This window comes from Mixophyes fleayi, chromosome 4 (assembly GCF_038048845.1).
Source record: "Mixophyes fleayi isolate aMixFle1 chromosome 4, aMixFle1.hap1, whole genome shotgun sequence".
Lineage (NCBI taxonomy): Eukaryota > Metazoa > Chordata > Amphibia > Anura > Limnodynastidae > Mixophyes > Mixophyes fleayi.
This window is the reverse complement of record NC_134405.1, coordinates 21,882,877-21,954,965: the sequence shown is the minus strand read 5'-3', so window position 1 is coordinate 21,954,965 and position 72,089 is coordinate 21,882,877. Positions and strand designations below refer to the sequence as shown.

The 72,089-nt window shown below is 40.1% G+C and overlaps 1 protein-coding gene across 1 annotated transcript; it reads left to right on the top strand.

Moving 5' to 3' along the window:
• The first annotated feature begins 35,311 nt into the window (after positions 1-35,311).
• Positions 35,312-51,628, top strand: LOC142150538 (extracellular calcium-sensing receptor-like). The gene is made up of 5 exons (XM_075205734.1): positions 35,312-35,451; positions 38,789-39,080; positions 39,624-40,448; positions 46,984-47,107; positions 50,718-51,628. Exons 1-5 carry the CDS (start codon positions 35,312-35,314, stop codon positions 51,626-51,628), a joined length of 2,292 nt encoding a protein of 763 aa, XP_075061835.1.
• Positions 51,629-72,089: the final 20,461 nt, after the last annotated feature.

Below are 72,089 nucleotides of genomic sequence, written 5' to 3'. Positions count from 1 at the left end.
GATGCTATAAGCCATAAAAACATAGTGGTATAAGGGAGATTATGCTAACCTAGTGAGGCTGTATAAAGTGAAACACTAAGTAGCAGCTTTGTTACAGAAACTAAAACAATTCTCACTGAAGATTATTTAGGGAGTTGTACTACTAATTAACAGAGCATTAGCTGCCATTCTTTATACTCAGAATCATTCTTTTGTAGGGTGATTATATATAGGAAAGATCAATTGGTTAATATTATTATTATTATTATTATTATTAATTTTTATTTATAGGGCGCCACTAGGTGTCCGTAGCGCCGTACAGGGACAAACGAAATTACAATACGAGGTGAGACAGCACAGTACAGTAAACAATAAGCACAGTAATTCAGTGAGCTCAAAGCACAGCTAGAAAGGGGAGGGGAGGGGAGAGGGGAAGTTCCGCCAACGACGGAGTCCAAGAGGGAAGGCACGGATGACAGGGAGACCCCCAAGGGGAGAGGAGGGAGCGAGAGGGGACGGGGGGAAGAGGGTCCTCAAGAAGGAGGGCTAAGTAGCTGGAGAGCAGAGTTAACAGTGGTGAAGACAGGAGGAGAGAATACCCTGCTCAAAGGAGCGTACAATCTAAGGGGTGGGGTAGAGAGACAGAGAGACACGGGGGAGAGATGGAGGAATGGAGGATAAGGATAAGGGAAGGGGAAAGAGGGGAAGAGGCAGAAGAAAATGTAGGAAATTAAGTCTATGTATGATAGAATATCAATCTATGTATGATAGAATAGTACTCATCATGTAAAAATTATATTAGATGTATGTGTGTGACCTAACAGCTCTCTCTGAGAGGGTGAATGGACTATATTGACTATGGGATCTGAATTCCTTTGAAATCTTAATCAATAAAACAATCATCTGCAACAACTGGTAAGATTTTTTGATGTAGAGAAATTACATTTCTCAAAATATTAATTATGTATTCTATCAGTCACACTGGAATATGAATTTTTCATTGTAAGGAATATCATACTAAAAAATGTGTTATTTATGATACCAAGGGAACATACTGATAGTGATAATGATATAATAAAAGAAACACAATATTAAGATATAGAAACCCATGTTGAGGAAATATAGGACTTCACATAGTGCACACGGTTAGAAGAATAATAATTGTATAACTTTTAATACATTCAATAAACCGCACAAATGTCAGGGCTGATTTATTAATAAGAGTGACCGAGAGTAATCATTTGTAAAACATGGTTTATTGATGAACAAGCATGTAGGACATGAGATGTGGAAATACATTTCACTGCCGGCTCCACCGAAGGGTCTGTAAAAATAAAGGATTTTTCAATGACACAATTACTTTGTTTTTCCCTTTTTTATTATTATTTTTATTATAATTACCTTCCTATGACCTGCTTATGAAAAACACACTTTTAAAATATTTTCAGTAAAGGTATAATTTTATAAAATATGAGGACAGTATTGTAAACTGGAGTGCTCCTATTTCCAACTCTTTCTCTTAGTTAATAATTTTAATTATTTATATCATTATTTCCTCAATGTATACCATTATGATATATGTTGGAAGAAGAAGAAGAAGTTGCAGAAATTGCTGAAAAAAGTGATAGGTACGTATATTAACATTATTGGAGTGAAAACAGTTAAGGGAAACCATGCGAATTGATTAATAAGTATTATAATAAACAATGGTGTTAAGCCAAAAGAGGCTCAAAATGGGGGAAATAAAGAGGCACGGACCCCAATGCCACTTTTCTTGGACATAAATGTCTATAATGAGTTTGTGCAAGTGGCTGTGGTTTTCAGGTTATAATGTAAAATGTGTAGCACCTTCGTGTTATCAACATGTCCTAAAACTTTGTAAGAACCATATAAATTCAATGATGTATTGTCTTTGTCCAATCATTATGCCTTGAGATTCTATCCCTGTAAACTTAACTATTTAAACAGTATGACATCTGATAGAAATAGACACTCACTAAATGCACTGTCAGTAATAAGATCTCTCCTTGCAAATGCAGTGTTATATAAATAATGCAAATTAGTTACCACAAGTCTTGGAGTGCAGTCTTGTTTCATCCACGAATACTAGACAACAGATAGAACCAACATGTTTAGAACTACTCCGATAAAGAGAATCTTTAGACCCAATTCTGATGCAAAATATATATATCTAGTGACCATCTAATACTTACTTATTCATATAAGTTTTGACTCAATTTTGCGGATTTGTCGCTATAGGAGGTTCTCTTGTCTCACCTATGATTTTGGATACAATAATACCTACCAGATGCCCATTAGTATACAAGGGATTGAATGATACAATCATTAGCTTGTTTATCTATTCAAAATTCTCAGCCATATGGTTTATTATCATATTTGGACATATGGTTGGTTACATACATGGGTTAACTGGTAATATTATATCAGCCATCCATCACTACCATATGTTATGAGCTATAATTACGAATAACCAACTGAACAACATGTCCTACCCCTCCCCTGGGTCATTTTTATACCACTATTTTCTCAATCTCATTTTATACATTCGTCTATTTATCTCCCAAACCTCTGTTGAGAGACACCAGGCAGCATGTCCTGGAGTAGAAAGGTTAATGGGGAGTGTGGGGTTTGTATAGGAGGAGTCTCAACCCCACAACATGTTCTGTCACTTTGATGGCATAATGTATTGCAGCCAGTTGACTTTTCATTCATCAAAACCTCTTTCCACAGGAGAAAAAAGTCTAGAGAAGTACCCTAGTGGTCTAGTCACAGATCCTACTTACTGTAGCAAGACTGTTGATATGGACTATGGGCCGGCGTGAGCCTGAATTGCCTGCTCACCCTCTGGATGTGGAGTGGCCAAAACTGAGGCAGAAGAGAGGTCTCTTTTCAGAGTAGAAAATGCCTTATCCTGTGTTTCTGCCCATCCTTTCAATGAAAGTTCCTCACACCTGAGCAATTCATACACAGGTTTCGCTTTCGTAGCAAAATCCTCTATGAACTCCCTCATGAAGTTTGTGTACGTTTTGTAGGGTATTTGGTCTAGGTAATTTGACCATTGCTTAAACTCGGACGGCTATAATACCTTTTGTCCCATGAGCAATGTTGACTCCCAAAAATATAACCAGGTTTGCTTTGTGAGGACTCAGTTTGAGTCCTGCATGTACAAGTAGGGCAAACAATTCTTGTAGGAGTTTCAAATGTTCCTCCATAGTCTCTGTATGGAGTAGTAGATCATCCATATATTGCAGCGGGCATTCTGGGTGTGAAAATACACTCAGTACTTCTGCTAATGCCTGATGGAAATATGTGGGGCTACTGTAGACTCCTTGGGGTAATACACAAAACATGTATTGCGTATCTTGTACAGTGAACACAAATTTGTAATGGCAGCTTTGTGTCAATGATTTTGAAAAGAAACCATTTTCTACATCAATGGTAAAGAATACCTTACTTTTGCCGTTTATTCTTGCCAATATGTCTGGTGTCTCTGCTACCACCTGTGCTGACATGGGGGTATATTTATTCAAAACCCTGAGATCAATTGTGAGTCTCCAGGTGTTAGTCTCCTTCCCAATGACAGTCCATAAGGGATTATTGCACTTGGAATTTCCTTTTATGACCACCCCCCTTGCTTCCAAATCAGTCACAGCTTCTATCACTTGTTCCATAGCTTCAGGAGGGAAATGATATTAATGATAAGGTGGTGGATCTGATCCTTGTATGTCCACCTAAACGTCAATCATCTTTCCACAGTCATTCTTCCCTTGAGCACATAGCTCTGGGTATTTGTATACAATAGGAATTTTTAAGGTGAAATCATTGTTGATTTCCACAGTGACTTCCTCAATTCTTTGGGCTCTTACCCCCCCTTGTTGGTGATCAAATCCAGTCACCACACACTGAGGGCTGTCTGGCAGTAAGTCATGTTCTACATCAGTGATTGAAATTTTTGCCCCAGTATCAAGCAGAATGTTCAGTAATTCATTTTTTATTTTGGCCATTATGTGGGGTCTCCCTGAGGAATGCAATATGATATTGCATATTGGTGCCAGATCCTTAGAGGTTCCTAACCATCAATCTAATTGCATAAGATTCACATTAGGGACATCTGTTGTGCGAACTGCTACTTGTGCTTTCTGTACATCACAATTGTTTACCTGTTCTAAAGAATTCTGTGTCTGTGGAGTCAGTGAGTTATATGACTGTACAGTAGACTGTCCTGTTTGGCCAGTATGTGTACTTACAAGCGACACACATTGTTGCATCTGATTCAGCTGCTGCAGTTTTGACTGGGTATGTGTTTGCTCATCTAACTCTCTAACATGAGGCTTGTTTTTAAAGCAATTGTCATTGTCCAAGTATTCAGAGTCACTTATATACTCTTTGCAAACACCTTGTGGACAGTTATGTCTTACATGGCCAAACTTTAGGCATGCATAACATTGCACATTCACCCATTTCTCCTGTGGAGGGACTATAGGGGTAATATCTGTCTATACCTGTAGTGTCTGTCTATGCACATTGCCATATGTTTTGTAACAGTTATCTTGTGGTCTGCCATTTACCACAACATATTCCCAGATCTTCAGTGACTTCCTATCTTGTCTGTACTCTTCTATAACCATTGCTGCATCCGCAAGCATTGGTTCCTTAGCCGCACTTAAGCCAATTGCTGTGTCAACGTATGGAAACTTTTCTGCAAACATGCATATCATGCTTTGTGGAACTTCTGTACCTTGATCTTTGGTTACTTTTGCTTCAAACCTACCACATAGAGACAATGGCTCATCGTGACTGGTTGGTTTAAAGTAAGATAGGATCTCTGGGGTAACTTCCCAATGACTAGTTACCAATTTCAGGAAGACAGAAAGTCTCTCTTCATCATTGTGAAATTGACCATTTTTGGGAGCAGTTTTTCCAGTTGCTGCATACCTCTGATTGAGATGAGTGGGAAACCATAATTTAAACAAGTCCATGCGATGTTCGGGGGCGACACTAAATTTGTCACAATGTCCCTCAAAAATATCGCAGGAGGTAAAAAGGGTCTATAATGGGATCATATTTTGGAATTTCCTTGCAGATTTTCAACAGAAATTGAGTCTATGTAGAGAGCAGTATGTACATTTTCCAAACCGCTGTCTAGGCTAAAAACTTGATCATCCAAAAATTGTGCATGACCATTAGAGACATTCCCCATGGGTGTTGGGGAATAAGTTAATGTGTGTGCTACAGGGTCAGCCACTGAGGCTATTGGATTTCGCTGATCTATCACAGGAGTAAGTGTGGGCATATGTATATTATGTCCTATACTCCCTGTTTCACTGCTTCTCTTATCTGTTATACATACCTGCTTTCTAGCCATGGATGTATTGTGTGTTTTGGAGAAGGGTTATAACTCATTGATTATTTTTTGCATATTGGTTATCATCTGTGCTCTATTGATTAAATCAATTTGTAATTGGGCAATTAGAACTTCATTAGATGCTACATTATCCCTGAATACATTGATCTCTGTATACAGTTCTGCCAATTCCTTATCAACATCTGTGTAATATTTTTCTCTCTCTAATAATTGGGAATTGATCATACAAATCTGCCTTCCCCTATCTATATTGGCCATATCGTTATCTTCCAATTGTGCTTCAAGTATGGAAACACTTTTAATCTTTTCAATGCAGCTCTGACAATGAAAATTTTCATCAGCACCCTTTTTGTTTTTAAACTAACGTCTCAGCATGTTCAGATGTCCAAATCCTATCTTCGTAAGCATGTACCAATTTAGCTAAAATTTGGAGATGTTTAGTTTTTTTTTTGAACACAGTTCACCTGTTAATACACAGCGTATCATGTGTATAAGCCTGTTCTAAAAGTGTTGCCCATAATGTTTCAGCAGATGTGTACTTATTAGAAATCACTGGGTTAAACATACTATTTGCTGACAACTTCTCAATCGTAATAGAATTCATACTTGCCTGTCCAGATACACAAGTCATTTTTGTTCTGTGTTCAGTGTTACTTCTCACTGTAGTAATACCGGTCCCCTTAAGCCTCTGAGAATGCTGCTTCCAGAAAGATCCTCTTCAGTTCAGGAACGTCTTTCTCCTCTCAGTAGGACCCTTTCAAAGGACTGTTGCAACCTTGAAAAATGAGTCCACATTTCTCTCAAACACTCACAAACCGTTCCTTCTTAAAGAAATAAATAAAACCACTAGTATCCAAGAAATATAAATTTTAAACTAGATTCGTAATTAATTGTGTTTCTTCTAGGCCTCAATTAAAACAATGTTATCTGTCCAAACCTATTTCCAGAAAAAGCGTACGCTAATAACACATAAGTAACACCTCCTTCATATACCTATGCTATTCGTCCCCGCCTCTCTACCGAATTAAGCTTACAATATATTAATTTTCACTACTATATCCTAGTATAAATATCACAATTAAAACAGCTGGGCCAAGGCTCGCCAATGTAAAAGGATCTGTAGTTACTCCCTAAATTCGTACGTTATCCTCTTATTCTGTTCCTAGATACACTCGTTTTAAAACTCGCACTTTTATGCACTTTTCCTTAATAAATGTTGCCTTACTCAGTCTTTTGAAAACACTAAATAACACTTAAGCTTTGCAGAATTATCTATCCAATAACTACTGTATCTCAGTAGTACTTCACAATATATATTCATTATAAATAATCAATACTCACAACATATGTATGTATTCAAATCAAAGACTTTTACTAACACAGAAAAACCTGCATTCATAGTTCACACATATGTAATAACATTGTTCATGATAACACAGTATATTAATATCCGCCGTTATTTTTCCCGCTATCCTTGCACTATTTTCTTTACATTTGTATCTTGAATAATAATTAGTATTTGTAATATTGCTAAACTATCACAGAGATCAAACAGTTGTATGCATATAAATAGTTAAATCAACATTACAAACACATACAGCTTTATAGATATATATTGTTAATGATACTTATCAAATCCTTGTATCCTGGATCCAATTCTTTGTCTGCAGTGTAGGGAACGTTCCTGTAGTATATTTCCTGTAGTGTAGTATAAGATATATTTACTGTAGTGTAGTGTATCCCTAATATATATTTTCTGTAGTGTAGTGTCTCCCTATAGAATATTGTATGCCTATATTAGTGTAATATATATATATATTCTGTAGTGTAGTGTATCCCTAATATATATTTTCTGTAGTATAGTGTCTCCCTATAGAGCGTAGTTTATCCCTATAGAATACCCTTTTCTGTAGTGTAGTGTATGTTTTCTGCAGTGTAGTGCAGTGCTCATTGTCCAGGGGCAGGTAGGCAATACGGAGAGAGAGGGGGAGCACCGGATCTGGCTTTAATAGTCCAGACCCAGAAACTCCCAGCCTCCCCAGCGTCAACGTGTGTGTGGTGATTCACCACACACACGTGGATGCTGTGTGTGGGCCAGGGGCGATGATGTCATCACCTCTGGCATCTTTCCCAACACACAGTGTGACTGCGCTTGCGCCATTGGTGCCGAGATCAACGCGTGCACTGCATGTACTGTGCTTGCGCAGGTCACGCATGCGCAGTTGAACATTGTACGTGTGCGCACGTGATCTTCACGAGTGCGCACACCGTGGCCCCCTCTTCACAATTAGTAAAAGAAATATAGCTAAATTTGCCTTTGACTTATTTTTCCCAGTTACTGTCTTCATGCTGGGACATTTTTACACCGCAGGTAGTTTATATATTCTGTATATAGAAATGCTGTGGACACATGGTTTAAGAAACCCACAAACGTTTGGTTTATTGTTTATAACCTTAGACCTAACACTACATCAGTAATGTTAGTGGTAGGATTTTGCTTCTGTTATCTCTTTCTGTTTCCCTGTGTGTGGAAGCTGTTTGCTTTCTTAGATTGTGCTGCAATACAGGTGTACTATCTGCAAGTGTTATGATTCTTTTGTCATGAGCACTATCTGCTGTCAGTTAGGCTAAGCTGCAATGCAGGTGTTAAATATGATTCTTTGTTAAGGCCTCATAAAGCCTTTGTTCAGCCATTTTTGTAACTCGCATAGATATATTATTTGCTAAAAGAGGTTATTTATTTTCTGCTAAAATACAGTTTTGCAAGATGTAAGCCCACAGCCTTGAGGTTAAGCTGACATAGAGAATTCCTGTGAAAATCTTGCAAGATTTGTCTAAAGGAGTCATTATTATTATTATTATTATTATTATCATTTATTTGTAAGGCGCCACATGGTTTACGCAGCGCCGTACACAGTACAAACAGTAGACTATACAGGGTGAAACAGTACAGAACATTAAACATAAAATACTAATACTTCAGAAACTCCGGGCAGGCAAATACAGTAGAGATGGAGCGGAAGAACAGGTATGGAGACAGGAGGGAAGATGGGCCCTGCTCATACGAGCTTACATCCTAAGGGAGGGTGAACAAAATCAGGCACAGAAGGGAGCCAGTGAAGCAAAGGGGAGAGAAAAAAATGGGGCATGGGGAGAAACAGAAGAGATGAGTCATGCACAACAAGTGGGTTCATTATCGGCTTGTAGCTGCACCCATGACCTTGGATATGGCAGACAGGAGGTAAACCTGCAGCCCCCCTTGGGATAAGAATAATTGGCACATCTGGCCTGAGAAAGGGGAGAAAGTTAAACACCTCAAGAATATGTGAGATAGTTAATCCGCAGTGCATCCCATAGACTATTGCAGTGTTGGCTAACCTCTGACACTCCAGGCGTTGTGAAACTACAAGTCCCAGCACAGTAGCCTAGTGGTTAGCACTTCTGCCTAACAGTACTGGGGTCATGAGTTTGATTCCCGCCCATGGCCTTATCTGTGTGGAGTTTGTATGTTCTCCCTGAGTTTGCGTGGGTTTCCTCTGGGTGCTCCGGTTTCCTCATACACTCCAAAAACATACTGGTAGGTTAATTGGCTGCTATCAACTTGACCCTATTCTCTCTATCTCTCTGTGTGTCTATGTTAGGGAAGTTAGACTGTAAGCTCCAATGGGGCAGGGACTGATGTGAATGAGTTCTCTGTACAGTGCTGCAGAATTATAAATAACTGATGATGATGATGATGATGATGCTTTGCCAATATATAGCAGATTATTGCTGGAAAGGTATGCTGGGACTTGTAGTTTCACAACATCTGGAGTGTCACAGGTTAGCCAACACTGGACTATTGTATGCTTATGACGATGGATTCATATATTCAGAAGGCTATATAATCTTGTATCTTTCTATCAATAAACAGAGAATATTTCATGCAAAGAGATCTATTAGAGATAGCTATTCTCTCCAGCTGATTGAAGCGCTTCCAGATATACTTGACACCGCAAGGCAAACTTAAATCTGACACAAGTTTATTACCTGCATTATCCTGAATATTTGCCTATTTAAAACCGGTCCTGACAATTTCTGGCAGTGATTTTGTTTTGCTTAAGGCGTTAGAGTCCTGGTTTCTTTGCTGGATAGCTAAGATGACTATCTACATCAATTATTATCCATAACTACAATGATCAGGTGCCAACTAATATTAACCTCTTAAAATATAACTTTTAAATTATAAAACCTGTAATAGTATTATCACTTCAATAAAAAACAGACAATATTGAACTTGTGAAAAATAGAAAACTAATTTGCACCCCTGGCATTGTAAGATGGTTTTGTCAAGGAAACTACTTACTCAGTTTTCTACTTAACTTTCCTTAATGAATCAGGCCCATAGAAACAGAATTATGTTAGTAATAATGATAGTAATAATAATAGTAATAATTAGCTTAAGACGAGGATTCACACCTCAATCCGCAAAATGCCTAATTACTAAGTTATATTTATTATAGTTCATGGATACTAGGATCCATATACTTAAGAGAGCCTTCAGTTCACATTATACTTGTAATCACAATCTGTATTTCACAGTTGCACCACTAGATGGCAATATTTCCATATAATTATAAAAGATGTCTGAAGTTGTATCACAAATAGCCGGATCTCTTAAGTATCTTAATAGTGATATATCAGATTCACTAAAATAAAGCTGTCAAAGACAAATACATGCAGAAATTGTCTGCTCTGTTGCTATAGTTTGATGGTCACTGCCTCATTTAATTAGACCCTTTGTAGCCACTTGAGGGATGTAGAAAATGGAATAACAGCTCCAGTCTGCTAAAAGGAAGATCAATTGATTATTGTAAGCAAATAGAACAATTATCTATGTTTTATAAAATCTTAAACTTCTGAATAATTTCTTCCACACATTTATTGCTAAGCTATTTGGTCATGTTTTATATGTGGAATGACATGGAATGATGGGCAATTAATATGGAAGGACAGCTGTTTTAAATGCCATGTAAATACAGAAATGTCAATCAAAACTTGTGTTTCTACCATAAAAACATCCCTATTTCTCCCAGAATCCTTTGCATATGCGCTCCCCCTAAATATTTATATACTTAAAATAAAAGGCTAATCAAAGTTTGTTAGCTTGAGTCCGGAAAGTTGATTTTTCAGTACAATTTCTACGGAGTCTTAAGAGCTGTCCCTTAGGGATATTATTTTTCCAAGATCTCGGTTGGCAACTAATACACTTTAAAAATATATTTACTATCTACTTCTTTCTGGTAGGTCTTAGTAATAATTGTCCTTAATGGATAGGGCAATATCCAGAAAGTTATAATTATCTACATGTCTCAGCAATACGACTGGCTTGTTTTCTTCACATTGGCTTCATTTACTTTTAAAGCACCATCTAATAAAAGCAACATGTTCCACTCTGGCAAAGCAAGTATCTACTTTACACTACTGGGTGGACATAATCTAACCAAGATGGTGCAGTGGTCTGTGATAATATGGGGAGATGTATGCTATATGATGGATAAGGTGCTTACTGACCCTTTTGCCTTTAGACAGGGAAATTAGTTGATAGTAGCATAATCTACATCTATGGATTTCCAAATTAATTACCATAATTATAGAGAACACAATTGTCAGGATTCCCAGTATGAACAGTATGGAGTGTTGAGGTAGTGAAACAAAATGTCTTTATTGTGAACACAGATCACACAGATATTAAACAGGTATAGTCAATGCTTAACATTATGAAACAGCAGATGCCATAGAAACAGCAGATGCTAGGTATAGCTTGGGAACTGTAGCAGAAAAGACTGGTGTCCAGGTATACAGATGAAGTTCAGGCACAAGGATACACTGGATATCAGGCACAAATGGTGAAGTGCAGATTTAGGTTACCAGTTTTAGCATAGGACAGGAGGCATTGGATGGTCCTAATGAGAATCAGTCAAAGGAGAAACAAGCAAGCCAGGGGTCAGAAGCCGGAAGATCCACAATAAAATCAGGGAATAAACAGGAGCAACGTCAAACAAAGCCGCGGTCTGGGTCACAATAGAAAGTGTAAAACGTAGGAAGAGCACAGGAGTCAAATACCAGGGAGAAGTCAGGAACCAGCCAGGAGACCAGCAGCAACAAAGACACTTGATGAATTGACTGAGGATATTTTTGACCCTAAATTCCTCATGATCATCATCTTGAATTTACTTAGGAGGGAGCAAAGAGCGACCAGGAGATAGATAATTATCTGAAGTTTTAGTAATCACACGTGAAAAACAGGATGCATTTTCATGGAATCAGCTGAACTTCTCTGTGCAAGGTTCTTATATGGACTAATGGACTTACCACCTTCGTCCTTAAATGTTGAGTTGACAACCATACTTCATCACTGATATTAGAGGTTGGAGCAGATCTTTGTGATCTATTAGCATCACGTTTCTATCTTTATATCTTTTTTGAACAGTTTTCAATATCTCTTTTTAAAACTCAAGATTACTTTACATTAGGATAAGTCTATCTTCAAAAGCAGGAACTCGAGAGTCACCAGGTAGATTGGGACATATGGTTGGATGGCATTCTAGATTAGCAATGAAAGAGCTAAATCTAGTAGATGAATGTTGGTAATTGTTATATGCAAATTCATCCATGAGGAGGACATCTACCCAATCATCTTGTAGAGGAAAAATATAACATCTAAGATATTGCTCAAGTGTTTAGTTTGTTTGCTCCATTTGTCCATTTGTCTGCGAATGAAACGTGGTGGATAAGTTCACCAAAATGCCAAAGATTTGTAAAACCCTTCCCAAAATTTGGATGTGAATTAATCCCCTCGGCTTGACACCACCTTTTTAGGAACTCCATGCAAATGGTATACTGTGATGGCTGCATAGTTAGTGTGTATTGTTCTAAGTGTATAGTTAGAAGTGTAAAAAAAAAATAATTAGCATAATTCGGAGTTATGCCGGACTTCTTATTAGTTATCTGTTACCTCTATACCAGGCTATAAGAAGTGTCTAATCTCTGCTTCCTCTCTTTCATCAACAGGTAATTATTTCAACCTTATTGCACCAGAATTTGATCTGAATCTAATGGTATGCTGTCCTTTCACTGTTTGTTTGTTTTAACCTATTATTGCTAGTGTTTGTTGGGGGAGTTTATTGAGGGCCTGATTGATGAACACTGATCACATGTGTTTGTTAACTATATATATTCATTGTAGAATGGCTGCAATCCAGTGATGGCTGCATAGTTGGTGTGTATAGTTCTAAGTGTATATTTAGAAGTGTAAAGAAAATTTTAACTTGTATAATTTGGAGTTTTACCAGAGTAAACAGGAAAAGAATGGTCTGCCTATTATCACAGCTACACAAGGACAACAGTCAGTAGTCACCTGAAAAACCATATTATACTCCTGATGTTTCCATCACTTCCTGGCTACAAGCTTCACGTAACATGAGGACTGTTTTGAACTCTGCTCTTATTTTCTATTCAGCTCATGAATGTTTGTTTTATGTTTCAGTTTATTTCCCCTGTAAAATCCCCTCTGTTTAATCAGCCTGCAGTACTACTTGCACGGCCACTCCCTCCCCATGCTACAGCTATTTCAGTCCCCTATCTCATCATTGTACTTTCAATTCTACTAAAGGCTTTGTCTGCCATCACATGTAGGAAGAAATGATACTGACTTTGAACCACTCTCCTCTCTCATGACTCTGCAAGAACTCAGCTATTCTATCACCTGCTCTTTATTACTCTCTATGCAATACTTCCACCCACTCCCCCACATGTCTCCCAACAGCATTATTCTATACTATCCAGACATCCATGAATAAACTACATTTGCTGCAGCCTAGTTCTGCACTACTTCTCTAATTACACAGGACATTGCAATTAGGTAATTCCTTTAATTCCCTAATATTTTGCTATTTTACTCATAAATCCAAATGCTTGCCAAAATATTTTCTTTCTTTCTCTTTTTTCATGGCATTATCTTTAGGACTATATCATTCCTCACCCATCCTGCAACACACACCTCTGTCCACATTGCCCCTTCATTACTTAACTCACCTCTAGTGAACACTCATGAACTCTTTTCATATTTAAATTCAATAACTTTAACAGCCTCACCCTGCTGCCTGAAACTAAAAGTACACACATCTTACAATCATCTTTCCTACCTTTCTTTCTCCCTACTTCTATTAGCCGGTGATATATCACCTAATCCAGGCCCCCCTCAATTCTCCCACACGCATATATCTGAACACTAAAAAATCAACCACATCTCAAGTGCATCACCTGTCTATACTCTCTTCCAAAGTCCTTTAAATGTGCCCTTTGGAATGCACGCTCTGTTTGTAACAAACTTACCTCCGTACACAATCTCTTCCTCTCAAACAACCTCAACCTTCTGACAATAACAGAAACATGGCTCACGCAATCAGACACTGTCTCACTGGCAGCCCTTTCACATGGTGGTCTCCATTTCACCCACACCCCCAGACCAGGAGGCAGACAAGGAGGGGGGGTTGGACTACTTCTCTCCCCACAGAGCATATTCACAGTTCTACCAAATGTCCAATCACTCATGTTCACATCTTTTGAAGTACATGTTATTAGGATTTTTAACCCGTTCTCTATGCATGTTACTGTCATCTATCGCCCCCTTGGACCACACCAAACATTTTTTGAACACTTCCCTGCATGGCTCCCTCACTTTTTATCCTCTGACATCCCCACCAACATCATGGGTGATTTCAACATTCCTATTTCTAATTCACGTTACAATGCTGCTTCCAAACTACTCTCTCTAACATCCTCACTTGACCTCTCCCAGTGGATTCAATCTGCTACTCATCAGGATGGCCACTGTCTTGATCTTGTTTTCTCTAGACTCTATGCTCAGTTTCTGATTTCCTTAATAATCCTTTCCCCCTCACAGATCATCACCTCATTAGCTACTCGCTCATCCCCACTTCTTTACCCTCCCTAGTGTCAAACTGTTCCAAGCCTCCTCACAACCGCAGGACTATCAACTCTATTGATCTTCAACAGTTTTCCACCTCTCTTCAACACCTTCTAAACCCAATTTCTACATTCTACTCCCCTGATCGGGCAGTACTCCATTTTCAACAAACCCTAGCAACTGCCCTTGATCAAGTGGCTCCAGCGAAACTACATACTCTGCATAGACTTCATTGCCAACCGTGGCACACTAAAGTAACACAAACTCTACAAAAACTTTCTCGTAAAGCAGAACGTCAATGGCGTAAATCTTGTACCTCTAATGATTTCATCACATATACTTGTATCTACCACACCTATAGAAATGCTCTGGAAACTGCAAAACAAACAAAATTGATAACATCAGACTTGAAATGATATCATCTCCCTTGACAAGCAATAGGCTCAATTCCTTTGTAGCACCCTCTAACACTAACTCTTCATTTGATCCCACAAATGAAGATGAAGTTTCTACTCTCTTCTCATCTTCCTACTCTACCTCCTGTCCTCTTGATACCATTCCCTCACAAATTAGTAGGTCCCTGTCTCCTGTGCTCATTTCACCTCTAACTAAAATCTGCAATATCTCTCTTTCTACGGATATTTTTCCATCACTATTCAAGCATGCAGTGATTACTCCTATTTTAAAATAACAAAATCCTGACCCAAACTCTCTCGCAAATTACCGACCCATCTCTCAGCTCCCATGCCCCTCAAAGCTTCTTGAGACGAATTGCCTACTCTCACCTCACACACTTTCTTACAGCAAACAACCTATTGGATCCTCTTCAGTTAGGCTTTCGCTCTCAACACTCCACAGAGACTGCGTTGACCAAGGTTGTCAATGATTTGATCACAGAAAAAAGAAAAAAACATTACTCTTTTGTAATTTTCCTGGATCTCTTTCCTGCATTTGACGCTGTTGACCACTCTCTCCTCATAAAAATGCTACAACTCCTAGGTCTTGAAGGCACTGTCCTATTCTGGTTCTCATCCTAGCTAATTGCTCTTTCAGTGTTAATTTCTCTTGATCCACCTCTGCTCCGCTTTCTTTATCAGTTGGAATACCACAAGGCTCAGTCCGAGGTCCTCTGCTATTCTCTATTTACACCACTTCTCTTGGAAAACTAATAAGCTACTTTGGATTTCAGTATCATCTCTATGCGGATGATGCACAAATCTATCTATCCTCTCCTGATCTTTCACCATCTGTGTTGTCTCGCGTTACTGACTGTTTTTCTGCCATTTCATCTTGGATGTCTTCTCGCCAACTCAAACTCAGTCTTTCAAAAACTGAATTAATAATATTCCCACACAAAAACAGAAACTTCCTGCCTGACATTTCCTGCCTGACATTTGTATTTCTGTTGATAACATAACCATAAATCCCACCCCACAAGCTCGCTGCCTAGGTGTAATCCTTGACTCACAACTATTTTTTATACCCCATATCAACTCTCTATCTAAATCAAGTTACATACATCTAAAGAACATTTCCAGAATACATACACATCTCACACAAGACACCGCAAAAACCATAATTCATGCACTCATCATCTCCCGCATCGACTATTGCAATTTCCTCCTTACTGGTCTTCCCAAAGTCAGACTTGCCCTACAATCTATTTTGCATGCAGCGGCTAGATTGATTTTCCTTGTAAACCGTTCTTTCTCTGCTGAACCAGTCTGTTATTTGGTTGCCTGTATTTCAACGATTCCAATATAAAATTCTTCTACTAACATACAAGGCCGTCAACAAAATTGCACCGACATACATTTCCTCACTTGTCTCAAAATATCATCCTACTGGACACCTCCGTTCTGCACAAGATCTGTGTCTCTCTTCCACTCTCATTACATCCTCCCATTCTCGGTTACAGGACTTTTTTCGGGCTGCATCCACTTTATGGAATTCCCTCCCTCGCACAGTAAGAATTTCCGCTAGTTTTCAAACCTTTAAGCGTTCTCTAAAAACCCACCTCTTCAGACAAACTTATGATATTCCTCAACCATCATCTAAATCTTCTTAGGTTACCCTATTACCACCCTTTAGCACACAGCTAACACAAGACAGCAACCCTCTGACCAACATTGCAACACACACAGCCCACTCAATACTTTTACCTTTGCATTCTAGCTGGTTCAATGTGCAAAATGATGTAGCACATGCCCCAGCGTTTCAAACTCCAATTTTGCATATATAGTCCGCCCTGGTTTTCTCAAGTGTCATTTTAGAACAGACAGCGTGTAGGGAAGAGGATAGCTGCGGGGAACTGCTCATAAATTTCACTCTTAAATAGACCTTAAACAGACTAGTGCAGGGGTTGGCAAACTTTTTCTATCGGAGTGCCGGCTAAAATTTAGTCAAGCCCAGGTGTGCCAGTTGTGTGTGTGTGTGTGTATATATATATATATATATATATATATATATATATATATATATATATATATATAACACACATACAGATCTGCCTAGAGAAATTCATGGCCCCAGTACAGCAATTCCATGGGTCCTCCCTTATAGTTAAGCATGATTAAAAAAATGTTGTGCCGCCGGCACAACATTTTTTTTTACCATACAATTGGTCATACAATTGGGGGTGTGGCAGTACATCATTGGGGGCATGTCTAGCAGGTGAAAAGTTCCAGGCCACCCTCTTACAGAAAAATGCATTACTCACACATGCCCCCTTGCTCAGCAGCTTTGCTCACATATGTCCCCTCTCCCCACATGCTCTTCTCCGGCAGTCATAAATGACCGCCGGAGAAGTGCTGAACTGTTGCGCTTGCGCAGCAGTTCAGTGTGGGGAAGGAATGTCATTTAGACAGCGGACAGCGTGCCAGGACTCACAGGGCTGCGTGCCACTCCCGGCACGCGTGCCGGGGGTTGCCGACCCCTGGACTAGTGGATACTGGTTGTTGTTAATGCATTGCATACATATAAAGAATAAGTTTGTTTGTATGTTTGTAGGCGAATATCTTCCTCACCCCTTCTCCGATTTGAATGAAACCAAGGCGAGGTGGTCCAGTTGAATCCTGGGCATATATTAAGGTGTTTAGGGACCCGGTTGGACATTCTGTTGGTGTTCACTGGCCAGAAATTTGACCCAGGGAGCCTGTTCTAAGCCTTCCACTGGATGGATTTGGATAACATTTAATATAAAAACAAAAATGACACTGAGAAGCCGCCTAATGGCTAATGGGATTTTCTAATCTGCTAATTATTTTTAAAATGTTGACACTTACATTTAACTCATTGTTAACTTAATAACTTGAAGATTCAAACACAGGCAAAACATGGTACTTCAGCTAGTATATATAAAAGTACTAGACAGTATATACTAGAGATGGGCGGGTCCGGTTCTCCGAGAACCGAACCCACCCGAACTTTGGGTATCTGAGTACCGAGCTGAGCAGCTCGGTACTCTCCCGCCCATTCCGAATCCAAATCGAGGCCGAACGTCATTGTGACGTCGTCGGATCTCGGGGCTCGGTTCTCGCGATACTTCAACTTTATAAATACACGCCTCCACAGCAATCCATCGCCATTTGACAGAGGGAGAGAGCAGGGTGTAGTCATAGGCTAATTAGAGCAGGGACAGAGAATACAATATTGTTCTTGCAATTGCTCTAACCAAAATCGCTAGTGCAGAGAGGAGGATAGAGGTTTATTATTTTTTCTTCATATTTGGCACTCCCCAGCGCTTTTGGGGTGTCCCCCATAATTGTGCATAAATATTTCTGGCTGTCAAAAGTCATATCTGTCAGCAGTATCTACTAAATAATTTGTAGCACTCCTCAGTGCTTTTGGGGTGTCCTCCCTAATTGTGCATTAATATTTCTGGCTGTCAAAAGTCATTTCTGTCAGCAGTATCTACTAAATAATTGTTAGCACTCCTCAGTGCTTTTGGGGTGTCCTCCCTAATTGTGCATTAATATTTCTGGCTGTCAAAAGTCATATCTGTCAGCAGTATCTACTAAATAATTTTTAGCACTCCTCAGTGCTTTTGGGGTGTCCTCCCTAATTGTGCATTAATATTTCTGGCTGTCAAAAGTCATATCTGTCAGCAGTATCTACTAAATAATTTGTAGCACTCCTCAGTGCTTTTGGGGTGTCCTCCCTAATTGTGCATTAATATTTCTGGCTGTCAAAAGTCATTTCTGTCAGCAGTATCTACTAAATAATTGTTAGCACTCCTCAGTGCTTTTGGGGTGTCCTCCCTAATTGTGCATTAATATTTCTGGCTGTCAAAAGTCATATCTGTCAGCAGTATCTACTAAATAATTTTTAGCACTCCTCAGTGCTTTTGGGGTGTCCTCCCTAATTGTGCATTAATATTTCTGGCTGTCAAAAGTCATATCTGTCAGCAGTATCTACTAAATAATTTTTAGCACTCCTCAGTGCTTTTGGGGTGTCCTCCCTAATTGTGCATTAATATTTCTGGCTGTCAAAAGTCATATCTGTCAGCAGTATCTACTAAATAATTTGTAGCACACCTCAGTGCTTTTGGGGTGTCCTCCCTAATTGTGCATTAATATTTCTGGCTGTCAAAAGTCATATCTGTCAGCAGTATCTACTAAATAATTTGTAGCACTCCTCAGTGCTTTTGGGGTGTCCTCCCTAATTGTGCATTAATATTTCTGGCTGTCAAAAGTCATTTCTGTCAGCAGTATCTACTAAATAATTTGTAGCACTCCTCAGTGCTTTTGGGGTGTCCTCCCTAATTGTGCATTAATATTTCTGGCTGTCAAAAGTCATTTCTGTCAGCAGTATCTACTAAATAATTTTTAGCACTCCTCAGTGCTTTTGGGGTGTCCTCCCTAATTGTGCATTAATATTTCTGGCTGTCAAAAGTCATATCTGTCAGCAGTATCTACTAAATAATTTTTAGCACTCCTCTGTGCTTTTGGGGTGTCCTCCCTAATTGTGCATTAATATTTCTGGCTGTCAAAAGTCATTTCTGTCAGCAGTATCTACTAAATAATTTGTAGCACTCCTCAGTGCTTTTGGGGTGTCCTCCCTAATTGTGCATTAATATTTCTGGCTGTCAAAAGTCATATCTGTCAGCAGTATCTACTAAATAATTTTTAGCACTCCTCAGTGCTTTTGGGGTGTCCTCCCTAATTGTGCATTAATATTTCTGGCTGTCAAAAGTCATATCTGTCAGCAGTATCTACTAAATAATTTGTAGCACTCCTAAGTGCTTTTGGGGTGTCCTCCCTAATTGTGCATTAATATTTCTGGCTGTCAAAAGTCATTTCTGTCAGCAGTATCTACTAAATAATTTTTAGCACTCCATAGTGCTTTTGGGGTGTCCTCCCTAATTGTGCATTAATATTTCTGGCTGTCAAAAGTCATAACTGTCAGCAGAATCTACTAAATAATTTTTAGCACTCCCCAGTGGTTTGCGCTCAGAATGGATTCAAAGCAGTCCACATATGATCTGAATGAGCAACCAGGTTCTGTCACCAGTCCTGATGTTAGTGTTCCCAGTACGTCATCTGGCCAAGGCGATGTCAAACAACAGAGTGTTTTCAAATTAGTGCAAAAAACAAAAACCAAAAAAAAAATTACTGTATTGAAGCGAAAAAGAAGTGTAACTGAGCAAAAGTTAAGTGACGATTAAAAAAAAAAATTGCAAGCATGCCATTCTACACACGCAGTGGCAAAGAGAGAATGAGGCCTTCACCTTTGGCTATTAGTGGCAGATCCCAAAAAGTTACCCAGCCTACAATTGGTGCACAACTACTGTTACGCGTCAAAGCCGAGCTGCAAGATAACAGTGAGGCATTACAGGAGAATATTTGCTCTGATTCACAAATGACAACAATCCCTGTGGAGAGTCCATGCAACAGTGGGATGTCTAATCGTGACCATTCTGTTAGTCTACCCATAAAGAAGGGCCCTTTCAGCAGTTCTGCTGATGTGTGCCTGAACAGCCCGAGTGTAGCCGGTGATACACCAAGTGAGGATGACACTTTGTCTTTAGAAGAGGATGTGGGGGAGATTTGGGTATCCGACGATGAGGATGCGGTTGATTGTGTAAGTCCTGCAGCAGTGTGGCACCAGTGGGAGCAGTTCTGGCATGTGAGGTTCTGGCACCAATATGCACTTTCCAAACACAAGCAGGGATGACGCAGGGGGCAGACCACAACAGTTTGACATCTGGGCTGGTTTGAAGGATTTGTCAAAAAAATGTGTGACCTTGACCATAATTCCAACCAATCCTACTATTAACATGCAAAGGATGGTGGAGGGCCTATCAGGGATTAAACTGTATTTTTCATAATTTTCACTAATAATGTTTGGGTGTAATATACACCCAAAGACGAGTGCTCAATTGCTAAGAGTCATTGATGGAGAGGAAGACAAGCAGGCTTGTCTGTAGAATTTGCAGGCAAATTGTGCTGCGTTATATAGGTAACACCCAAAGAGAAGAGCTCCATTGCTCCATTGCTAATTGTAATTGCTGAAATAGAAATAATAGGGCTGACAGTCTTGGTCTAAATCTGCAGTTACATTTTATTGTACCATAGCTCACTGCGAAACTGGAGAGGTGGCAGGGTTTAGTGATAATCTTCCTCCAACAATACTAATTCATCCCAATATCCCAATATCATAGAAGTCTGTGTAGTATGATGTAATTGCTGATAATGGCCTTCCAAAGGGAATGACTAGTTGATTTTAGGGCAGAGCTGTCACGGTTTTTGGGCAATTCTTTTACAGCACAGCAAATATCAAAATGTTTAGCGGACTCATCTGCATCACCACTGGGTGTCTTGGGAAAGCAATTTCTTTTACTACAAGCAGTTGCCAGAGAAACTGAAGGAGAAGACGTCCCAACAAGATGTTGATAAGTCTGGGATCCTTGCAAAGAAAATTAAGTATTTCATCTACAATTAAAATATAGTTAGCACATTTACTTTGTTTTATTGCACACTATAATTTTATGTAGCACCTTTTCAAAATCTATTATTAAGGCAATCACTTGACTCAAGCTAACCGTGTCTGCACTTTCTTCACAGGTAACTACTTCGCTGGACTAAAGTATATTCCCCTCAAATGCTAGTCTTCTTGCAGCTGCTGTATTCTCCTACATGCTGTTGCAGAAACCACAAATTGACCCTAAATGTTTATGGACACAAACAGCATCTCCTGCATGTCATTTTTCAAAAGTTCTGTAACACCAAGTTGATAGTGTGTGCAAAACAGGAAATGTGATGGAATTCAGCCCCGCTGTAATGCTGGACCAATATTGGGGTCGTAATCAGAAATGACATATCCTCAGGAGACTCCAAGCAGGATTAGCCATCTTTCAATGACATCCCTTAGTTTTTGGAACAGTTTGTCAGCTGTATGCCTCTTAGTGAAGCTGCTGATACACAGAGTAGCCTACTTCTCAAAAATGTGATGTACCTGGGTACATGCTGCTGCTGTCCATGCTGGGGAAGGCGAATGACCAACCCAGTGGGCTTTCACAGTCATATAATCTTTTGTTTGCCCAGTTACGCTTGTACACATATCTGTGGTTAAGTGTACAGTGGGTAGAATACCATTTTGTCACCCAATAATGACATTTTTAGGAACTTTCCGGTACAGGAGAGAATTAGCTTTTCTAGTAAAATGGTATAGTGATGACATTTGCTAACAGGGACATAACACCTCAATTAAATGTCTTAAACCAACTGTATTAATAGTGGACATTGGACGCAGATCTAACACTAGCATAGTACCCAGGGCGTCTGTGATCCGCTTTGCGACTGGGTGACAGGTTTCATTCTTGCTTCCTCTTGCAGAGGATTGTTTAACTGCCAATTGTTGGGGGGGAAGACTGCAGGTGCTGGGATGTAGATGAGAGAAGGGAGGTAGATTATGCTGGAATGCTTGTTGTTATTTTTTTTTTAACCGAAGTTTCTGATTTTCCCAACAGTTTTCCAATAACTCGCTGAAAAATGACGAAACATGGATGAGGATCCCAGATGGTTAAGGTCCCTACCTCTACTGAGTGTGGCTTTAAAAATGCTACAAATGGATAGACAACTCTTGCCAGGATTCGTGTAAAAATAATTCCACACTTAAGAGGTGGATTTTTGGTCTTATGCCCAGGCATGACAATGGCCTTTTTGTTATCACTGGCAAGAACTGAAACAGTTTTTCTTTTCAAGTGTATGAAAATCATATTGTGACATAGGAGGTGTTCAAAATTGAATAAAAAATGACTGGAAATTAGTGTTACTGAGGTTAATAATAATGTAGCTACAAAATAATACCTAAATTATGTTATTTTAGCACCAATAAATGTAATTTTTAAAACAAATTGCAAAACAAAACCAAACAAAACCAAAACCAAAACACGCAATGGCGGTTTTGCAAAACCAAAACACGACGGTAATCCAGATCCAAAACCGAATCCAAAACCAAAACACGGGGGTCAGTGACCATCTCTAGTATATACACACTGACTTAAATATTAAATATTAGCAGCAGAATACAAAAAGCAGGCAGATTTCTTACTTTAAAAATTTTAAGTGTTTATACTGAAAATAATCTTAATAAGTTAGAAAACCAATGATGCTTGTGAGATTCAGCAGCAGTTGCACACCCCCAAAAAGGCTATATATTATTACAGTCTAATCTTTTCTATTTTTCAATACTTGTCTATTTTGGAAAGGTCATTCGGTGAAATCTATATATAAAAAAAGGCTGTTTGTGAGGGTCAGCACACAGCTGCACACCCCCAAAAAATTCTATATTTTGAGGGGGTGCCTTGAAGTAAAATGGTTCCATAAAACATTATTAACTTGCATCATTGCTTAGGGGTGATCTGAATAGAGTGTTTCCGTAAGACAGGAGGAGTTTGGTGGTGGCAGAGAAGAGAAAAGGGAATAGAGTGGAGAGGAACATAATGAGGAATGCACAGGAATATAAGAAGAGGGAAGAAACATTTGACAAAGGAAAAACCATGAAAACAAGTACAATGTACCTGTGGACCATGTGAGGGTCAACCCAATACATGGTGACTGGTCTGAAAAATCAAGCGGTGTATAGAACAAGGGTAAGGCGACTTCTGCCCTCCCTAGATTTTACAATGCAAAGTTTATTATAAACACTGAAACTGAAAAAGAATTATTTGAATGAAATTAGATAACGTTAAGTAACCTAAGCATAAATCTGGGTTTGATATGTAATAGCACTTGCCACCAGACAATACTGGAAACTACAAATCTACAATCATGAGAGACTTCTAAATGTTAAAATGGAATTTTAACTACAGGGCAAGAATATATCTGCAACAGAAAACAAATATGAATATGGTTTAACTATGCAAACATACCAAATAAAGTCTAAACATTCCAAAATTTCGGAGCTCTTTAGAACATTATGAATGATATATAAGAGGTAGACTACTAAAACCACTTTCCAATTCAAGGTGTAGCGGGCAAGTCACAGGTCAGAACATTTCTAGGACTTCTGCTTGGGTGGCGGACTTGTTGCCATTGCTCTCGTTGCGGGAGGGGTAGAGGTCAGAGCTTAGATGAACTTACCTGCCATTCTGGCAAGGTTATCTGAGCAATATTCAAAGTTGAGCAGAAAGTATCAAGATCTGTGGGGTCTCTTATTAGGGCTTGTTTCCCATCACAGTTGGTGAGTAGGCTAAAAGGGAATCCCCATCAATATTTTATTTCGCGCTTGCGGAGCTCTTCCATTACGGGTCTCAGAGAGCGCCTCTGCTGTAAAGTGTGCCAGGAGAGATCCTGGAATATCTGGACTCTATTACCATTAAAGTAAATGTTGTCAGGTCTCTGAGTTTCTTCAAGATATCTTCTTTTGGGTGTGGTAATGCAATCTGCAAATTATGTCTCTTAGCTTTTCTATAGTGAGGGCTTTTGGGCGCAGGGCTCTATGGGCTCTATCAAAGATGATGCAATTTGATGGATCAAGTTTCAACACCTCATTGAAGATCTTTGTAAGGACATCTACAATCCCCTGGGGAGGAACATCTTCCGGTATCCCCCTAATTAGTAGGTTGTTGCGGCGTCCCCGATTATCAAGATCATCTACTTTTACCCGGAGATCTCTGAGTTCGGTGGATTGGTATGCAATCACCTCTTGTCACTTAGCAACATATTCATTAGAGGCATCTCTATTCTCTTCCAAAGAAGTCTTGCTGCTAGATGTGAGATGTCTGTATGGATGCTGGAGATGGCAGTGGATATTGTGTCTTGCATTTTATGTTCCAAGTCCAATATATCTTTTTTGGTGGATAAGGACTTAATGTGTTGGAGAATCTAGTGTAAATCTGCAGAATCGTTAGGAGGTGAGTGTGACGCTATGGGTACGGGTTCAGTTGCTCATTTCGGTGTTGTGTTGCCTGGGGGGGGACTAGATGCAGCGGTGGAGGAAGATGCTTTGAAATAATGGCGTAGATCAGGATGCGGGGAAGTGTCTCTGCCATGAAAGGCCCCTTTTTTAGCCGCCGCCTTCTAATCTTTGCCCATGAAGATTTAAGTAGGTCTTTTAATGTGAAGTTACTTCAAATATCAGTGTCAGTTATTAATAAAAAATCTAGGGAGGAACGGTCAGCCACGCACCCACATTAGTTCAGCACATGTGAGGGGTTAGTGGCGCAAAGGCGCCAAGATGTTATTGAATAAACTTCCGATTCAAAAACACTGACCTGATGTAGCATATTGTCATATAATCCAACACTGTATGGTATCTGATTAATGGCTGTGGTAAGTACAGGTCTAATATTGACAGGACCTGTCAGGTGATATCAGATGATTAGGCATTATAATGATTGAGAAGAACATACAGTGGTTTAAGACATAGGGTTTGAATGTAGTAAATGCGTAGCACTGCCATTTACCCCAAGAACAGATGTCTAGATCAAAACTATGACATACAATTCACTTTGAGGTGCAGTAGGGGAGACCACTGTGTAACACTTTATTTGTCATTTGAAGTTGAGAAAGAAATATTAAATTTCACCACAAGGTGACAGCGGAGAACCGAGAGCACGATAATCTAAAACAAGCAGAGTCAAGCAGTTGGCGTCCTTTATGGTGCCTAAGCCATGCCCCCTTATAGCCTAATATTAATATCTCTAGAACCAGATCTCTTAAAACAGATGAAGTGATATTTGGGTGAGTATTATCTGAACACAAACGTAAGTGACAGTAAATAGCACTATATTTGCTGTTTGTTTTTGTTTTTTTCCTGGGACCTCAGTCAGATCATCCGCCGTGTATTTCAGTGTAGAAAACTTGCATTGCCAGATTACTGAATCTTAGGGTGGTTTGAGTATAGCTTCCCTCAGTGTCATGAGTCCTTACCTGGGTAATGTTATAATAGAGTGGTTGTGAGGTCCCAGAGGCGCTTCCCAGTTAGTAGTTGAAGTAGATAAGTTGCAGTAGATAAGACAAGATGGTGTCTGGGACCTTTGCGACTGGAAACAACGCGATTCCGAGAATTGAGTAGTCTCGAGTAATGATACCTGCCTCTTGTAGGGTGTAGCCAGGGAAATATAAAATACAAAAGTCCCAGAGTCTGCGGGATGCCGACCCCTGGATAGAGTCACCTCTGAAAGCTGTGTGGCTGGGTACACGCAGAAGTCAAATAAGATGTCACTGAACAAGTTTTGCTTCAGACACTGTCACCTTCCAGATTAATTATGAATTGGGTCCATTAGATCAGAGCAACCTGATGAGTTCCAGCTCAGTTCATGGAGGCAGCACACATTGTCGGTTATTTACATAACTGTCTCTACAAATCTCGGATTTATCACACCACTCCTTTGACGAGGGCAGAGGTTTACTTGTGAAATGTAAGCTCTTTCATCAACAATTTACGTTTATCAATGTCTATGTACCAAACATTAAACAGGCATCCTTTCTAACAGCAAGCCTGAACTATCTCGAACCACGATTGAAAGGTGTAGTGGTGTTTGGAGGTGATTTGAATTGGACCCTGGATCCGACTTTGGATACTACAGTGGGAGCTCCGAGACATCCGGGTAGTATATATCGCACGGTAAGGAATGCTTTCCATGACTTCCAGCTCGTAGACTCCTGGCATCTTATGCAACCCCTAGACAGAGACTACACCTTTTATTCATACCCCCACACAACATACTCCAGACACCTTCACTTGATTCGACAGACAGACATCGGTTAAATAGCCTGGTCAGACCACACCCCAGTGTCCCTTATTATGCATAGTCCTTTTAATACACCCAAACAATGGATGTGGAGACTTAACGAGTCCCTTATGTATGACACCTACTACAGAGACAAAATAGGTGCCGCTATAAAAGATTATATCACACATAACGATTCCGCTGAAATGTCCAAAGTTACCATCTGGGAGGCTCATAAATGTGTCTTACGAGGAAAGATCATCCAATTAGGATCAAAGGTCAAAAAAGAAAAAACTCCTTATTAAAATCAGAGATTTGGAAATTACCCTTAAATCCTCTCTGGCCGGGGGAACGTTGCGAGAATTGACAGACGCTAGGACTGCTCTTAATAAATAACTAGGTGACAGAATGAAATTGGCACATGACAGATGCAGATATAAATACTTTAAAAGGAGTAACAAACCTGGCAAAATATTAGCTCAAGCATTAAGATTCCAATGTGTGGCCACCTTTATCCAGTCAATAAAATATACAAAAGGGAGGGAGAACCACTTGACTGAGGAAATAGCTTCAGCGTTCCATGCCTACTACTCTGGGCTATATAATATAGCGAGTTCTCCTCCTGTGATAGATTCATATCTAAAGCGGGAACAAATTAGAGCTTATCTCAAGAAATGCAATTTCCCTACACTTTCAGAATTGGATAGGGAGATGCTAGACCGACCTTTCACTAAACAGGAACTAAAAGAAGCCATTGCTTCTACACCAACTGGTAAAAGTCCAGGGCCAGATGGTTTCACTATTAGCTACTACAAGATGTTCGGCCAGATGTTTAATACCCTCCTTCTATGGGCTATGAATGAGATTTCTGATAAGTCAGGCTTCTCCCGACAGTTCCTCGAAGCACACATTACAATTATCCCTAAAGATGGAAAGGACCCCTCCCTGTGCTCCAGTTATCGTCCGATATCCCCATTAAACGTAGGTCTAAAAAATTTTGCGAAAATGACAGCAAACCACCTGAAAACCCTCCTACCAGACCTAATACATAGTGACCAAGTAGGTTTTGTCCCGGGTCGGGAGGCACGAGACAACACCACCAAGATTATTGACTTGATGCACCACATAAAAGGAGGTCATTCTCCTACCCTATTGTTATCCACTGATGCTGAGAAGACCTTTGACAGGGTGGACTGGCAATTCCTACAAGGCGTACTGGAGCACATGGGACTGGGTCCGAATTGTATTTTCCCTCTATAAGAATCCAACTGCACGTATTAAGATTAATGGATCTCTCTCTGTGCCATTTTCCATTTACAATGGCACACGTCAGGGATGCCCATTGTCACCGTTGATTTTTAATCTTATATATGGAGGCACTTGCTCATTCCCCTTCACCTAGCATCCCTTTCAAATTAAATACCTGGGGGTACTGCTATCGGAAGACCTCTCCATCTTATACAAAATTGATTTTATCCCATTGATACCCAAATTTTGAGCAGACTTTTGCTGCTGGCATTTTCTGGGTTTCTCATGGCTAGGGGGGATAAATATTATTAAAATGAATATTCTTGCAAAGATCTTATACCTTCTCCAAACCCTCCCAATACATATTCCTCCCTGATTCTTCATAGATCTACAAAGAGTGGTACACAAATTTGTTTGGGCTGGTAAGCCACCTAGGTTTTGCCATGACATTTTATATAGGCGGAAGACTCAAGGGGGCTTTTAGCTCCCTCACTTTGCTAAAAATTATCAGGCTGTACTTCTAGACAGTGTGATGGAGTGAACTAGAACGACGCCTTTTAAGCAGTGGATTCATACTGAAGAACGTGCAATGGGGGTCTCCACAACTATATTTCCCTGGTTACCCAATCTTGCATACACTTCACATCCCACAATTGGGCCCACTCTTCAATGCCAGACTCCGGACTTTAAAATTGATATCATCCCCACTATCGCCTCTTACTCCCCTGACTGCCAAACCTGACTTTACTCACTGACTCACACCAGGAGGTTTTGGAACTTGGTACACAGACAAGACGCTTCGGAGTGGCCAGCTGGTGGTTAATGGACGAGTACATGCCTTCTCTCTCTTATAGTACAGACTAGGCCTATCTGCTTCAGAGTTTTGGTCATACCTGCAAATTAGACACTATTTACAATCGAGAGATGTTATAGAAGGCGCGAGTAGGAGTCTGACCGGCTTTGAGGAGTTGTGCTGTGTCTCCACCAAACCCAAACGTACCATCTCAAAGATATATCAAATACTCATTGTTAACTTATACTCCAAATTACCTGTTTATGCCAGTACTTGGGACAGAGAATTGAGGAGAGAAACCTCTGAAAAATTTTGGACCAAAGCTTTCCAATACATGATGGCGAGCTCCTCTAGCCTCTCTGTGGTGGAGACGCGATACAAGGTCCTCTCCCATTGGGACAGATGCCCTTCTCAACTTAAAAAAATGCACCGTCGTGTTGGAGATGTGGTTCTGGACCAGGAACCACCTTCCACATATGGTGGTTTTGCTCTGTGATAGCGACATTTTGGAGTATGGTGAAAACTGTTACAGAGAAGATTTTAGGCACCTCAGCCCGAGATGGACCAGACTGCTGGTTATTTAGTATCTCAAATATACAAATTGCTCAATACAAAAAATACTTACTTCGTCATCTATGTAATGCCGCCTTAGCAGCTGTCCCAGTCCACTGGCGGTCTCCTATGCCCCCTGACATTCGGGAGTGGTCTAGATGGATTGACCTTTATTAGCTTATGGAGGACATATACTTCTCCAGCCAAAAGAAGGTCTCTGAATATGAAGCAATATGGCTACGATGGCTTGAATTGAAAGAATCTAAGTCTTACCGCTCTTTTATCGACTCGGGTTAACTATTCTCAGTTGAAATCTGAATGTTGATAGAAGTTTATGCGAGAGGTCACTTTACATGTAAGCCCTTTGGACACTATATCTCTTTTATCTGTGCTTTATACACCTCGAGGAGTTACCCCCCCTCCCCTATCCACTCTTACCTCCCTTCTCTTTAACTTTTCTTTGTCTCCTATTATGTATGTGTCATTACATCTTTATATAATTGTTCTGTATTGTATATATAAAACAAAGGTTTTTTTACTGTGGCTCAGATTATGAATCTTATCTGTGACTCTTAAGTTTGAAACATGCCTTACTTGTTACATGTGCTTCGTGTTTGTACTAATTTTAATGATTTAATAAAAAACAAATTACCCCAAAAAAAAATGCTATATATTCTTTTCTATTTTTCAATACCTGTCCATTTTGGAAGGGTCATTCAGTGACATCGATATTTATAAAAGGGAGCTTGTGTGTGAGGACTTTTTTTGGGCATTTTCGACATTCAGTGACCTCATGTAAAATATTGCAGCAGCTACAAAAAAAGTCATCTGCCATGCCATGAGGCAAGCCCATTGGATAAATTAAACAAAAAAAAAATTGTGTAAGGTGCAAGAGATAAAATTGTTGAAACACTATGCACACACTACATTTTAAACTTTATAAAGCAGGCAATAACAATTCAATGTCATTAGATGCACAGAAGCATCAGTAGACATTTATATAAGTAGATATCCAATTGTAAAGAGTTACATAATTTGCTGTCGCTAAATAAATAAATGAGGATGTTGGGAGATGAAGGTGCCCTGCAATCATAAAACAAAATTTCAAAGATGGGGCACACAATTCGTTGACAGAGTATTCATCGGTTGCCAAGAGCATGGCTTTCAATACATTGTTTTACTTAGATGCTCTGTGCCATAATGCTGCACTTCTGAATCAAACCAGGGGACCCTATATATTTATGGGGACGGAGGGCTGAAAAATCATTCCCCCCCCAGTGGAAACTTCACCCAACCCCTAGGCAAAGGGGCTGCCTGAGACATGTAGCGGAGGTGGTCTCCAAGACCCATGTATATAAATATATAGATTGTGTATAAGTAATATTTATATGCTCTATTAGAAATTTGTAAAAGAGACAATTTAGATAGACCCATAGTTGCCCTTCCTATACATGTACGTATGTATAATACTTACATTGATGCAGATTTGGTTGCCCAAAACATGTCTTGACAATGCAATTGAAATTCTACATTCTGAGAAATTAATATGATAGATTTCCTTATATGCTCTGTGCCGTAAAGCTGCCCTTCTGAATCAAACCAGGGGACTCATAAATATTTATGTGGGAGGGAGGGTGGAAAAATCATTGCCGGAGAAAAGTTTCGTCCAACAGGGACTGCTTAAGATTTGCAGCAGATGCGGTCCCCAAGAAGGGGTGCACTCACTCTCTGTAAGACGATCTGGATCAGGTGACTTGTGCCGAGTCACACCTGAGATCACTGAAACAATGCTGGCGGTCCGCCGAGGAATATTCTGTCAAGTTCCATTGGTGCTTCACTGACAGGGAGTGGAAATTACTCAGCATTACGTAATCAGTTCCGCCTAGGGCTATCTGACCAAATCAAGGATGGTTTGGTACAATTCCCTTCACCCACTTCTTTCTGAAAGGGCTTATGCAACTTGCTATCAAGATTGATAGATGTATCAAGGAGAGGAAAGCTGAGAAGGTAGCACCTTCTATTGCACACCTTTGGCCTCCTTTCCTCCTCTGGAACCCATACAGCTAGGGACATACCTTCTCTATCTGAAAAAAGGACAAGGAGACATACCTTGAGCCTATGTCTCTACTGTGGCAGCAAGGGCCATCTTCTCCACTCTTCTCCTAGCAAGTCGGGAAAAGAGCAGGCCTAGCGAACGAGGAAGAGGTTGTCTAGATCTGCAGATAATGTCTTCCAAAAATGCACTTCTGGTTCCTGCTTTGATTTGTTTAAGTGCACGTTCTACCTCTGTCTCTGCCTTCCTGGACAGTGGTGCTGCTGGGAACTTCCTGAATGTCGAATTTACCAGGTCCCTAGGAATTTCACTAGTGAAGTTTGAGCGTATCATCACAGTCTGTGGTCTTGATGGTGGTCCATTGCCTGGTGGTAAGATTTGTTCTTAAACACCTCTTCTGCAGCTCACTGTGGGGTCCCTTCATTCAGAGTCCTTAACTTATCTTATCAATTGCCCTTCTGTTCCATTAATCTCGAGACACAACTCGCTCCATCTCCACAATCCAGTTTTAGAATGGAACAAGGGAGAGATTGTTTGTTTGGGCTCTTCCTGCTCTTTATCTTGCTTAACTCTACACATCTGGCTGCTTCGGTCTCTGCCGGACCTGCTACCATTGCTGTATCAGGACTTCTTGCATGTGTTCTCAAAAAATGCAGCTGAGATGTAAGCTCATCATCTTGATTGCAATATAGATTTAATTCCAGGCTCCAAACTGCCCAAGGGAAGATTATTTTCTCTCTCTGTACCAGAAACTCAGGCCATGGAAGACTATGTAAATAAGAATCTGTAAAAATGCTTTATTACGCCTTCTATGCCCCTGTAGAAGCAGGATTCTTTTGTGTCCAAGAAGGACAGAACTCTCCTACCCTGCATTGACTTCCATGGGTTAAAAAATTCACCATTGAAAACACTTACCCCCTTCCACTTATATCAGTTCTGTTTGACCAACTTAGGGGTGCCTCTGTGTTCACCATGATTGACCTACGTGGAGCATACAGAGACGGTGATGAATGGAAGACTGCATTTAACACCCGCTCAGGCCATTACGAGTATTTGGTAATGCCTTTTGGCATATGTTATGCTCCCGCGGTCTTCCAGGACCTAATCAAGTGATGTACTAAATTTTGTATGAATATCCTGTAGCTGTCGTGAGGCAGAATGTATGTAGAAACTCAGATCGGTGTTAGGCTGACGGTCTAATCACCAACTCACAGAACAAGATGGCGGAGGTCCTCACCTATAGCAGTTTCCCTTAGAGCTTTATATGCTCACCGGTACTCAGATGCCTCCAGGACTTAACTCCCGGCGTAGTGTGAGTTGCTAATACAGGCCCGTAGTTGCAGGCCAGGAGACTGAATAGAAGGCAGCGGATAGTCACACGGTAGCTAAGGTCAAGGGTCACAAGCAAGCAGAGTAGTCAGTAAACACGTCAAAGGTCAGGGTCACAGGCAAAGTAGCACAGTCCAAGGTACAGACCAAAGGGTCAGGGCCACAGGCAAACAGGCAGAGTATAAAGTCCAAGCAGAAGGTCACAACAGGAAATCCAACAGGCAGAGTATCCACAGGATTGGACCAACAAACAGACAGGAGCAAGTCAACAAACTGGGTCAGTAAGAGCTATAACCGGCAGGGAGGCTAAGCCCTCCTTGCATTAAATACTAATACTGGCCAATCAGGGCTTGCCCTGTAAATAGCGATCAGGAGGAGACTAACTAATAGTGCCCAACTTAACTAGCCCACAGGCTTGTAGAGGCGCACCCGGCTGATCTGTGTAGCCGGGGCGCAAGCGCTGTTATGTAGGCATCCAGCCGTTGCCCTGGCAACCAACTACAGGAGGTGACGTCCCGGTCATCAAGGAGACGGCCGGGATGCCAGGCGGGGCCCAGAGAAGAGTCATGGCCATGCCCTTGCCAGAACACGGGTCCTAAGAGTACCCCCCCCTTTAGGACGGGTTAATTAACCCTGAAAGCCTGGTTTTCTAGGGAAGCGCTTGAAAAAATGTGATCAGTTTTTTTGCAATGAATGGTCCAATGAACTTAGGCCCAATTTTCCTGCAGGACTCTCTGAGCCTGATGTTGCATGTTGAAAGCTAAACTTTTTGCCCTACTTTGAAGGAACAGGTTGTACGGTGACGATCCAAAATTTTTTTAAAGAAAAATGAGGCTCGTCTTAAAGAGGGCTGAACTTTCTTCCAGATAACCTTGAGATCAGTAGCTGTGGAATGAATCTCTAGAATACCAGCGGATTTAAGTGAATATAAAGAACAAACTGAGAGCCACGATCGGAACCAATATCAGCAGGAAGTCCATGGAGACGAGATACATGTTGAACAAATAGGATAGCCAAATCTCAGGCACTAGGAAGCCTGGTTAATGGTATGAAATGTGACATTTTGCTAAACCAGTCTACAACCACTCATATGGTGTTATGTCCTGCAGAGGATGGGAGATCGACAATAAAGTCCATTGACAGATGTGTCCAGGGTTTTGAAGGGATGGACGATGGGAATAACTGGTCTGAAGGACAGTTCCTAAGAACTTTATTCCTAGCCCAGTTTTCACAGGAGAGAGCAACATTTCTAAAGTCAGAGGATGATGAAGGCCATATCTGGTTTAGGATGTCTATGGACTTGAGCAGAAAGAAATGCCCTTTTTAAGGCTTCAAATGCGGTTACCGCCTGAGGAGGCCAATTAGTTGGATTCATTCCTTTCCGGGTAAGGGCGACAATAGGAGCCACTATATCAGAAAAACCACGGATGAATCTCCTAAAATAATTTGCGAAGCCCAAGAATCTCTGTACAGCTTTGAGGATGTTCGGTTGTACCCAGTCGAGAATGGCTTGGACATTAGTTGGATCCATGGAGAAACCAACAGAAGAGATTATGTATGCCATAGATGATACCTTCTGTACCTCAAACTCACACTTTTCCAACTTGGCAAAGAGATGATGTTCCCCAAGTTTCTGGAGAAACTGTTTGACATGACCCTGATGGACAGACAGCGACTGAGAGTAAATCAGGATGACATCTAAGTAAACAACCACAAAGTGGTCCAGAAAAGCACAGAGAACTTCATTAATTAGGTCTCGAAATACTGCAGGTGCATTGCTTAGACCAAATGGCATGACCAGATATTCGTAGTGGCCAGAGTGTGTGTTGAATGCTGTCTTCCATTCATCTCCCTCTCTGATGCGGATGAGGTTGTACGCCCCACAGAGATCGATTTTGGTGAAGACAGTAGCATCCCTTAGCTAATCGAATAGTACAGAGATGAAAGGAAGAGGATAGGTGTCCTTGACTGTGATTTGGTTTAATCCTCTGGCTCCTACCAGAGATTTAGATGGCCTGATGAACCCTTTTTCAAGATTTTCCTCAATATAAGCCTGCATGACCTTGGTCTCAGGACATACAGAGAATACAAGCGCCCCTTAGGTAGACTGGAACTAGAAATTAGCTCAATGGCACAGTCGAAGTCACGATGAGGTGGTAGAGAGTCAGCAGTTTTTTTAGAGAACACATCCCAGAACTCATGATATTGAGATGGAGGCTGCTCAGGAACTGATTGCAGAATCCAGAGGGGTAAGGTGAAGCAGGACTCTGAACAATAAGGTCTCCACTGAATAATTTCTCCTTTAACCCAATCCACAACAGGGTTATGAAGGGAAAGCCAGGGATGGCTCAGAATCAGGGGAACAGACGGACAGTCTATGAGGAAGAAGGTCAGGGACTCAGAATGAAGAACTCCCACATTTCGCTTCAGCAAGTGGGTCTCCCAAATAATCTTGCCACCAGGTAATGGACTACCATCTAAGCCACAAACTGTAATTGCGGATTTGAGCTTTACCTTACGAATTCCAGTAGAGTGGGCAAACCGATATCTAGGAAGTTGCCAGCAGCTTCACTGTCAATGAAAGCCGAGAGGGCCACGCAACAGGCCCCGAAGGTGACCTGAGCGGGAACCAAAACAGCTTTTTTTAGGGAAACAATTTGAAGACCTAGGTGAACCTTCCCCTCATTCCCTAGGCATGCTCTTTTCCCGGTTTGTTGGGGCAAGAGTGGGAGAAGTGACCATTGGCGCCATAGTAGAGGCAGAGGCCTTGTGACCGCCTTCTGTCCTTTTCCTCAGAAGAGAGACGGTATGCCCCTAGCTGCATGGGCTCCTCAATGTCTTCAGAGACGGGAATACAAGCAGAAGGAAAAGAAGATGCCTTTTATTCCGCCTTCCTCTCCTTAATTCTCCTGTCTAACTTGATGGCGGGCTGCATGAGGGTCTCCAGAGAGGTTGGAGAAGGGTACTGCACCAGAGAATCCTTGATCTGCTCTGACAGCCCTAAGCGAAACTGGCTGCGTAACGCTGGATCATTCCATTCGCTGTCAGTCGACCACCGATGGAATTCAGCACAGTACTCCTCTGCAGAGCACCGGGCTTGCTTCAAAGCCCGCAGATGAGCCTCAGCGGAGGCCACTCGATCCAGGTCATCGTAGAGCAGACCCAATGCATTAAAGAAGGCTTCCACAGACTGCATGGTAGGACTCGTTTGAGGCAGACTAAAAGCCCCAGACTGGGGGTCACCCTGAAGGAGGGAGATGACAATCCCGACCCTCTGTGTTCCGAACTGGAAGACCGAGGTCTCAGCCGAAAGTAGAGTTTACAGCTTTCCTTGAAATTCCGGAACAAGGCTCTGTTCCCAGAAAACCGATCCGCCAAATTTAACTTGGGTTCACCTGCAGGAGCCGATGTAGCTCGTGAAGTCCTAGAGGTTTCCTCTTGAGCAGACAAATGGTGGGATAATCCCTGGACCATCTGTGACAGGGTCTGAATTTGACAAGCCAGGACTTGAGCTGGGGACAAGTTGGTTCTGCTTTCATTCATCCCGAGGTTTTCCTCCTGGAAATATTATATTTCAGGTCGGTTATAATGTTAGGCTGACGGTTTGATCACCAACTCACAGAACAAGATGGCAGAGGTCTTCACCTATAGCAGTCGCCTTTCCCTTAGAGCTTTATATGCTCACCAGTACTCAGATGCCCCCAGGGCTTAACTCCAGGCATAGTGTGAGTTGGTAATACAGGCCTGTAGCAGCAGACCAGGAGACTGAATAGAAGGCAGCAGATAGTCAGATGGTAGCCGAGGTCAAGGGTCATAAGCAAGCAGAGTAGTCAGTAAACACGCTAAAGGTCAGGGTCACAGGCAAAGTAGCTGAATCCAAGGTTCAGGCCAAAGGGTCAGGGTCGCGGTAAAACAGTCAGAGTCCCAAGTCCAAGCAGACGGTCACAACAAGAAATCCAACAGGGAGATTATCACAGGATTGGATCCAACAAACAGATAGGAGCAGGTCAGCAAACTGGGTCAGTAAGCGCTATAACTGGCAGGGAGGCTAAGCTCTTCCTGCCTTAAATACTAATACTGGCCAATCAGGGCTTACTCTGTAAATAACGATCAGGAGGAGACTAACTAATAGTGCCCAACATAATTAGCCCACAGGCTTGTAGAGGCGCACCTGGCTGCTCTGTGTACCTGGGGCGCAAGCGCTGTTATTTAGGCGTTCGGACTTTGCCCTGGCAACGGTCGGACCAACTACAAGAAGTGGCGTCCCTGTCGTCAAGGAGACTGTCGAGACACCAGACGGAGCCAGAGAAGAGTCTCGACGGTGCCCGTGGCCGCTGCGGCTCCTAACAATCGGGCAGTCGCTGTAAAGCAGTTGGTTCTGTACCGACGGACTCCACAATTTTAGGATTGTGTTTCCTGTTACACTTCTGGTTTCACAGATGGAATCCAATAGCCAAGTATCTCTAAAGTATATAGAATTTATGTTAATATACATTTCTAAAGTATTCAACAAGTGAAGTTAATAGTCCAAAAGCAGATAAAGGTATCAAACAATTGCAATGCAAATCACAGAAGGAAGCAAGGTTCTGTGAAAGCATCTGGTTCAGATTTAAGCACAATACACAATCAATAGCTTTAAAATAGGAAGTGTCTTTTAAAGGCCGCAGCAGGAAAGGAGATCCAAGACGGTTATTGATGTGACAGTCCTGGTTATCTTGGATCATCTTCATAATTTATTTATTTATATAGTGCCACTAAATCTGCAGCGCTGTATAGTGAACTCACGCACATCAGTCCCTGTCCCATTGGAGCTTATAGTCTAAATTCTCTAACATACACACAAACAGACTAGGGTCAATTTGATAGCAGCCAATTAACCTACTGGCATGTTTTTGGATTGTGGGAGGAAACCGAAGCACCCGGAGGAAACCCACGCAAACATAGTGAGAACGTACAAACTTCACGCAGATAAGGCCATGGTCGGCAGTCGAACTCATGACCCTAGTGCTGTGAGGCAGAAGTGCTAACCACTAAGCCACTGTCATAGTGAGGGCTATTCTAAGGGCAAGTTCATCATACTAAATGAATTCATCAAACTTGATATGATTATCTCTAGTTTTCCAAGCTGTGATTTAAGAATGATAAAAGACAGTACAGTACAAAATGAATATTTTATTATTAAAATAAAATTAACAGCAGAAAATGTGAATTTAAATAACCTCATCCTCCCTATTTATTATACAGACAAGAATACATCTATTATAGCCCCTGGTAATACAGTCGGTTCTAAGTTACAGAAAGCTAAGTTACAATCTATACATTTGGGAGATCACATCTGCACAATTATAAGTATAATTCTCACTTGGATAAAGATAATCTTTGATACAAATCGTGTTTATGACCATTGAGAATCCTTCCAAGCTAACATTAAAAATAAGTGCTGCAATTATTACAAATATTTCCCTATAAAAGACGAGTACTAACTACATGCCTATTAAAGAGTTGACTTCTGCACTGTAAGTATGACACATCACTGTTACTCAACCTGCATCATTCACCCTCATTTGCTTCATAAATAGATTCACTACAACTACATCCTCATCCACACACATCACTGTCACTTCTCCATCATACATCCTAATGAATACATTGATCACTATCATTTCAAAGTACTCTATCATATACTCTATTCCATACAGACACCACTGTAACTACACCTCCATCATACACCCTAAACCATATACAAATTACTATCCGTGTACACACCTCTTTTCTTCATGTTATGTATTTTACTGATGTCTTTTAGAATTAAGTACATGACTACTCATAATATATGTATGTATCGCAATGTTCATGTCTGGTGTTAAATAGCAATAAGTGATATTACCTCTTTGTTTAAAGTTAATCATCACATTTGTACAAAATGATCAGTTTCTCTGCAGAAATGTGGACCGTGTTAATTTTTGCCCTTCTTCCACTGATTTATTCCATGGATCAGAGATGTAGACTGGATCTCCCTGCTCTTGAGGGGTTAACACAACCAGGAGATATCATGATAGGTGTTTTAAAACCTATTTTTATGGATAAAGTTTACCAAAACATTTCCTTCACAGAGAAACCACCCCAAATCAAATGCTCAACGTAAGTATGGATTAGAGTGCTTTTTCGCTGATTACTTTTCCATCTGTATTTCTAAATTTATTTACGTTGCTTCTTCTTGGTTACTCATGTGATATTATGTTACTTTAGTATGTGTAATTAACTATTTTTCTTACACTGTATTTATTTCTGTTTTGAAGATTCTGGCTTGATTCTTACCAACAACTTCTAGCCATAAAGTTTGCTGTAGAAGAGATTAACATGAATCCCAATGTTCTCGGAAATGTTACATTAGGGTTACAGGTGTATAAAACATGTAATGTGATTCACTATGAAGTACAAGGGGCTTTACATTTGTTAACTGAATCCAGCACGGCCATCCCCAACTACAGGTGTCGTAGACAACCAACCTTCAGTGCTGTTATAGGATCTACCTTTTCCACAAGCTCAATTATCTTGGCAAATATTTTGGGGCTCTTCAGATACCCTCAGGCAAGTGTATTTTATTTTGTGTCCTTTAATCGAATACTTTTGATTTAATAAAGAATGTACATTGCCTTGTCTTTATTTAATTTAATAAGAAGAACTAGAGATGCTCATTGTTAGAACTGTAGAATAACAGAATGAACCTATTGTTTTAGCTGAGTGATCCATATGTGTGCATAAAAGGCATTTAATTCATAACCAGTGTCCAATACATAATGATGTGATAGGCATATCCCTAAATCTTTCCAAGTTTCCCACTACATTTTACAGAATAATTGAGTTGCTTGTCTCTAATGACACTAATACAGTATACTGACTAAACGGTTACATTTTTAATACATCATAAAATGAATAATTTGGTGACTGATATCAAGTTGATTTTGAGATGTATGTGGGAAAAAGTGCTCTGAGTCCATGCAGGTCCATTAGATTAATGCATACAATCTAAGTTGTAAGAGTAAACTGATTTCACACGGTTCAACATTTGTAGTCATGATAGAAATTGTGGTGTTAATGTAAATATTTGCAATTTTTATTTTCTATTTCCAGATCAGTGCAACATCAAGTGTCTCTCTATTAAGTAATCGAATCAGGTTTCCTTCCTTTCTCAGGACTATTCCCAGTGATAAGGAACAGTCTATAGGGCTGGCTAAGCTTATTTTGTACTTTGGTTGGACATGGGTTGGACTGTTGACTGTGGAAAATGATTATGGCATACAGGGAATTCAGCCAATCATGCAGGAGATAATAAAGGCTGGGGTATGCGTGGCCTTCACTGAATATATTCGTTTATCTCAACCAGATCACAACGCTCCCCATATAGTCAAGGTCATTAAAGAGTCGACTGCTAAGGTTGTCATTACCTTCTCTGCTGATATTCAGTTGGTGTCTATCATGAATGAGATGTTGAAACAGAAAATCAAAGGGAAGATTTTTGTCTCCAATGCTGATTGGTCAATGTCTAATTTGTTCTCAGATAAAAGCTTTTCTCAGATTTTATCCGGATCCATTGGATTATCTATCAACAACAGACAGATTCCAGGATTTAGTGACTACCTCTATAAGGTCCGCCCTTCTATAGTAGAATCCTGGGTGAACTTGTATTGGGAGAAACTTTTTAATTGCAAGTTTCTGTACCATAAAAACATAACTGGCTCTTTGGAAACTACCGTGAACGAGTGCACAGGAGCAGAAAGTTTAGACAACATCAAGAACAGCATCGTCCACGTCAATAGCTTAATCTTTACTCTTAGTTATTATGCTGCAGTCCATGTTGTGGCCAAAGCTTTAGAAGACATGAAAAACTGCAACTCAATGGATGGAACATTTTCTTATATGAGCTGTAAAGACATTTTTCATTTTAAGCCTTGGCAGGTAAATTTATGTCTCGGGTTAAAGTACTATAGAAGTGATCCTCTGCAATATTGTGATAAAAGATAACTGTGCCCAAAGCTTTAAGTTTAGGTGGATTTCACTAAGATATGATCCTTAGCTTTGGTGTAGTGATCCTCTGTCCTGGTGGGTCCTTTTTCATTGGTGCCAGTATTTCAGCAATGCACTCTCTCTCCTACAAAGGCAGACCTCTTTTAAACTCTTTGTGGAGTTTTTAATGCCTATCCACCTTGAACTTTCCATTATCCTTTGTTGCATTAGTATTGATATAGTAATTTATACTGTATATACACTTCTGTACACTCACTTTATACTGTTAATTAGGCACGTTTTCCTGTACTTTATTGGCTACTTGATTTAGTTCCTTACCATGTGTATTTAATTAGACTCCCTCATTACAGGAGTCTTCACACAAATACGTAATTTAGGATCACCTAAGCTATTTTCTTTCTTTAGGCTATCAATATTATAATATTGCTGGATGTATGAAACCCATAAGTTCTGCCAACATATGGATGAATTTTTTTTTGTTTTTTTTGTAATTTAAGATCTGCTGTGATTTGCTTCAGTTTGCTGGATGCCAGCTCAAATTTACCCTACCCACTTCTTACCAACCTGTTTGGGAGCAGTAAGCAGCACAAATACGCAAAGTGAGAACTAAGGGTGCCTAAAAGTACTCTTTTAGTGTTCCTTTAGTTGAGTTGAGTTCAGATTTGTTGGTATTTAGATAAGTGTGTTGATTTTTTTCTTCTTTTATGCAAGTTTTGTAATTTAATTGCTAGTTTTTATTGTTAATGTTTCTTTAGATATTTGTTTAAAGTTAATGTATTTATTTTATTTAATATAAGTATATTTCTTTCCTAAAAATTAATGTTAAGTAGTGACTGAATAGTAGTCACCTTATTCTTCAGAAATATGTTCTCCCAGCCCTTTTTATCCTTGAAGACTTAGAAGCAGATCAGGCAACTAGAGTACCAGTACCGTCTGCTAACGCTCCAGAAGCAATTCTAGTACAATATCTATAGCTAAAAACCTTTGCCTGAATTTAGAGTTTAGTCTCACAGCAATAAGGTTAAGGTTCTAGTAAGCAATGCTGTTATTGAGGACATGACAAGTATCTAAAGTATGTAGACATGGATTTGAGCACTAAGTGTGATTCAGGAACAGTGTTGAAACATTCCCACCGTTCTTAGTACTGTTGAGAAAAAAAATCACATGATGTTACAAGTATTGTCTGTGACAGATGTTAATGCATCAGGGGCTGCATATTCTGCCCATGTCAAGGACAAATTTGGCAGCACTAAACCGACTGTCTGCACCAAAGGTTTAATCCCCTTTGTTGCTGTTTCCATTGTTTTGGCATCACTGGGCATTAGTATCAGTGCCAAGCTACATGCAAATGCCTCTGCAGTAGTCATGGTAGACCCTTTTCGTCATTCACAGTAATCATCTCAGGTAAGCATGGGTGTTCAAGATCTACCTTGGGGCATCTGCTCTAGTCCATAGTGTTGCCCACAGTTGTCTACTGTCATACTATAAGGAGAATGCTGCATGCTCAATGGCAGTTACCTTCAATCTTCACAGAGCAATCGTGCAGAGGAGGAGCCAGGTACCAGAGCAATTGGGAACCTACAACCCCACCACATACATATATATTTTGTACAGAATGGACAAAGGCAAGGTTGGCATGCCCTGGGCAGGGTGGGAACCTTATATGAAGGGCAAAATACAGGTGCATGCAGCCTGCTATGAGTGCCTCTGGTAGGGTGGTGGAATATGGGGTTGTTTACTCCAAATATAAAGTATATACAGTGCAAATATTATTATTATATTTTTCAATATTTGGTGTGGGACTAATAATACCCTTTTACAGCTGCAGTAAGGATGTCTGGGAGTGTGATCCCTATTCTTGTTATATCCTAGCACCTGACTAGACTATTTTGTATTTGGTCTTTTACTCCAATCATAATCCAGGCAGCAGGATTTAATTTTGTGTTCAGGGCAGTTAACAGTCAGAGTTGGATCCCATACCTTACTAATGACATACCAGATAGTTTCAAGTCCCTATTCCTGACTGTTTGCTTTGTCTAATATGAGGGTGTATTTAGTGAGCAGGATCAGAACATGTTGCTGCACATTAAGGTAGAATACATGCGTGTCACTCACTTTGAATATTCAGTCATGTGTATCATTGAGTCCTACTGTTGCATGTCCACATTCCTTTTGCATAGAACCAGGGACACAGTGAACACAATAGACCATGTACCTTCTTGTGCATTTACAGGTGCTGCTCTGACTGATTTGACTGTTCCTTTGACTGTCATTTACTCTGGGCGTTAGACTGTCACCTTGATTTCAGAAACAGAATATTCTAGCTTTGTGCCAGTTTTTTGGTTATGTTGGTAATTGGACTGGTTTATATGTTGTACATCTCAGAATGAAAAGGTGCAGAAATATATTGTGTAGCTATCTGCCAGCTGCTCAAACTGTCTGTCTCTACCACAACCTGAGTCACTTCACTGCTTTTGCCAGTCTCTCTGTATGGAGTTGGTAACGAATGGACATTTGGATTAATCACCTATTTCACTTCACTGATTATTTTTATAGTTTGAATTCAGAGATTTACATAAAAAATAGATTAGAGCTTATGTTTATGATTAGACTATAATGACACATTTTCCAAAAATAGAAGGCTCAGGGTAGGGCTGGCAAAATGTAGCCCAGGGTGCAAGACTCGACTCAACAGCTTATTAGAAACATTTTAAAGGAAAAAAACACAGGTGGCCAAGTGACCCAGCCAAAGGTAGTTCACTATGGGACCAGCCCGGCGCACAGATATACATCGCTCTACACAATTTTAAATTAAAAGATGTTTTCAAATTAAAAAGAAAAACTAATTAATTATCTACTTTACAGCTCCTGCACTATATAAAGAATATGAGAGTTTTACTGAGCAGCGGAAGTGACATTTATTTTGACAAAAATGGTGGCATCCCTGCAGTCTATGACATTATCAACTGGCAGCTGACCCAAGAAGGGACATTGGGACAGGTCAAGGTCGGCAGTTATGATACCGCAGCATCTTCTGGTCAATTTATCAACATCAACTCAAGTCTGTTGCTGTGGTCTATGGGAGAAAAAGAGGTGGGACCTGGTTAAGATTGTCAGTATTAATTATAAAGTGTAATATTGAGAAGATGCATGAAGTTTTAAAACAAGCTATTGTGCTTGAGGGACTGATGTAAATGCTTATTTAAAGTTTGTTTGGAAAGTAAGGCATTTTGTTCAGATACATGACATAAATGTACAGTAGATAGTCTAAGATTTTTCTAATGTTGCATATAATAATACACAATATTACGCTGTCTAGTAAGCTATTACAAATAAGAGCATTCCTAGTTATTCCATGGGTCCAAGTTATCCCTATTGTCTCCTGCACAGAATGCAAAATAACACTGGGATCATGTGATCTGAAATATAAAATAAATGTCAGTGTGTAAATGTGGGATATCACTTTGTATTAACATCTAATTATATATTGCTAGCATACTCAGCAGCACATTACAATTGTGGATGTAAACAGATATAAAACAAGCTTGGGTATTGACAGACAGTTAACGCCAGTAGGAAAATAGAAGTTTGATACATGAGTTTAAATGTCACTTATTTTATATCTGTTCCTCCATATTGCAATGGTAAAAAACTGCTTAGAGGGGCTAAGGGGTGTAGTCATCTCTAAAATGTTGGTTTGGGTGTAAAAGTATTTTTTTAAGTCTAGAATGAGAATATATGTAGTTTTGAGTGAACTTTGTGGAAAAGGTGGTAATTGGGTAAAATAGCCTTGGGTGGTGAAGAGGTTGATTTAGGAGTTTGATAAGCTTGTTTGAACAGGTGAGTTTATAGAAAATGTTGAATGGTTTGGAAGCTAGAGGAACATTGTACGAAAGAGGGGATTCAATTGAATGGGTGGAGCTTAGAATTGTGAATGAAAGACGCAGATATTGGGCAGAGAATGGAGTGTTAGGAGATATTTTGAAATAAGGGAAGAGATGAATGTTGGTGCAGTTTTGTTTCTAGCCCTATTGGTTAGTGTTGTGAACATAGAGAACTTACAGTTATTTTTAAGGGCTAGCCCATCACATAATTGTGTGGAATAAGGCCTAAATCATAACTGCAATGTAAATATGTTATATCAAATGAATCCATTGATAAGTTGAACTACAAAAGTGTAAAATGTGAAGACAGAAAGTCTGAATTGCTGGCTCTGCACATTCCAGTGAGAGAAGATAGGAGTGTCACCTGTGGCAGCTGCAAAGAGCCCCAGCGGTGAGATATATCCTGGCCTGGGATAAAGTTTTGACACCTGAATAGCCTTTAGGATCCGCTCAGCATGGTGTCTGGCTCAAAGATGCTATGTGCTAACTTAGGCTACATGTTATATAGACAAAAATAATTCAGTTTTAAACTATGCCACTTAAAATCAATAAAAGTAGTGATCAACCACATATTCCTCAATAGCATGATGAAGGGCAGCTCATATGTCAAATTAAGAATTCTGTCCTACAGGGAGGTTAAGGAAATGAGTGTAAACTCTACAAGTGTTTGGGATCAAAAGATGGTGGATTTATTAATAATAAAATTGGGTCTGTGTGACGCTCCACGGAAAAGTTAGGTCACATAGTAGAATTGGGTAGTAAATCAGAAAATGCAAATGGTGATTGAAAAAAGTATCACAGACCACAAACCCAGGGGGTGCGGAAGGGTGTAAAGGTGTCTTTAAAAAGCTGAGACCAGTTACAGCAAATTGTCAGTCTTTGGGGAAATCAATCATTCATTGATAAGCTGTCCAACTTCAAGCCAATTTCCCTTGGCTCAGAATATATCACTTCGATGTAAATTATACTCTGAATCTAATCCTTTTTATTTTAAACTATTTTGCTTGTGTATGTTATGTCACTTTATTACTTTTATTGTTTTTTTATTTTATATCTGAATGCCCTGTACTTTTGCATATTAAACCCATAATGTAATATGTGGCGTCCTTGATACTCTAACGAATCCATTAGCCTGTTAAGAAGAATATAGCTCAAACAAGTTAACCCTTTGAATGCCAGTGTGTGATTTGTTGATACATTTGATTAACAAGCTTAGTGTGTGCTTGCAATTACATTTGTGTAACAGTCTTGATGTATGTAGAGTTAACCATTTATTTGCTGGAGGGGGCCTTGTTAGCCTGTGGTAGCTAGAAGCCTTGTGTGCCACTGTGGGACAGTATATTGGGGTCCTATTGTCCATATTCAATAGGTGGTGGAAAACCTGAAGTGTATAGGGGTGTGAGAGTTGTCTGGGGGTGATTCAGTAGGTCTATAACCTGGGTGATAGGTAGAAAGAGACTGCGGAGTGGAATTGTGTGTGACCTCATACAGCAAACACCCCAAAGTCACGGCAGCTGGGAGCATGTTCGTGATAGTTAGTAAAAGTATTTTATATTGGATTCTGTAAAATACAGGCAACCAATGTAGGATCTGACACAGTGGAGCAGTAGAAGAAGAACATTTGGCAAGGAAAATAAGTCTAGCTACTATGTTCAAAATAGGTTGTAGTGGTGAAAGTCTTGTTACGTGAAGACCAGGAATAATGAAATCGCAAAAGTCAACGCAGAAAATAATGGGCCTCATGCAGAGTTGAAATTATGCCAGTTAACATAGTGTTAATTGCACAAATTTGCACTGAGCATTGGCATAAATAGTACTGACACATATATGTTAATGCAAACTTCTTGTATCTGATTGTTGTTCCTTCTTATTATTGTAGAGGCACAAGGAGGGAAGGACCAGCAATCTCATGTGTGTATCATAAATAATGGTATCCCCCGTTAACAATCAATTAGTTTATGTAATTTTATATCCATAGTTCCCCCATAATTTAATACACTAATATTGTCATTTTAATATAATTAAAAATAAAATTTGGCCCCATAAATTATTTAGAAATTAATTTTGACTTTCAATCAATAAATGATTGCCCCCATGTTAATTGTGCTTTCTTTTATGTTCTGAATGGCAAGGGAGCTCGAACAGCATGAAGTTTGATCAATCTCACGTCTCTCAACCACCTCGATTTTCTGTCTGTTTTTCTGGAGGTTTTCTCGGTGGTTTGTCAAACAGCAACTTAGCAAATGTATCTTTTTCTAATTTGATCATGTTAAGAATCAGGATAGGAACTTGTAAAGTGGTGGTTTGTAAAACTGTGATTTGGCCTTTAGTAAATCCACCAGTATTAAATCTGTCGGAAAAACAGGCGAAATCTGGTGGTTTCATCATGCAGCCCTTTACTAAATCTAGCCCCAAGTGAGGGACAGGCACCAAAGTGGGTTACAGGCACCAAAGGGAGTTATATTATTGGCATTAGAATAAACTTGTCTTTATGAAATGCATGTTTGTCCATGGTCTGGAGACATAGTAATGGCACAATAAGGATATACAACAATTTGTGATATTTTGTGTCATATCAACAGGTCCCTCGCTCAGTCTGCAGTGAGAGCTGTCTCCCAGGTTTCAGGAAGGCTGCTTTAAGAGGACAAACTGTTTGTTGTTTTGAATGTGTCCCTTGTCTACAAGGAGAAATATCTAACCAGACAGGTAAGTAATGGACCTGCTGATACATTTCTGAGATACTATACACATGAGAAGAAGTATATTTTGTCTTCTGAAGTTTGATATATCATATGCTGTTCTTGATAAATTAATGAAATTTGAAGTGGATGAGCCTAAAACTACCATGTAGAGAAGGTGGGAGGAGGATGCACTAGACAGTAGACAGTGTAGTATGAGCTGCAGTATGGACGGGGTTAACCACTCCCCTACATAACATAGAAAGGATAGAATAGCCCAAATGCGCTCAAATACTTATGAAGGTCTGGGGTGTGGGAATGAATGTTACCGGGTGGTGGTATAATAATGTTGGGATAAAAAAGTGGGTTTGCAAATGGATTATGTGACACAGACCAAATCAGTACAAGAAAACAGCCAAATAGAGCAGTTAACCAAAAAACAACAAAAGCAGAACAACAAAAACAAAAGCAAAAACAAAACAAAGCAAAGTAAAAATCAAACTTGGATGCAGATAAATGCAAAAGACCGTGGAAGCGGAAATAAATACTGAATGTGGAGTTACAGTATAAATGTCTATGGTTGCAGGTTTGTAACAGTGAGGTGAAGGGTATGCAGAGATTGTCCGTCAGCATGGATGTGAGGCTGCTGATGGCTCCGCTATCCTGGGTTACATGCCTATGTAATTACGTTGTGGTGGATGTAAATCGCTCAGTAGCTGGCCCTTCTGCACAGTTTGTGGTGCCTGGTCTCGCTGTTGCCAAAGTGCATCTGCGGTGGGACGAGTCAGGTCAAGATGTGGAAGCCTACAGGTCCCCGTCTGGAGGTGTGTTTGATGAAAGGCGCATTGCGTGGTGTCTCGTGCACGTCAGGTACCGTGGCCGGCGGGCACTGTGTACCGGCAGGCGGTGTCTCGTAAGACGGTGCTTGTCTAGCGCTAATGCCGCGCATGCGCGGCTCGCAGTGGGAAATGAGAAAAATGCTACATGGTGAAGCACTGTTGAACAGTTTAATGCAAGAGTGAAGAATTGCACTTACATCAAAATCACTTGGTAGTGAGCACGTAAATAAGGGTACAGGTTTCAGAGAGTATGTGACCCGACGTGTTTGGTCCTATTTGGACTTTCTCAAGGAGTGACTGTTTGAATACTGTGGTGTTCTATATAAGGGGAGGGCGAAGCCCTGATTGGATGGGGTTCATGGGGGTTGATTGGTTGGTAACCAAGAGGAGTGGTTACATGTATTGAGCCTACCAAATAAAGGAACTAATGTTGCCAAATGTTAAATTGCTCAGTAATGCAAGCCGCGAATACCAAAAACATAGGAAACATTAGAAGCAATAACAACAAAACACCTTATGAAATTATGACGTTATTTGGTGTTATACAATTCATTACTGAATACATTAGTGCGTTGCCCTTGTTTGTGGTATATAGGTATGGGAAACAGCTGTAGTGGGTGTGGTTAAAACCCCCGGGAGTGTGTAGATGGGGGAGAGGGGAGATAATATAGGGGGATGTAAATACTTGACAAATGTTATGTCGGTAGTAATATTTAAAAAAGGTGCAGCTTATGGGATTGTTTAGGGGATGGTATGACCAGTGTTTACCCGCGGGGGTAACATGTAAAATATATGTACAGTTGAGGTGTATAGGAGACAGGAGATGGTATGTATGAACTTATGATAATAGTGGTTTAAGGTCAAAATCGATGTTTAGGCCTCTGGGGTTGAAGGTTTTTAGATTGTATATCCAGGCTGCTTCTTCACTATTGATTTGTTTCAAAAAGTCTCCGCCTCTCCAATTTCTTTTGATTTGTTTAATAGCAGTGAATTTTATACCTTCTGGGTTGGAGTTGTGGACTCTATGGAAATGTTCTGGAACACTATGTAGTAGAAACCCTTTCTTGATGTAACGTATGTGTTCGCTGATTCTGACTTTTAATGTTCTTATGGTTCTTCCTACGTATGTTGTTATTGCTTCTAATGTTTCCTACATTTTTAGTATACGCGGCTTGCATTTCTTAGCAATTTAACATTTGTCAACATTAGTTGCTTCATTTGGTAGGCTCAATACATGTAACCACTCCCATTGGTTCCCAACCAGTCAACCCCCATGAACCCCATCTAATCAGGGCTTCGCCCTCCCCTTATATAGCACACCACAGTATTCAAACACTCACTCCTTGAGAAAGTCCAAATAGGACGAAACGCGTCGGGTCACATACTCTCTGAAACCTGTACCCTTATTTATGTGCTCACTACCAAGTGATTTTGATGTAAGTGCAATTCTTCACTCTTGCATTAAACTGTTCAACAGTGCTTCACCATGTAGCATTTTTCTCATTTCCCACTATAAGCCGCGCATGCGCGGCATTAGCGCTACACAAGCACCGTCTTACGAGACACCGCCTGCCGACCACGGTACCTGACGTGCACGAGACAACATGCAATTCGCCTTTCATCAAACACACCTCCAGACGGGGACCTGTAGGCTTCCGCATCTTGACCTGACTCGTCCCACCGCAGATGCACTTTGGCAACAACGAGACCAAACACCACAAACTGTGCAGAAGGGCCAGCTACTGAGCGATTTACATCCACCACAACGTAATTACATAGGCATGTAACCCAGGATAGCGGAGCCATCAGCAGCCTCACATCCATGCTGACGGACAATCTCTGCATACCCTTCACCTCACTACTACAAACCTGCAACCATAGACATTTATACTGAAACTCCACATTCAGTATTTATTTCTGCTTCCACAGTCTTTTGCATTTATCTGCATCCAAGTTTGATTTTTACTTTGCTTTGTTTTGTTTTTGCTTTTGTTTTTGTTTTTGTTTTTGTTTTTGTTGTTCTGCTTTTGTTGATTTTTGTTTCCTGCTCTATTTGGCTGGTTTTTTGTACTGATTTGGTCTGTGTCACATAATCCATTTGCAAACCCACTTTTTTATCCCAACATTATTATACCACCACCCGGTAACATTCATTCCCACACCCCAGACCTTCATAAGTATTTGAGCGCATTTGGGCTATTCTATCCTTTCTAAAACTACCATGTAGTCGTTTATGCATTGTACAGACTAAAATAGCCTGAAACCATTCAAAGCATTAGAATATTAATGGTGTACATTTTAACTTCACAATATATATCCCAAAGTAAATGGTTAAAAAAATCCAACATTCTTTCCATCATTTTCCATGATAATATGAAACTGTGAAACTGTTCTTTAAAACTATAACAATTTTTAGTTGTACTTTTCTGAGTATGTAATCTCCTATTCATGAAAGTAATATTTTATGTGCTGCTGAACGTAAAAATAAAAAGTAGAAAAGAAAACATTTAGACAGTGGGTTGATTACAGACTTTGTTCTAGACCATACAATGACTAGATGGTATAAAGAAATTACTTAAAGAAGATCAAAGAGGTGCAACAATATAAATCATAAAAGCTGTAGGGTGAAGTCACTGCAGAAGGACGTAGCTTAAATAATTCAATATCATTTGTCCAAAATTATATTGGAGAACAACCAGGAAGAAAAAGTTTAGATAATGACGCAAAAAATGACAAACATTTATACATAGAAACTTTTGTGCTCTTATAATGTTATACTTTATCTACTCCATCTTTTAGATTCTATTCAGTGCCTGAAGTGTCCATGGGATCAGTGGTCAAATCTCCAGAAAACCAAATGTCTACAGAAGACTACAGAGTACCTGTACTTTGAAGATCCATTAGGAGCAGCACTAGCAACTTCAAGCATACTGTCTTCCCTAATTCCTGTTTTAATTTTAAGGCTATTTATCCACTGTAAGGACACTCCTATAGTGAAAGCTAACAATTATTCTCTAAGTTGCCTCCTTTTGGTGTCCCTGCCTTTGTGTTTCCTCTGCTCTTTACTTTTCATTGGTTATCCCCAACCTGAGAATTGTCTTCTACGTCAAGCTGCTTTTGGCCTGGTTTTTGCTCTTTGTATTGCTTGCATTTTGGCAAAAACTATTATGGTGGTGTTAGCTTTCATGGCCACTAAACCAGGCAGCAGCCTGAGGAGATGGACCACACCTCAAGTGTCCTACTTGATCATTTTCATTTGTTTTTTTTTACAGTTCCTATTGTGTCTTACTTGGATGTCACTTGCCCCTCCTTTCCCACAATTCAACATTCAAACCAAACCAGAATTCATCATTATTGAGTGCAATGAAGGCTCTTTAATTGCCTTTTGGACCATGCTAGGTTATCTGTTTCTTCTGGCCACCATTAGTTTCATTGTTGCCTTCCTGGCTCGTAGACTTCCTGACAGCTTCAATGAGGCCCAGTTTATTACTTTCAGCATGTTGGCCTTCCTCTGTGTCTGGGTGTCTTATATCCCAGCCTCCCTCAGTGCTCAGGGAAAATACACTGTGGCAATGGAAATCTTTGCCATTTTGGCATCCAGTTGGGCTCTGGTGATCTGCATGTTTCTTCCTAAATGCTTCATCATAGTGTTCAGACCTGACATGAACTCCAGGGAATATCTCATGAGAAAAGACAGACATCAGTCTTAGAATAGTAAGATATAGAGAGAAGCATCTGCATGAATCAAACTTTGAATGTACTGTTTCAAGCTATACCTTAATATAATACATTAATTGTTTAAATTCTAAAATATAATTTGTGCCCTTTGAGTTGATTGTCAGAAGCATATTTTAATTATATTCTCATATACTAGATTTTATTATATTATCATTCATATGTTACTTGAAGCCACTACATATAGACAGGCGGAACAGGGGAAGGAAGGGTCTGGCTAGCATAGCCTGAGTACAGGAAGGGTATACTAAATGATAGCACAAGAGCTATTCCCACACACCTGGGCACCTGAGCGGTAGGTGTAGGTTAATAAAAACAATTAAAGGATTAAACTTACATTTTTGCTTGGTGCTCTACAGGTCCCAAATTTCCTTGACCACCTTTACGTTACTAGATATGCTTAATCTTGTGGTAAACTCCAGCATACTCATGGCACCAAGGCTATACTGACATTTGATGAACCATAAATGCCATGCCCTTTATTTCCTCACCCAATCACTACAACATTGCTGTCACCTTTGAAATCATCTAATGGATTTATTGGTCTTGGCAAAAGAGTAAACTCTCATTGACGACACTGAACTTGCTCATATAGGAGCCTCTCGCAAATGAGATCTTAGCGGTGGTGCAGTAATATTTAAAACCAATAAATTTTCCACACACAAACCTGAAATGTTGGCAATTTGCTTACTCTGCAGAGTATCTTAAGAAATTTTCCAGGTAAATATCATATTTTCCGTTGTCAAAGTCACACTAAGGATAGGGTTGTTTAGAAGTTCTAGAGCAATACCATCTCAGTTCAGTAGCCACTGGAACTGATCCTTTGGTGATCTCTGTGGCCTCCAAGATGACAGCAATTGCTTCTTCAACTTTTAGGGACATGGGTAACAAGCGTCCTGGCTCTGTGGGGCTCTCTTGGGATTTTAAATAAAATAAAAATAGCATCTGTGACAAGATGGACCTCCTATGCCAGCATGTTATGGTGCTAGTGACCAGCTCTTCTTACCTGGCCATCCTCCACTTTCTTTATCTCAAATGTGCCTCCCAGAGCCGCCTTCAGAAAAAATTGTAAAAAAAATGGTACTGGCTTCCAAACAACTGCCGGGACAGAGAAGCTATAGTGAGCCATAGCGAGTAGCGAGGCAACCCCTGACAGTATCCATTCCCGCTTTGAGGTTAGGTTGAAGATCCTCTACATTCAGGTTTATTTGGAAATTGATTGTAAAAGGTCTTCTTCAGTCACTTTGCATGTAAATTATTTGCAGGAATCCAAGATTTCTCTACAGGTCCATAGCCCATCCAGAGGACTAAAAAATTATTTTGAGCTATCATCTTTTTAGAATCAAAAAATCTTTCTACAATGATCTCTTGGTGCCCATCGATCTCTACTGGAGGAAGTTTAGCAGACATACCAGGCCTAAATATCATGAAAAGGCTTGTAAAGAGGTTAAAGCGGGCAGTGAATAGTGAATAGTGAAAAGTGTTTTTAATGATATTATCAGTGATATCATCAGTCCAAATTTCAGTCTCTGAAATTTTGCCTGTCCACAGACCAGACAGCTATTTTTGAAGAAACAAAAGCAGGTTGTATTACAATATATAAATGTCATATTGCAATTGGCTGATACAGCATACAGGCATGTCCTTTTTGGCTCCCATGGATACAATGGAGATTTTAGAGAAATTCTTGTAAAAGTCTTTGTTCACCAACTTTGATTAGAAACATCTGTTCCTTGAATTAACTCCTTCCTTTCTGCTCATATTCCTCTCATCAGCTCACACGAAAGGATAAAATTGATATAATAAAACCACATCAAATATAAATGATATACTAAAATAAGATAAAACAATGTAAATATGTCCATGCTAAATAATTGACTTCATCCAAAAAAACATCTTTGACACTTAATAACTTGCAGATTCAACACAGGCAATACCGGGTACTTCAGCTAGTTTATATATAAGTAGTAGACAGCATATACACACTGACTTAAATATGAATAATAATTATCATTCCAAACTAACTAGTATATTTATTTCCTTGAGAAAAACAGTATACTTTTGTTATCAGACTTTTAGCAGCAGAATACAAAAAATAAGCAGATTTCTTACTTTCAAAATTTAAAGTGTTTCTATTGCAAATATTCTTAATAATTTAGAAAAACAATGGGTGTTTGCTTGTGAGATTCAGCAGCAGTTGCACACCCACAAATAGACTATATATTATTACAGTCTAATCTTTTCTATTTTTCAATACTTGTCTATTTTGGAAAGGTCATTCAGTGAAATCTATATTTAAAAAAAGTTGTTTGCAAGGGTCAGCACGCAGCTGCAAACCCCCAAAAAGTTATATATTCTAATGTTTTCTATTTTACAATATTACACATTAGGTATTTTATCAATCAGTGTAGCTAACTCTTCGATATAAAATCAATTCATATTTTTATGTGCAGTGTCTAAAACTTTAAATGTAATCCATACTTGTACACCAGTTGCTTCACTAATGAGTTGTGATACTGGTTGTTGTTCACTCTTTTAATTACTTCTTTTCTTTCTTTTTATAGTCAAATATCTATTAAATGCTTTTGTGATACAATTTCCTTTAAATCAATATGTGTAAATACATTAACAGCTGGAATCACCTCACCTAGATAACATATTCTACCTTAATTCAGTGGTATACACTTATGTGCCTTACTTCCACATTTGTAATATGTTATCTGATAAAATACATGGTATTGCTACATGTAATATATCTATGTATAAAATATCTATAAACTTTCCGTACTTGTTATTCTCTAACTGCTCTTTACAATCACCATCTTGTATTGTATTTTGATGCTATTGTTCCAAAAGATCCCTTTGGTCCAACATATCTAAATTTTAGATTCATTTTTAAATGCAGGACTTTTCCCCATTTTACCTAGATGTTCATTTCTCTCATCTATAGGTCTATTAGTAAAATATATACATATAACACTATCAGTCAATACATGTGGCAGCAATTTTAAGTAAAGAGGTCGTGTTTCATTATATTTCCCAGCAACTGGTCTTCCCTCTAACAAATTAAGCAACTTTGTAAAATTTAAAGGTATTGGCAACAATCCAATATTTTGGTGTCCGTGCAGTGTATGTGTAAATATCCAACACTTATTTTAATTGCTCGTCCTATCGTACCATTTTACACATTATCAGGAGGGTTATCACAATATTGACATAAACACATTTAATCTCCAATTACTTATCTTTTAACTCTTCCTTATATGTGTCATTATTGTATGAGTTATTAGTTATGAGTAGAATGAATGATGAAGACAGTTCTGATTCTCTATTTTTACGACTACATGCCCCCATTTCCTCAAAACCACTACCAGATCTTACCATCAGGTCCCCATAAACAAATGTCCATAAAAAAATAATATAAGGTATAACAAATTTAAAAAAAATCATGCCTATAGCGGTGACAACAATAATAAGGATATTATCCTTTGACTTCTGGGTCAGAATCTTATTCCCAAACCACATCTTTGTCCAAGTCCTGAAACAAAATTGTTATATTTCGTTCCAAAACTTTATTAATCTCTGCGTCTTCCCAGCTCACTGTCGGATCGACTACCTTCTTGCAGTGGGACAAGAGAATCCTAGTATCTATTTCAGCAACTTTCAATGCTGTGGTAATTCCCATCGATCTGTCAAAAAACTAGAACATTAAAAATTTCTGACCATAACATTTTCCTGGATGTACATTCTGACAGTTCTCAATAGGCATTTATAGTACAATCAGTTTCAAAGTCTCTTGTTGCTTTTGTAACTGCTTACTCATCTCATTCACAAACTTAACAGTTACATCTTGAATGCATTTTAAAAGTCTCTTGTGGGCTGATAATAATATTGGTTTGACTTCCGCACAAAATCTCATATGGTGAAAAAATTTAATGGAGTTGTTCTGATGCTACACAATATTAGAGATAAAACCTCTAACCAATTCATCCCTGTGTTCTTCATAACTTTACTCAGTGTATTTTATATGCCATTAAATTGTTTCAGTAGCTTATTTTTTATTCTTAGTAAAATACATTTTGAAAAAAAAACTTACACAGTGAAATGTGTACCTCTGTCATTCTCAACCATTGGTGATATACCATATCTATACACAAATTCATATACCAATTTCTTTGCTGTAAATACTGCAGTACAACTTGCAGTTGAATTACACTTCTATCCCACATTGAAACATGTCCACAAACATTACTACATAATGTAGATTACGACATTTTGCCATTTGGATAAAGTCAATTTGTATTACTTGTAAAGGGTCTCTGCAGGAGGGATATGTGATGGTTCTACAGATATGGCTTTACCTTGATTCTTCCTCAGGCACATAAAGCATGAACCAGCCTTTTTACCTGTATAAGAAGAGAAGCCAGGTGCACATCAGTAGGCCTCAAGTCCACACATACCATACTTATCTAAATGAGTCAGACCATAGGCTGCTTCTGCCAGTGCTAGTAGGCTATCTTTACCATCGTTCCATGTACCATTGGTATCTTGTACACATCCCTTCAACTTCCAGAGGGCCAATTCCTGTGGATAACAAAACCTTTACATTCTGATTAATTTCTGATCAGTAATTAAATGAAACAAGAAATTCAAGTCCTGTGAAGAAATGTTAATTAGTAATGGACTTCTTACTACACATATTGTAATTTAATCTGTCCTTTTATTACTTAATGCAATTGAACATTATTACTTGTGTGATCTTAACACTTAATCACTGCTATCTACAATGACATCTGAATAGCATCTAGCTATGTTGAAAATGTGCTATCTACTATCTGTCTAGATGTTTAATACTTTTGCCTTGCACCAACTCACACACTGTTGTGAGTGCTACTTGCATATCTTGTACATAACTTTCCAATCTCATTTTATCTATTATAACTGCCATCTGTATAAAAAATTATACCTGCTCCTAGTAAGTGTGTATCCTCAATGTCAGATTTAGCAGTAAAGGTTCTAGTCCAAAAGTTCCATACAGTCATAAATAGGCATTAATTCATCAAAAATGTCATATACTTATCAATACTCTCATCCACCCTTTGTGCATTCCTATGCGCACTAATTAAGAACATAACAGTATTAAAGATATTACACCAACAAATGGTAAGATAATGAAGAGCCATTAGAACTCATTTCTAATTTACAAATTTGTCAGCAAAGACTTGTCATGTTTGTGCAAAATTCATCAAGACCATACGTTATGAAAATGGATAATTCATGACTAAGTACTGGATATTCTGCCTTATCCATAAATAATGCTACAGTTGCAACTACTTTTAAACAGATTGACAATGAATGGGCATCTATGTCTAAATTCAGCGCTATATTTGTCATGAGCCGTGGCGGTACTCACAGCCGCCGCGGCTCGCTTCCTGCTCCTTCAGGCGTCCTGGCCGTCACCATGATGACCAGGACGTCACTCCCGGGACTCGGGCTGACTGTTGCTAGGGCAACGGCCGGACGCCGAGAATCATCCTATGCGCTCCGGCAGGCTGTGTAGCCGGGCGCATGCTCTGAAGTTTTCACAGCCTGCAGGCTGATTAAACAGGGCATATGTTTATCACCCTACACCTGAATGGGAGTCCAGGGGCAAGCTCTGATTGGTAGCAGTATGACAGTAATTAGCCTGCAGGAGTGTATCAACTCCTGATTGGTCTGTGTCTGTATTTAAGGCAATAAGGTCTGCTGCCTCATTGCCGGTTATAGCTTCTGTTCCAGTTTGCTAACCTGCTCTGTGCCTTGTTCCTGCCTATTGAACTTTCTGCTGATTTCCCGTGTATGACCCTTTGCCTGGATTTGGACTTTGCTTGTGTATCTCGTGACCCTGACCTCTGGCCTGTTTACCGATCTTCCTGACTGCTCGTGACCCTTAACTTCGGCTTATTAATTGGAATTGCTATCTGCTGCCGGTCCTTGACCTCTGCTTGGACCTCACTCCGCTTGCCTGGGTTCTCCCCAGCCGGTGCACACTTCACGACCCTCTGTCAGTCTGCAGCCCAGCCTGTCCCCAACATCAGGGGCTCCAGTGAACACCTGACTGGCAGAGTAGACTCCGGGTTGTTTTGTGCTGGCTGGAGGGGTTCCTAACATTATAACCGGCCTAAAGACGTACCGGAGACGAGGTTGAAATGGATGGAAGCGGAACTTCTCCGTCTTCTGCGCAAGCCCTAGCGGGCCATGTTGAGTCCCTGTACCAAATGATCCAGGGATTGGCTGAGCGTTTGTCCATTCAAGAAGAAGCTGTGAAAACCTCACAGCCCACTCCGAGTTCCACCTGTGAACCTAAAATGAATTTGCCGGATCGGTTCTCCGGAAATAGATCCCTGTTCTGGAATTTCAGGGAGAGCTGCAAGTTCTATTTTCGGTTGAGACCCCGCTCCTCCGCTTCAGAGCAGCAAAGAGTCTGGATTATCATTTCCCTCCTACAGGGTGGACCCCAGTCCATGGCCTTTTCCTTGCCGCAGACCAGTCCTGCCATGCAGTCAGTAGACGCGTTCTTCGAGGCATTAGGTCTACTATATGATGACCCGGATCGAATGGCCTCCGCTGAAGCTCATCTACGGGCCTTGAAACAAGGCCGGCGGTCGGCAGAGGAATACTGCGCTGAATTTCGTATATGGTCATCTGACAGTGGATGGAATGACCCTGCCTTACACAGTCAGTTTCGTCTAGGCCTGTCGGAACTGATTAAAGACTCTTTGGTGCAATACCCGACTCCTACCTCTTTGGAGGATCTGATGCACCTCGCCATTAAAATCGACAGAAGAATTAAGGAACGAAAGTCTGAGAAGGAGGCATCTTCTCTTCCATCTGCCTTGATTCCTGTTACCATGGATGGTGAGGAGCCTATGCAATTAGGAGCGTATCGTCTCTCCCCTGAGGAAAGAGACAGGAGGCGATCACAAAGCTTATGTCTCTATTGTGGCACTAAGGGCCACTTCTCCCGTTCCTGCCCTAATAAGCCGGGAAAAGAGTATGCCCAGGGAATGAGGGGAAAGTTCACCTAGGTCTGCAAATTGTTTCCCCAAAAAATGCTGTATTAATCCCTGCACAGCTCACGTCCAGTGCTGGATCTGTGGAGCTGTCGGCCTTCATTGACAGTGTAGCTGCAGGCAACTTCCTCGACATCGGGTTGGCCCGCTCTCCTGGAATTCCGATGGTAAAGCTCAAATCTGCTATTACTGTATGTGGCTTAGATGGGAGTCCATTGCCTGGCGGCAAGATTACCTGGGAGACCCCGCTACTACAGTTGAACTTGAAGAGTCCATAATCTTCCTCTTATCGAATGTCCATCAGTTCCTTTGATTCTGGGCCACCCTTGGCTATTCCGTCATATTCCTGTCATGGATTGGGTAAAAGGAGAAATTGTCCAGTGGAGCTCTTATTGCACACAGTCTTGCTTGACACTGCCTCTGCGGGTGATTCCGTTTATTCCGGAGCAGCTTCCTTCACAATATCATGAGTTCTGGGATGTCTTCTGCAAAAAGGCTGCTGATACCTTACCACCGCACCGTGAATTTGACTGTGCCATCGAGCTTATTCCTGGTTCTAAGTTACCCAAGGGACGCTTGTACTCCCTCTCTGGTCCAGAGACTAAATCCATGCAGGAATACATTGATGAAAACCTGGAGAAAGGCTTCATCAGGCCATCCAAGTCCCCGGTAGGAGCAGGGTGCTTCTTTGTATCCAAAAAGACGGGGAACTAAGACCCTGTATCGACTACCGAGGGCTGAATCTCATTACAGTCAAGAACACCTATCCCTTTCCTCTCATCTCCGTACTATTTGATCAACTAAGAGGTGTAATGATCTTCGTGGTGCATATAACCTCATACGTATAGGAGCAGGTGACGGCATTCAATACACTTTCTGGCCACTACAAATATCTGGTCATGCAGTTTGGTCTTAGTAACGCCCCTGCAGTATTCCAGGACCTGATTAATGAGGTGCTACGTGAATTCCTGGGACATTTTGTTGTTGTCTACTTGGACGACATCCTCATATATTCGGAGTCATTGTCAGTACACCGGGGTCATGTCAGACAAGTCCTACAAAAATTGTGAGAACATCATCTCTATGCTAAACTCGAAAAATGCGAGTTTGAGGTTCAGAAGGTATCCTTTCTAGGTTATATAATCTCCTCGGAAGGATTCTCCATGGACCCAACCAAGGTCCAAGCAATCCTGAACTGGGTACAACCGAATAACCTCAAGGCGGTCCAGAGATTCCTGGGATTCGCCAATTGTTACAGAAGATTTATTGGCAGCTTTGCTGATATTGTGGCTCCTATCAGTGTCGGACTGGGGCATGAAGGGCCCACCGGGGGACTGCAATGCTAGGGGCCCACCAGTGGGGGTGTGGCCGGCCATCATAGAGGCGGGACCAGACACTAGAGGGGGAGTGGTCAGCTCACGAAGGACAGCTAGTACCATAGTTTAGTATATAAAGAATGCAGTGTGTATATAGAGTACACAGTCTTGACCTGCCCCTTAGATTGGGTAGAACAGTCACCAAAAATTGGGATTGTTCCAGTAAACCAGGCTTGGCTAACCTGTGGCACTCCAGGTGTTGTGAAACTACAAGCCCCAGCATGCTTTGCCAATATATAGCAGCTTATTGCTGGAAGGGTATGCTGGAACTTGTAGTTTCACAACACTTGGAGTGCCACAGGTTAGCTAAGCTTGCACTAGACTCAGAACATTTGACAGACTGTCCTACCTGTTGTTGTCACTTTTACCACCTGTGGCTTTTGGTTTCTTTAGTTGCGGCTTGTCTGTATCCTGGAATTTTGAGGGTCCTATTTGGAAAAAATAATGGATACATTTAGAAAACACCAACCATCCCCGCTATTAAATCAACAGCACCCACATTTAATAAATAGGCCTCTCTCCAGCCCAACATTAAAGTAATAGTACTCACATTTGTTAAATAGATCTATTTCCCTCCAACCGACCCCAACATTAAATTAATAATATTCCCATTTAATAAATAAACCTATTACCCTCCCTCCAAACAGCCCCAGCAAGAAATTAATAGCATTTACGTTTAATACATCCATTTCCCACATTAAATATTAATATTCACATTTAATAGATAGCCCTCCTCCCCACACTCAGCCCTGCATTCAATTATAGACCCAAACCACCCCAGCATTAAATTAAAGGTCCCATCACCCCCTCCCTATAGTGTTCTCTGTACAGCCCCCCTCCCTATAGTTTAGCAAAGGCAGCCCCCTCTAATTATAGTTTAGCATAGGCAGCCCCCCCTCACTATAGTTTAGTATAGATAGGCAGCCTCCCTATGCCACATAGTAGTGCCCCTAAAACAATAATATGCCACACAGTAGTGCCCCAAACAATGTTACTCCACACAGTAGTGCTCCAAACAATATTATGCCACACAGTAGTACCCGAAATTCACATGTGCCACGTAATACTGTCCCCAATTCATATTATGCCCACAATAGTGTCCCCAATTCAAATTATACCCTCAATAGTGCCCCCCAATTCACATATGCCATGGAATAGTGCTCTCTCAATTCGCGCACACACTAATATATATATATATATATATATATATATATATATATATATATATTCTCTGCAGTAAGCCTCTGCTTACCCAGTAGCTAGAGAACAGATGGAGGATATATATATAAGATAATTCTGTGTCAAGTGAAAGTCCTGGAATTTGGAGGAAATTAAAAGACATATCCAATAATATTAAATAAAAATAAGAAAATCTACTTACCCATATTTTGATTGATGCAGCCTCTGCTCCTTAGTCCTTCAGCGGCGGCGGGAGCATAAGACAGTCAGCTGACAGGAGGAGGAGGGGGCAGGTCACATGATCGCAGCTGCGATCGCATTTGAAAGATGACTGCAGCCAGTCATCTGTAGCAGCAGGGACGCCGATCACCAGGTGAGCTGACCCCCCCCTTTGATCCAGAACGTGGCTGCCGGCTGGATGACAGGATACGTATGTTCAGCAGCCATTCATTAATTCCTGGTTTAAGCTAAATATTCTACGAGTATTCCCTTTATTATTCCGCTCACGCTCAGACAGTTTGTGTGTAACACACTTACTGACAAGAAGTCTGATGTGCGTAGGGGGAACTGTTCCCTGTGGTCAAACCTTATCTGGAAATATCTGACAAGAATCCCTGGTCCTGGTCTCCCAGCAGGCACACGCTCCTCTGTCTAACACACTGGCAGGATCTGGGCACACATACTGCGTGTATTACGGGTGATATCAGGATGGTGATTGGGGAACTCTCCACACCAGGCCGGCAGTGAGAATGATTACAAAGGTTTATAACAAGCAGACGAGATGAACTCTGTACACACAGCAGCATGGACGCCGGGGAGGGCAGCAGGGATACCGAACATGTGAGCTGAATGGGCTCCGCCCACTTCTAGAAGGGGGTGTGGCCGTAAGGCAGAGGGGCCTACCGGTGATTTTTCCGGTAGTCCTGTGGGCCAGTCCGACACTGGCTCCTATTGTCACCTTGACTCGCAAGTGAAGCGATCCAGCTAATTGGTCATCCCAGGCAATAACTGCATTTGAAACCCTGAAGAAAGCCTTCGTGTCTGCTCAGGTCCTTAGACACCCGTATCCTAAGGTTCCGTTTATTCTTGAAGTTGATGCCTCTGACATCGGTGCTGGTGCCATCTTGTCACACGTGTAACAAGGGGTTATTCTACCGCACCAACTGTAGGATTCTTTCCCAGTCTGATAGAGAAATGTTCTTGAATAATGTATACTATTTATTTATATATAAATCAATTTAGCTGGGGTGCTACCTGGAAACCATACAATATCAACAATAGGAAAAGGAAAGGACAGAAGTTTCTTTATTTAGGTTGATCCTGCCAGTAGCATATGCTTGTCTCAAAGATTAAGCCATGCACGTGTAAGTACACACGGCCGGTACAGTGAAACTGCGAATGGCTCATTAAATCAGTTATGGTTCCTTTGATCGCTCCACCCGTTACTTGGATAACTGTGGTAATTCTAGAGCTAATACATGCCGACGAGCGCTGACCCCCCGGGATGCGTGCATTTATCAGACGGCGTTACCGCTGGAACCACTCTTTCCTCACACTTGAAGAAATCTAAATCTTGCAGCTATACCCCATTATACCCAAAGATAGAGGGGACTAGTAGGCAGTTAGCAATTCACACCCCATAACTTCAGTTATTTAGAAACGAAATTCACGGAGAAGACTACCAATAATTTTATTAGACCTCCAATAGCTGTAGGGAGAGAATTGATTATACCATTAATCATACTCAATGCAGGGTGTACATTTTGACTTGTTAATTATATAAGATAACAAGAGAATGGGACAGTTAATATGACTCAATTTTTGTAACTAGATATCCAGAGCTATTATCAAGTAGACTGGTACATACTATTTACATACTATACATCCATTTTTGCTACTGCAGGTCATATATCTGATTAACCTTTTTATAGCACTGCAGGTTAACTTAATTTATATCATCATACCATATAACCCATGAAGCAGGATTATATAGGTACAGGATGGTAGTGTTTCCAGCTTTTATCAATAAAGATCACTTTCTATCAGTATACTTTTTAATCCACATTTTCGCTTTTTAAATTAACTTTAATAAAGGTTATATTTTAACATAAGGATGAATTAAACACATGTAGTAGAATAATTAATTAAAGAGGATTCAGTGCACCTAAATAAAGAAACTTCTGTCCTTTCCTTTTCCTATTGTTGCCATCTTGTCACAAAAAGATTCCCATACTCACCGCTTACATCCATGTGCCTATTTTTCCCGTCAGTTCTCTTCAGCGGAAACCAACTATGATGTGCACAACTGAGAGCTCTTGGCAATCAAATGGGCCTTTGAGGAATGGCGACATTGGTTGGAAGGTGCTGCACACCAGATCTCCGTTATAACGGATCATAGGAATCTGCAGTATATACAGTCGGCCAAACGACTGAACCCCCAGCAGGCTCGTTGGTCGTTGTTTTTCACCCAATTTAACTTTGTAATCACCTACCGTCCAGGTTCTAAAAATGTCCGGGCAGACGCCCTGTCCAGAAGCTTCCTGGCACACCATGCTCCGGTTACTAGTCCAGAGCCTATTGTTCCCTTGTCTATGATCCATGCGGGGTTAACCCAAGACCTGAGCTGTACCTTACAAAGGTTTCAGAGATTAGCTCCTGATAATACTTCAGTAGAATGCTTATTTGTCCCAGTTCATCTAAGGAAGGCATTCCTTGCTGAAGCACACAATAATCAGACTGCTGGACATTCTGGAGTTTTCAAAACATTGGAAATCCTTTCCCGCACTGTATGGTAGCCATCTTTGTCTGCTGACGTCAAGAGTCACGTCCTTTCTTGTGAGGTTTGTGCCAGGAACAAAATTCCCAGGACTCGCCCGGTAGGTCAGTTGGTTCCATTGGCCGTTCCTGCAAAACCTTGGACACATTTGTCCATGGACTTTATTGTTGATTTGCCACCCTCTGCGGGACACAATACCATTTGGTCGTGGTAGACCGCTTCAGCAAAATGGCCCATTTCATTCCACTAACCAGGCTTCCTACCGCTCGAGATCTGGCCATTCTTTTCCTCCAACATATTTTTCGTCTCCATGGACTTCCTTCTGATATCGTTTCTGATCGTGGTTCACAATTCATTGCATGATTCTGGAAATCCTTCTGTACCCTGCTCGGAATCAAGATCAGTTTGTCATCCGCATACCACCCTCAGTCAAATGGGCAAACTGAAAGGGTTAACCAGTCCTTAGAGCAAATTTTACGATGCTACACGTCTGAATTCCATGATAACTGGTCTTCCTTGTTGCCCTGTGCAGAATTTGCTTGTAATAATTCATGTCACTCATCTACCAAAACCTCTCCGTTTTTTTGCAATTATGGTTTTCACCCTAGATCTAACTCTTTGTACTCACTCAAGTCTGCTGGTATCCAGGAGATCCACTCCACTGCCAGGGATCTCAGAGATATCTGGAGGAAAGTGCAGTCATCATTAATACAAGCCTCATTTGTTGCAAAAAAAAATTAGGATCGCCACCGTACCACCTGCTCCCTCAAGGTGGGCCAGAAAGTGTGGCTGTCTACCAAAAATATCATGCTCAGACAGCCTTGCAAGAAGTTGTGTCCTAAGTTCATCGGCCCGTTTCTTATCATCAAGCAGGTTAATTCTGTCGCATTTAGGTTAAGAATTCCAGGCTCATTGAAAATCCCAACACATTTCATTGTTCACTATTGAAACCTGTTCTATATCCTAATCAAACACAGCCCTCAAGATTTCCTGTGAGAAATACAAACAAACCACAAAAATACAGTATTCAGAAAATCCTTGACTCTAAAAGATTGCAGGGCCAGGTGCACTTCCTAGTACAGTGGAAGAATTGTGGGCTAGAAGAGTGGTCCTGGGTCCCGCAAAGACGACTGTACGCTCCAAGACAGTTGAAGGAATTTTTCCAGGGATTTCCTAAGAAACCTGGGTGTCGGGGTTCCTTAACCTCTCCTCAAGGGGGGGGTACTGTCACGAGCCGCGGCGGTACTCACAGCCGCCGCGGCTCGCTTCCTGCTCCTTCAGGCATCCCGGCCATCACCATGACGACCGGGACGTCACTTCCGGGACTCGGACCGACCGTTGCTAGGGCAACGGCCGGACGCCGAGAATCATCCTATGCGCTCCAAAAGGCTGTGTGGCCGGGCGCATGCTCTAAAGTTTTCACAACTTGCAGGCTGATTAATAAGGGCATATGTTTATCACCCTACACCTGAATGGAAGTCCAGGGGCAAGCTCTGATTGGTAGCAGTATGAGAGTAATTAGCCTGCAGGAGTGTATATTAACTCCTGATTGGTCTGTGTCTGTATTTAAGGAAATAAGGTCTGCTGCCTCATTGCCGGTTATAGCTTCTGTTCCAGTCTGCTAACCTGCTCTGTGCCTATTGAACTTTCTGCTGATTTCCCGTGTATGACCCTTTGCCTGGATTTGGACTTTGCTTGTGTATCTCGTGACCCTGACCTCTGGCCTGTTTACCGATCTTCTTGTCTGCTCATGACCCTTGACTTCGGCTTATTAATTGGAATTGCTATCTGCTGCCGGCCCTTGACCTCTGCTTGGACCTCACTCCGCTTGCTTGTGTTCTCCCCAGCTGGTACACACTTCACGACCCTCTGTCAGTCTGCAGCCCAGCCTGTCCCCACCATCAGGGGCTCCAGTGAATACCTGACTGGCAGAGTAGACTCCGGGTTGTGTTGTGTCGGCTGGAGGGGTTTCTAACAATAATAAACATTAAGTATTTGATAGTTTCCATGTAACATCCAGCTACACACCGCTAGAAAGATGCGCACTTGTGATTTGTTTAGCAACTAGTGCATATGCAGAATAACATGCACTCTTTCTGAGGAAAGATGTGTCAGGCCTTGGGTCAAGCAATAACCCAAATTTTTAACCTGAATCTGGCAAAATTGCAGTTTATTTCTGGAAACCGTGTAGCCATGTTGATATAGGAATACAATCAGCTAAAATTAGTATCTACAAGGACTGTAAAAAACAAAACACAAAAGTAAGTTATTAACATATAAGATAAATACAAAATCACAGTGTGATATGAAAGTCTCAGGAGAATCAGACAATAAAATTAATAGTTCAACATCTAAAGTTTTCAATAAAAAATATTCTTTTGCTGCTGGTCAGAAATCTGCAGATGTGTTTTTTTTTTCCTTCAAAGCACATGGTCCCCCCTCTCTTTCTGCTGGACACAAAGGGACCTTCCACTGCGAGTGAAAGGTGTCAGAGATGGGTCCATGATTCTCTGTCCTAACAAAAAAAAGCAATGATAGGAATAATTCTTGTTGACATGTAAAATAATTACCAGCCAATTTTAGGTGTGGTTCACAATCATATTGAATATTTTAAAAATATTGGGCTATTAATTCTCTGCTTGTCTAAAGGCTTTTAATTGAACAGTCAATAATCTATGCTTCAAATCTTCCTTTTTCTTACTAGTATTAATATATCATGGTTAATGATCAACTCTAATTTCCACAAAAGTCTTACTCCTACACTCTAGAGTTCCAATTTGAACCCTGCTTCTCAATGTTTCTGTTTACACTTCAACTGCTCTGCTATGTCCACATATACAAATATATACATACATATACCCATCTAATGTGACATTTTAGACACATCTTATGCATAATAATCCTTAAAAGATTTACTTTTCTTTAGCTTAATTATGAAAAGTTTCTATTAATCAACTAACAAAAGAAAATACATAATTAGCAGCACAATGATATTAAATATTAGTAGTTTTAGTATGAATAAAAATGTCATTCATGCACAGTATTTAGAATTATCACAAAATTAAACAATGTCCCTCAGGCATGGGAATTTCCAATACCCATAATAAATTTCTGACAACCTAATACATATGGGTTTTTGGGTTTTATTTAAATGAAATTTACAGTTAACTATTTCTGATATACTTAAGCAGCCTCTGCGCGATATATTGGTTACTTCTGGTATTGCAGCCACTCCATATTAAATTATTTGTATTGGGATAATTCTCAAACTCTTTTATTTTTTATCATGTGTTTTTTCAGACATAACTGTTTCAGAATCACCTATATAGGCTTCAGGTGACTGTAAAACACTTTTTTTTGTCAGTTCTTAGCCCTTTCACTCTGTCAAACAATACTTCAGTACCAATAACTTTGTTTTCTGATTTTTCAATTTCTCAATTTTTGTTTGCACATTATCCAAAATATTTTTATCAAAGGACCCTGCACTTGGAAACTGCTTATCACAATGATTAGTCATATTCATACAGCCTGACACAAATCACTCAAAACACATTTTTGTTTTGCAGCCCCGCAGTTCTATAAACATATAACTTCTTTTTCTATCCAAACCTATGGACAATCTATGTATCATACTTAGAACTGGACCCTGCAGTATGCACGTCCAATTTTCTCCAATTGAATACGTCCCGCAGTGCGCAATCAATCGATAGTGGCCCCGCAGTTCCACTATCCAGAAAGTCCATTAGGCCTCACGTCTGAGAAGATAGCCTCAATCTCAACACTGCATTCAGTGACTGTGTACATTTATTAACTCTTTATTTTATCTCTTTACTTCTCAACACTCATTAACACACACTCATACTCAGATAAGCCGTTCACACAGCAGAGTCCCCTGTATTTTTTATATTGCCTACACTCCAATAACAGATATATATATATATATATATATATATATATATATATATATATATATATATAATGTACTGTTTAGCATAGTGGCAGACAGAAAAAATGTAACTCTTTAAACCCTAAGATTTAAATTGTGAAATAGTTACTACGAACAAAAATAATAAGCTAAAAGTTCACATTTCTGCAACACAAATTTCAGTGGAAAAAAACACAAAATAACCAGTTTGCAATCTATGGTGTACATTTTTTTTTTATTATTTCAAAAGGATCGGCAAAAACTTACCTTCCTTTATAAAAGAGAAAAGTCCATCTTCCATGGTACATTCCAATACTTGAAATACAAATGTCCTTTTCAAATCAAATTATGTTGAGAAATCTCAGTGAATGCCTCCAATTTTGTTAAAGTAATAATTTATTTTCTTCAGCAAAAGATATTTTAAGAATGAAAATTATATCATTGTTTATTTACTTATTTACTTACTTTATTTACTTTATTTACTTATTGTGATAATATCATCAGTCCAAATTTCAGTCTCTGAAATTCTGCCTGTCCACAGACCAGACAGCTACTTTGTAGAAACAAAAGTAGATTGTATTACAATTTACAAATTTCATATTAAAATTGGCTGAGACAGCAAATAGGCGTATCTTGCTCCTTTTTGGCTCCCCTGGATACAATGGAGATTTTGGAAAAATTCTTGTAAAAGTCTTTGTTCTCCAACATCTGTTCCTTGAATTAACTCCTTCCTTCCTGCTCATATCCCTCTCATCAGCTCACACGCAAGGATCCAATTGACATAATAAAACCACATCAAATATAAATGATATACTAAAATAAGATAAAACAATGTAAATATTTTCATGCTGTATAATTGATTACATCCAAAAAAAGCATCTTTGACACTTAATAACTTGAAGATTCAAACACAGGCAATTTATTTACAGTTATTTATAAGGGATAAATCATAACTGCAGTGTAAATAGGTTATATCAAATGAATCCATGGATCAATTGAGCAGCTAAAGCTGGCTTTGCACATTCCAGTGTGAATAGATAAGTGTGTCACCTGGGACAGCTTCAAATGGTTCCTACTGTGAGACAGCCTGGCCTGGGAGGGAGTTTTGGACACTTGAATAGACTGTGTGGGGCCGATCACAGCTGGTAATCCTGGTAGGCAGCATGTGAAAGCCTATACAGGTAGATAGAAATATGACCTTCAATGGAAAATGTTGTCATAGTTCATATTTTGGGAAATCTGAGTGGCACTCCATACTGAGGAGCAGAAATCACACCAGGGTTGTGATTGACAGGTACGGGTGATATCCGTGAACAGCTAAAATCACATGACTTTGGAAAAGGTATGTCACATTGTCATAATTCCACTATGTTTGGTGCGGGAGATTATGACCGGTTTATTAAAGGGGGAGTTTTTTCTCTGGGATATATCTGCGAAGAACTATCCACAGGTCAAGAATTTAGGAATATTTGTGAGCAAAGTATAGTGAGACCCAGGGGACATCCCTGCCCCCTATTAGCATTAAACACTGCCCCTGTGAAGACCATCCCATTTAATTTGGCTTAAAAATCCTGTGTTGGGAAGGGGCAAGTATCAGACTTTTTGGGGAAATCAAGCTACATTGATAGGCTGTCCATCTTCCTAACCAAATTCCCCATGGCGCAGATTATTCAACTCAAGTAAGTGCTATTCTGAATGTAACCCCTTTTATTTTAAATTGTTTTGCTTGTTATGTCAATCTATTAATTGTTTATTCATTATTTTTATTTATATCTGAAAGCCCTGTACTTTTGTATATTAAATATATAATTTTATATGTTGCGTCCTTGATACTCTAACAAATCCATTAGCCTGTTTAGAAGAGAGAGCTCGACCAAGTTAACCATTGGAATGCCAGTGTGTGATTTGTTAATAGATTTGATTAACAAGCTGTGTGTGCTTGCATTTACATTTGTGTAACAGTCTGGAGGTGTGAAGAGGTAACCCTTTGTGTGCTGGTGTGGGTCTTGCTAGTCTGTGAATAGCTAGAAGCCTGCCTGCCAGTGTGGGACAGTGTATTGGGGTCCTATTGCCCGTTTTCAATAGGTGGTGGCAAACCTGAAGTGTCTGGGGGTGTGAGAACGCTGTGTTTGTGTTTGGGGGCGATACCATAGGTCTATAACCTGTATGATAGGTAGAGAGAGACTGTGGGCTGAAATTGTGTGTGACCTCATACAGCGAACACCCCAAAGTCACGGCAGCTGGGAGCGTGTTCATGACAGCGGGTACTTAAGCTAGTATATATATATATATAAGTAGTAGACAATATATACACACTGACTAAATATTAATAATAATTATCATTCCAAACTAACTAGTATATTTATTTCTTTGAGAAAACAGTGTGCTTTTGTTATCAGACTATTAGCAGCAGAATACAAAAAATTAGCAGATTTCTTACTTTTCAAAATTTAAAGTGTTTCTATTGAAAATATTCTTAATAATTAAGAAAATCAATGGGTGCTTGCTTGTGAGATTCAGCAGTAGTTGCACACCCACAAATAGACTATATATTATTACAGTCTAATCTTTTCTATTTTTCAATACTTGTCTATTTTGGAAAGGTCATTCAGTGAAATCTATTTTTTAAAAAAAGTTGTTTGCGAGGGTCAGCACGCAGCTGAAAACCGCCAAAAAGTTATATATTCTAATGTTTTCTATTTTTCAATATTTGTCTGGTTTGGAAAGGTCATTCAGTGAAATCTATATTTTAAAAGGCTGTTTGTGAGGGTCAGCATGAAGCTGCACACCCTAAAAAATGCTATATATTCTAATATTTTCTATTTTTCAATACTTGTTCATTTTGGAAGAGTCACTCAGTGACGTCTATATTTATAAAAGGGAATTTGTGTTTGAGGACATTTTTGGGGGCATTTTCGACATTCAGTGACCTCATGTAGAACATTGCAGCAGCTACAAGAAAAGTCATCTGCCATGTCAAAATCTGAAGCAAGCCCATTGGATAAATTAAACTAAAAAGAAATCGTGTAAGGTGAGAGAGATAAAAATGTTGCACACATTGAATCTAAAACTTTATACAGCAGGCAATATGGAGAGTGACGTAATAGTAACAGTAACAATCGAATGTCATTAGATGGACAGAGGCATCAGTAGACATTTATACAAGTAGATATCAAATTGTAAATAGCTACCTAATTTGCTGTCGCTAGATAAATAAATGAGGATGTTGAGAGATGAAGGTGGCCTGCAACCATAAAACAAAAATTCAAAGATTAGACACACAATACATTGACAGAGTATTCATCGGTTGCCAAGAGCATGACTTTCATTGCATTGTTTTATTTAGCAGCTCTGTGCCATAATGCTGTGCTTCTGAATCAAACCAGGGGACCCGTATATATACTTATGGGGACGGAGTGCTGAAAAATCATTCCCGCCAGTGGAAACTTCACCAACCTCGAGGGAAAGGGGACTGCCTGACATGTCTCCAAGACCCATGTATATAAATATAGATTGTGTATAAGTAATATTTATATACTCTATTAGAGACGTGTAAGAAGTTTGTAAAAGAGATATTTCAGATAGACCCATAGTTGCCCTTCTTACACATGTAAGCATGTATAATACTTACTTTGATGCAGATTTGGTTGCCCAAAACATGTCTTGACAATGCAAATGAAAGTCTACATTATGAGAAATTAATAGGATAGATTCCTTATATGCACTGTGCCGTAAAGCTGCCCTTCTGAATCAAACCAGGGCACTCGTAAATATTTATGTGGGAAGGAGGGGAGAAAAATCATTGCCCGGGGATAAGCTTTGTCCAACAGGGACTGCCCAAGATTAGCAGCAGATGCTGTCCCCAAGAATGGGTGCACTCACATTTTGTAAGACGATCTGGATCGGGTAACTTGTGCCGAGCCACACCTGAAATCACTGAATCAATGCCGGCAGACTGCTGAGGAATATTCTGTCGAGTTCTGTTGGTGCTCCGCTGACAGCGAGTGGAAATTACTCAGAATTACATAATCAGTTCCGCTTAGGGTTATCTGTCCAAATCAAGGATGGTCTGGTACAATTCCCTTCACCCACTTCTCTCTGAAAAGGCTTATGCAACTCACTATAAAG

Excerpts from the sequence above, each read along its gene's own strand:
- LOC142150538 (XM_075205734.1), top strand. The coding sequence starts at position 35,312 with ATGGGCTCCTCAATGTCTTCAGAGACGGGAATACAAGCAGAAGGAAAA. Across the intron at positions 35,452-38,788 it reads TCCAGAGAGGTTGGAGAAGG|ATTCTGGCTTGATTCTTACC; the intron begins GTACTGCACCAG and ends TCTGTTTTGAAG. Across the intron at positions 47,108-50,717 it reads AGAAATATCTAACCAGACAG|ATTCTATTCAGTGCCTGAAG; the intron begins GTAAGTAATGGA and ends TCCATCTTTTAG.